A 52,062-nucleotide genomic window follows, 5' to 3' on the forward strand; every position below is an offset into this window, starting at 1 on the left:
TTTGTGAAGGGCAGAGTTGATGGGCAGCCTGTGTCTAAGGTACTTATTGATGGAGGGGCTGCGATTAATATTATGCCTTATGTGATGTATCGGAAACTTGGTAAGGGAGATCAAGACTTGACCAAAACCGATATGATGTTGAAAGATTTTGAAGGCAATGTGTCACCGGCTAAAGGGGCAATGTGCGTTGAATTGACCATCGGCAGCAAAACCTTGCCAACGACGTTCTTTGTTATCAACGGCAAGGGTGCATATAATCTGCTTCTAGGGAGGGATTGGATTCATGCTAATTGTTGTGTTCCTTCTACAATGCATCAATGCCTCGTACAGTGGATTGGGGATAAGATTGAGGTCGTCCCTGGTGATTCTTCTTATATCATCGCATCGGCAGAATCAGATACTTATGAGCGAACTAAATGCATATCAGGAGAAGCTTGGGAAAAAGAGTTCCTTAGAGTTGCTGATTATGAAATTCCACCGATCCAAGCAGTCGGTTCTGAAGAGGAGTTTTAATGGATAGGTTTGCCGATGATGGAAAATTAGGTCAAGGGTTCACATCGGCAGATGATTTAGTAGAAGTAGATATCGGTGATGGTGATAGGTCAAGACCTACTTTTATTAGTGCTAAGTTAGATTCCAAGTGTAAGCAGCGAATAACAGATTTGTTAAAAGAGTATAAAGATTGTTTTGCTTGGGATTATACTGAGATGCCTGGATTAGATCGATCGATAGTTGAACATCGGTTACCTATCAAATCTGGATTTCGGCCACATCAGCAGCCAGCGCGCCGATGCAACCCTAATGTACTTCCTGACATTAAGGCCGAAATAACTAAATTAATTGAAGCAAAGTTCATTTGGCAATGTCGATACGCAGAGTGGATCTCTAATGTGGTTCCTGTTTATAAGAAAAATGGAAAACTTCGTGTCTGTATTGATTTCAGGAATCTCAACAAAGCCACACCGATGGATGGCTATCCAATGCCGATTGCTGATTTGTTGATTGATGCTGCGGCTGGACATCAAATTATCAGCTTCATGGATGGTAATGCAGGTTACAATCAAATATTCATGGCTGAGGAAGATATTCCCAAGACTGCTTTCAGATGTCCAGGTCATGTGGGGTTGTTCGAGTGGATAGTCATGACGTTTGGTTTGAAAAATGCCGGTGCTACTTATCAAAGGGCTATGAACTTTATTTTTCATGAGTACATCGGCACATTAGTGGAGATCTACATTGATGATGTAGTGATTAAGTCTGGAGATATCACAGCACATTTAGCCGATCTGCGAAAGATACTGGAGTGCACAAGGAAGCATGGATTGAAGATGAATCCTAATAAATGTGCATTCGGTGTATCGGCAGGACAATTCTTGGGTTTTATGGTGCATCAGCGGGGCATTGAAATCAGTAGGAAGTCTATTGATGCAATTAACAAGGTGATTGCTCCTGCCAATAAGACTGAATTGCAATCTTTGATCGGTAAGATTAATTTCATTAGAAGATTCATATCTAATCTGTCGGGTAAGATCAAGGCTTTCAGCCCACTACTTAAATTGAAAGCTGATCAGGAATTTGTATGGGGAGTTGAACAGCAATTAGCCCTTGATGAAATTAAGAAATATTTATCAAATCCTCCAGTGCTAGTTCCACCTCAACATGGGAAGCCTTTCAGGTTATATTTGTCAGCTGATGATACAGTTATCGGTTCAGCTCTTATTCAAGAATTTGAAGGGAAAGAACGTGTTATTTATTATTTGAGCAGAAGATTAGTGGATGCTGAGACGAGGTATTCGGCCATCGAAAAATTGTGTCTGTGTTTATACTTTTCTTGTGTCAAATTAAGGCATTATTTGTTATCTGCCGAATGTACGGTCATATGCAAAGACGATGTGGTCAAGTATATGCTGTCGATGCCGATATTAAGTGGTAGAATCGGCAAATGGATTTTAGCATCATTAGAATTTGAACTACGCTACAAATCAACTAAGGCAGTTAAAGGGCAAGTGATGGCTGATTTTGTCACTCAGCATTGTAATACAGTGGACTCTCTAGGGATTGCTCCCTGGACACTTTTCTTCGATGGGTCCACATGTGGTGAAGGAGCAGGTATCGGCATTGTGTTAATTTCACCTCAAGGAAGGAAGTATGAGTTTTCATTGCCGATTGTTGCTACAGCGACAAACAATCAAGCTGAATACCAAGCCTTGATAAAAGGGTTAGAATTGCTGAAGGAGATACGTGCCGATGTTGTTGAAATCTTTGGTGATTCTATGCTAGTTATAAATCAATTGGCTGGAATTTATGAATGCCGAAGTGAAGCTTTGATTTCGTATTATGAAAGATGTTTGCAATTGTTGAAAGGATTTAGAGATTTTCGTCTTGAACATATCTCTCGATTGCATAATGAGGAAGCTAATCGACTAGCTCAGCATGCTTCAGGGTATCAGCCTATTCAGGAAGTGCTAATATCGGCAGTTGATACCGATGACTGGAGGAAAGAGATTGTCGATTATTTAAAGGATCCATATAGAAAGGTTGAGAGACGTATAAGGTTCCAAGCTACCAAATATGTGCTCCTCGATGATGAATTATATTATCGAACTATAGATGGAGTTTTACTTAGATGTGTTAGCAATGATGAATCGAAAAGCTTGATGGGTGAAATTCATGAAGGAGTATGTGGGGCACATCAATCGGCTTTCAAGATGAAATGGATGATCAGAAGGAATAGGTACTATTGGCCGACTATTCTTGAAGATTGTTTTAAATATTTTAAGGGATGCCAGGGGTGTCAAAAGTTTGGTAATATTCAAAGAGCGCCTGCATCGGCTATGAATCCTATAATCAAACCATGGCCGTTCCGGGGATGGGCTATTGATCTCATTGGTCAGATTTATTCGCCATCGAGTAAAGGACATAAATTTATTCTGGTTGCTACCGATTATTTCACAAAGTGGGTTGAGGCAATTCCTTTAAAAAAGGTGACATCGGTCAATATGATTGATTTTGTGAAAGAGCATATTGTTTACCGATTTGGTATTCCTCAGACTATCACTACCGATCAGGGCACTATGTTTACATCAGGAGAATTTGATGAGTTTGCTGTAGGTATGGGAATTAAAATTTTAAATTCTTCTCCATATTATGCTCAAGCTAATGGTCAAGCTGAGGCTTCTAACAAAGGGATCATCAAACTCATTAAGCGCAAAATTGAAGAAAATCCTAGGAGGTGGCATACAGTATTAAATGAAGCCTTGTGGTCATATCGGATGTCATGTCATGGTGCAACCAAAGTAACGCCTTATCAGTTAGTATATGGACACGATGCAGTATTGCCTTGGGAAATTAAGGTTGGCTCTAGACGAATACGTTCTCAAAATCAGCTGACAGCCGATGATTATAATACTCTTATGAAGGATGAGTTGGAAGATGTGGCGGGTCATCGGTTAAGGGCTTTAGTTAGTATCGAAGAAAATAAGAAAAGAGTAGCTAGATGGTATGACAAGAAGGTGAAAGTAAAAGAGTTTGCCGATGGAGATCTGGTCTGGAAATTGATTTTACCGATTGGGACTAAAAGTTCAAAGTTTGGAAAGTGGTCTCCTAATTAGGAAGGTCCATATCGGATAAATCAGTCTGTTCCTGGTAATGCATATATTTTAGAAACCCTCGAAGGGGTTGTGTTTCCCAGAGCGTTAAATGGAAAATATTTAAAGAAATATTACCCTAGTATCTGGATAGATGCATAAAAGTATAAGTGCCGATAACAGTACTATCGGCTAGAATTATGCAAGGATGTCAATGTCTCATAAAGTGCCGATACAATAAATAAGATTACACGTTCAACAAGGATTGGATAGCTAATATCGCACGCAGGCGAATCTGGTCGGCTTCCTCCATTTCTTTGATATCGTCATCGGCAGCACCCTCCACAGGCTTGAGTTTTTTCTTCATGGCTAAAGCTTTGCGAGCTTGGATATCTCTTTCTTGCTGAAGGGCTTTGACGGCATTGGGTAGCTGGCTTTCTTCTTGTTGAGCATGAGTTAAGGCTGCATCGATTTCTTTCAATTCAGCCAATAGAGCTATCTTCCTTGCTGATAGATCCAAGACTTTCTGCTTAAGTGCAGCACCCGAAGTCTGCAAGTTGACGATGCCCTTGTGCTTCTCATCAGCGATTTGTTTCAGTTGTAGCATCTCTTCTTTGAGTTGAGCTTGAGCTGCTCTATCGGCAATGCGCTGAGCAGCCCGTTGATATTGCAGTTGGCGGCTTTCTAAGTGAGCTGCTGGGAAGAGTACTTCTTCAACATCGGCAGGGACCTGGCCACGAATTGTTTTGAAAATTGCCTTTGCGGGGTCCGAGTCATCTACCAGTTGGGCGGTACCTTGCTGTAGCAAGTTCAGGAGGGTTTCCAACTTGGATTTAGTCTCTGCCGATATTGTTCCCAGTGCAAGGGAAGAACTTGTCTCCTCTCCATCGTCGTCAGAAATGTCAATGGCAAAGGAAAATAGGCTGTTCGGGGAATCTTGTTCCTGAGAGAGAGAAAAGGAGATCAGTTAGGGGTAAGTATAAGTATTGTAAAATCAGCTAGGTTGATCGGTTTACCTGTTTCAAGGCAATTTCCTGTGCTTGACTGGAGGAAGCAACCTGGAGTATGTCGTGTGGGGGATCGGCTGAGCTTGCCGATGGGATATCCTCTGTGACTTCATCGGTGGTGGGCTCTTGAGGTATGATGACCGATGACATTGGGGCAGATGTAGGGATCGGCATAGACCTTTGTCGTTTTGGCTGTGCTTCAGTATCTGTTAAAGCTTTGCGCTTTGCCTGGGCATCGGCAACGATTGGCTGGGGGGCATCGACACTTGTTGGTTGTGAAGCTTGGACATCTGGTACGTTTGCCGATGTACCCAATTGTTGCTACAAAACAAGTGTAAGATATGATATTTAACAGATAAAATGTAAAGTCAAGAAGCTACCTCTGAAGGTTCATCGAAAGAGGTGGTGCTTGATATCGGCGGAATTGCCGATGACGATCCAGTAGCAGCTCTTACCCCCTGATGATTAAGGTTAATACAGTTTGTGATCGGCATAAGTGAAAATAAACAAGGTTGTTACCTTAAATGCTTTGACCAAGGTTGTAGCAGCGGCCGATGGAGTAGCCCTGGATGTAGCCAATTTGGACTTAGAAGTGATGGTCTTGGTACGAATCTTCTGGTGGGTCAAAGCGGCTAAGGTGGGAGCGTTGTAGCCGATCGGCGATGTTGGGGAAACAGGCCGGAGATTGAAGGGTTTCCCACTTTTGCTCACCGATGGTGCTGGGTTGTTAACCTGTTACAAGAGAATCAATTACTGATATATGAAGGGAAAAGCAGAAGGGAGTTAAAGGAAACTTACCGCGTCGTCAGGGATGGCATATTCAGGGTCGATCATGTGCCGATATGTGTGAGCAGAAGTTGCAAACAGTTGTTCTTTCCACTCTCGCCACCATTGCTTATATGACTCGGTGATGAAAGATATTGGTGTCCAGGTGGATATATCAACATCTGTAGTATCGGCATCGGGGGAGAGTTGTACTACCTTGTTCCAATCTGTTCCGCAGGTGATTGTTTCCCTGGGTTTGATCACATCGGCAAAGCAGAGTTTGATCGGCAGTTGCCCAAAAGCCAATTGGCGGGATACTGCCGATGGGTTGTAAAATTCATATGTAATGTTGGTGTTTTTCCCGCTGCCGAATGTGTTTACTGGAATTGCCCTGGGAGTAATGATAGCCATCATGAGCTCATTATCTTGATTCAGAGTGTCATCGGCAAAGTTGAAAAGAAGGGGGAATCTGTTTTCTTCGTCAATATAAGGCACCCAGGCCCTATGATCACGAGAAAGACCATTGTAGAAGCTTTGAAAGAATCTACCGATTTGGTCTTCGTTGGCTTCTGTTCCAGGAAGGACAATTATGGCTTCACCAAAATTGAGGGGTGAGCGTGTTGCCGATTCATCATCCCCAAGCACATAGTCTTCAGCAATTTCTCGTGGGAATTGTTGAGCAAAAAAGTCCCATTGCAAACGTTTGTGCATATGGGCATTCAGCCACATGTTGATAAACCACCACGGGCCTTGCCGATGGGTTCGCCAAGCAAAAGTTTCTGAGACACTTGATGAAGAAGATGATAAGTGGAGCTCAGAAGGTATCGGCCAAGAGGAAACCTTACGCCATTAGCCAAAAGTTCAGCTGCAGGGAGGAAGGCGTTGGTTGGTCCTACTGATCGACCACAGAAGATAAATTTTTCTAACCACATATTCAGGAATGTGGCATGTTCCCTCTGGCTAAGTGTCCCGGTTTTCTGGTATTCTTGAATATATCCTGTCCAACCGCCGATGTTGCGGGTATTCACCCTATATTTAGACTTTCTACCATAGATGGAGCCTTCATCGGCAGTTGAGATATCCAAGCCAGTAAGCATGTGGATATCGGCAAGGGTAGGAGTAGCTGGGCCATGTCCAAACATAAAAGTGTTGGTCGTGTCTGACCAGAAATAAGCAGCTGCAATTATCATTGATTCATTTTTCTGCATATCGGCAATAGAGAGCCTAATGCATTGGTCTAACCTTCGTTCTGCCCAGTATACTTGCATCGATCTATTAACCCTCAAGTACCAATCTTTCCACCCTTTGGTGGTTTTGGGCCAAGATCGGAATGTGTCTTTCCACAAATTTAGAGAGAAATTTTGGGCTCTAAAGGGGATTCTGTTAACCTCTGCATTGATCAGATCGGTTGGATCTGGGTTGCCCATTGGTCCAAGGCATTGGACGTGCGGCTGATCGGTTGGGATAACTAATTTGTTGCGCAGTTCCTAAGGTTATGGAATCCAGAAGACAGAAGAAAGGAAAAGTCACCAACTGAATGAATTTGCAAAAAGATCAAAGTAAAAGGTAATGGAAGTGGAGCGAACCGCGGGGACGTCGAAGTTGATGGCCATTGTCTTGAGGAAGGTGGAGGTACGAGCCGGAAACTTGAAGTTAGCGCCGGAGAAGGGTTCTTGTTGGTTGAGGTCGCGCGGTTGTTCGTCGGAGTCGCCACCGGAGAGAGAGAATGCCAAGGATTGGAGGCTGAAGGTAGAAAATGAGGGTTCCGGAGAAATCTATTTATAAGCCGCCCAGAATAAGGGTATTTTGGACTTATCTCTATGTCACGCGCATATAGGTCAAGGCGGTTCAGAGGGATATGGTAACTGTTCGCGCGATAATCAGGGGATTGTACAGATGAGTTGATGACAAGTAATCATGACTTGGAGGGGATATCGATACATGATATTTTAATTCTGAAAATGGCAGCATTATTATGTTAAGATCTTGCCGATGGGTTATTGTTTCGGTATCTTAACCATAATCAAGGCAAGAGTGGTTGGCGATTGTGCGATATTTACTGAAGTGCGTGAATCAAGATTAGATTTGATTGGATTTGATAACAAATCAAGTTTTGGCTTGGAGAATGAGTTACGGTAATCGGGCAAAGGCAAGCGTTATCTGGAGTAAATTTCGGAGCATTAATGGTTTTATACTCCGAAATTGGGGGGCATGTGTTGACACCGTTTTTTGCACGTGTCAAAATAATCGGAGTGGACTAATCGGCAAGGGGAAAGTTATTGAATACTTTGATAGCCGATGAAAGCCAGTTTGTAAAGATGGTTGCCGATAGCTGGTGATGGTTGATGGAAAGGTTGATTTGGACTCGGGCGTTGCCGATGAGGTTGGAGGTGTTATTGTCGATACCGATGAAGGGAGGCTTGAGGACTACTGCCGATGAAACATGGAGTATGCCGATGAAGGGAGGCTTGAAGACTACTGCCGATGAAACAGGGAGTATGCCGATGAAGGAAGACTTGAAGACTACTACCGATGAAATAGGGAGTATGCCGATGGGAAGGAGGACGGTGAGATTTCCATCGTAATTGAGGCGGAAAGGGAAATAGATAGGAGTTGATTTCCTTTTCTATATTTGTTAGGGTATGATTCATGTAAGAGTCACGTGTTTCCTTAGATATGGGATTGGTGTCCTAGTTGTGTTTGGTTGTGTCTCTTTAGATCAGGGTATAAATATGGAGTAAGGGGCAATGTAATAGGGATATATCAATCAATATCAAAACCAATTTTTACTCCTATTTGCATCTACTTACTTTTCGGCGACTTCGTCAATTTGCATATTTTTCTTTTTTTTACGAGTTCTCATTGATTCGGCGAGCTGCATCATTTCAGTGCGACCTTCGGCGATTCTTGAGTTCCGCGTGAGCACCTCTTGGCCGTGACTTCCGGGTGTATCGCTGTTGTCAGGACCAAAGTGTTCGTATCTTCATCCTTGTCGATTAGCAGGTCAAATCGACTGGCACGCTTTGGATATCGATTCGGGTATTAGCCCTTTGTGTTTGCAGATCCACTTTTGCATCAACAGCTAGAGTCATAGAAGTGGTGGTAGGCTGGCCGATCTAGGATGAAGGCTGTGGTGGTGAAGCCCCAATAGCAGTAACTACATGCTACATGAATCCAAGTAACTGCTGCTACATGGCCTGCTGCTGTTGCTGGATAGCCTACTGCTGTCACTGGAACTCATCCTGTCTGGCCTAAAACTATACAAATGTAGCAGCGGTCTCCTAAGCCTGGCGAGCCTAATCCTGCCTTATCCGCTCAAGTATAGCAAGTAGAGCGGGGTCTGTCTGTGGTGCAGGTGGAGCTGAACTAAAGCTACGGGCTCATGGTCATGTCGTCGAGGAGGAATTTGAGGGATATCCTGATAGTCATCATCTTAGCTATCACTGGGGTCGCTCTCAATCATACCCTCCTACTGAGCATCTAACTGCTGCTCCTCTGTAGCTGCAATGCCCCTGATAGTCTCATCCTGCTGGGTTGCAATCTCTGACACCTCTGGGTGATGGCTCGGCTGGCTAGGTACACTTGACCTACTGTGGTAGAGCATCTGGGTCAAGTTATATGTAGGGAACTCGGTAGTAGCACTAGAATACTCTGCCAACATCTCTGGAGGCCTCACTATAACTGCCCTATGAATCAGAAATGTAATCCAGTGAGCATAAGGCAGTTGTCTATGTCCTCTAAATCCCTCTATAAGGGTATCCTCCATCTCAGAAAGAATGATATCACATACATCAAAGACTGTCTGCTGCATTAGGGCATTTAGTAGCCACAACTAAATGCGAGTCAATCCCTCATGATATCCCATCCTCGGAAGTAGGGTCCTCCTTATGATAGCATCTAGCAGCCTGGTTATAGAAGTAAGATCCCTGGGTGTCCTGCTCGACCCCTCGCCAAATGGCTCTGTGAACCAAGGGCGAACCAGATCTATAGGATGCACAAGACCATCGTGAGGGCGTATAGGAGGCTCTGTGTGTCCATAGCAAAACTCATGAATGCGGATGGGTGAATCCTGTAGTCTAAGTATCTCCCTAACCCTAAAGCTTATCAGTCTATAGTCTCGGCCTCTGAATGCAAAGTAAATGAACCTATGAGCTGGGTCAATCCACAGTGTAGCAAAGAACTTTATGGACCCAAGATGGAACATATCTGTCTGTCCATTCAAGTAAATCTATCAGCCCTGGTAGGTAAGAAAGGTGAGGACAGATCTGCTCTCCTGCAGCTGCTACAATGGCCTCAATAGAACAGACCCTCTGAGACCTGAATGTAACCCCACTATTAAGATATGCATTATAAAAATCCACCTGCAGTGGTGTGTAGAAACCCTCAGAAGCACATTCATCCCTTTTAGGCGGGAACCACTCCTCGAACTGCACAAATCTAAGCTGTTGCACCTGTTTGGCCGTGGTGGCCCTTAAATCTAGATGAGTCACTAGAGGCGTACCCTATGATCTAGGAGGCAGACAAGAACCCCTCCGCTGTGTCTCTGTCCTTGGTGTCACCTAGGTATAGGTACAACTAGAGCACCGAAGCTATGGTGCCTGCTCTGTCTCCTCCGCCTGCTCTCCCTCCTAAGCCTGCTCTGTTTGCTGTTGTGGCTCCCCCTGAGGCTGAGTCTCCTCCAAAGCAACACGGCGTCCCTCAAGCATGATAGTCCCAGCTGGACTACCATGATGACGCTCAACCTACTCTATAGCTGCCCTCTGTGCTGGTGAAAGTTGATCTACAATCTAGACTCCACTCCTAGCACCTCCTCTCTCTACACACTCTATGGTGGCTGCAACTGTGGCTGCTCTTGCTGTATCAGCGTATACATACTTCCGCTTCTTCGATGTGATCTTCTTCGTTGCCTTGCCTTTCACATCAGTAGGCAGGTGAGGCAGAGGCCTCGAATCCTCATCACCTAGACCGCCTTAGGCGTTCTTAACACATGCCATCTAGAATGATCTGCTGCCTCGGACAAGAAACAACTATCACTAACACTTCTAAGGCTTGGCCTCGATCCATACTCGCAAGCTTGGCCCTGAGTTGACTAACAACTGCTAAAGTGACCTCAGAAACACCGACTCGCTGCATGTTAGAATAGATCGGATATATGAATAATTACAATATATCTAGAGATATGAAACCCTAAGAAGCAAGCAATATGTACAAAATTAGAGAAGATGGCTTGCTACTTGATGAACCGAAGAATAAGGAACGGATCACGGAGGACCACCAGGATGGCAATTAGGGTTAGGGTTAACACTGTGCGGTGAATCGGCCATGGAGATGCAGCTAGGGTTCTGGTGAGGCTCTAGTGGCAGTGCTGGGGATGCCGGTGGTGGTGCTAGGGATGCCGGCGGCACTAGGGCACAAACGCGGTGGTGCATGGGGCGTGCAATGGCACGCAAGCATAGAAAGGTGTAGTGCGGCATGGGACAGCGGTGCTGCAGGCGGTGTGGCTATGGGTAGATAGCACGGCGGACGACGTGGGAGCAGGTGTCGTGGGCAACCGATGTGGGCTCGCGCAGACACGGCGGCGCAATGCAGGTGTAGGGAGGTGCAGCTATGGTGGATTAGGTCAATGGCACATACGACGGTTGGGTTATATGGGCCCCCGTGATGGAATAGAAAAGAAAACAGAAAAGAGTTCAGATCCCGTACGTTTTCTACTGACCGAATGCTCCGGTGACAACGACTGGACGCTGCCACCCAGAGTCCGGTCAACTCTAGAGAGGTCCAAAACCCCTTAAGTCATGACTGGACGTGTCCGATCACAACTGACCGGACACAACCAGAGTTCGGTCGATCCTGTCTATGTCTTCTTTGCTTGACCAGATGCAAGATCACCTTTTGACCGGACACAGGGCGAACACTATTCTAGCGTCTGGTCACTCCTTCGCAGCAATGGTTGAAGGGTCGAAATGGCGACTAGAGGGGGGGGGGTGAATAGTTGTTTCTAAAACTTAATCGCATCGGCTAACCAAAACAAGTGTGGAATTAAAACTATCGGTCTAGCCAAGACTACACCCCTCTATCTATGTTCTCTAGCACCTTACAAAGATCCTAATTAAGCAACAAAGGTGCCAGGCTAACTAGAGCTCACCTAACCAATTCTAGGAGCAAGGTCACACAAACCTATGCCACTAGTATTTCAAACAATGAGGGAGCTCCTACACATGCTAGTAAGCAAAAGCATAAATCCAACTAAGCTCACTAGAAATGCTCAATAACAAGGCAACCAATGCCAAATTAGAGAGCGTAAATACTTAGCTACATAAACTAAGCAAAGTGACTAATAAGGTTACACAAACCAAATTAGCCACGCAAGGGAGCTACTTCTATGCTACACAAGCAAGAAGGTAACTAGTGAGCTACACAAGCTAACTAATTACAAGAGCAACTACACAAAGCACAATGTATATAAAAGTAATCACAAGCCTATGTAAGGGGATTGCAAACCAACGGAAAGAATAAGGTTGACACGGTGATTTTCTTCCGAGGATCACGTGCTTGGCAACATGCTACGTCCCCGTTGTGTCGACCGCTCACTTGATGGTTCGGCGGTTAATTGGCATCACCCGCCAAGCCGGCACGTCGGGCACCGCAAGAACCTACCCCAAAAGTGAGGGTAGCTCAATGACACGCTCAACTAGAGTTGCTCTTCATGGCTCATGTGGGGCGAGCACAATGCCCCTCACAAAGCTCTTCTCCGGAGCACCGCACAAGCTTCTTGCGGGCTTCGACGAAGACCACCACCCAGCCATCTAGGAGGTGGCAACCTCCAAGAGTAACAAGCACCACTGGCTTGCAACTCGATCACCTAGTGCCACTCGATGCAATCTCACAATGCAACGCACTAGAATCACACTCACTCACAATCGATTCGCACTCTTGCAAGCACAAGTGAGTTAGAGGGCATCCATGCACTTCTACACAAGCCACATAGGTGTGAGGGTGCTAAGCAACTAGCCCAAGGCCAGCCACACACTTCTTTTATAGCCCCAAGGGCTAAAATAGTCATTACCCCTTCACTAGGCAAAGCGCATACTGACCGGACGCGCAGGTCATAATGACCGGACGCTGAAACCTAGTGTCCGGTCACTTACAGAGAGGTTCCAGCGACGTTTTTCAGCGACCGGATGCATCCGATCATCACTGACCGGACTCTCCTAGTGTCCGGTCGCTTCTGGACATGCTAAAAACACTGACTAGACGCTGTGACTAGACTCACAGGTGCTGACCAGACGCTGGACCCCAGCGTTTGGTCATTTTTCGCGCCAGCGTCGAGTCACATACCTTTCAGCGCTAAAACGGCTATAACTCTTAGCTCCGAACTCTGATTTCGATGATCTTGGACATTTTGGAAAGATTACTCAGAGGGCTACACATCCTATATGCATACTTGATCCAAATCACAATGGATCAAAACAGTATTCCAATCCAAGGACCATCCTATAGTTCGGAGTACACCGAAAAACTTTTTTCTCTTCTCTAAGTTGATTCACAACAACTCTAACTTCTTCTCCTTTGCAAATGTGCCAACACCACCAAGTGTGCACCACCATGTGTACGTGTGTTAGCTTTTCACAAACATTTTCCAAAGGATTAGCCACTCAACTTGCCACGCCACTCGATGCTAGCGATGATGCAAAGTTAGATCATTCGAGTGGCATTAGATGACCGATATGCAAACAAGTTTGCCCCTCTTGATAGTACGACCATCTATACTAAATCCGGTCATCAACTTCTCTACACACCTATGACCGGTGAAATAAAATGCCATAGGTTATACCTTTGCCTTGCGCATTTCATTCCATCTCCTCCAATGTCGATGCAACACATGCACCAACATGATCAACAATGATATGATCCACTTCATATCATCACGTGACCATATTGGTTCATCGATCTTGACTTCACTTGCTTTTCATCGTTGCCTTTGTCCATCGGTGCCAAGTCTTGCTCAAGCTTCATCGCCACGCGGTCCATCGCTCCAAAGCCTCTGACTTGCCCTTCACGCTTGCAACCGGTCCATCAAGCCAAGTCTTGTCTTGATCTTCTCCACCTTGATCACATAACTCAATATCATGTCTCATGTACAATAAGCTCCTTCATCATCACATGTGTGAGCTTTGCAACATCTCCAAACCATTTTCACCTTCATGACATATGTTGCTCACACAAATGTACTTGTGGACTAATCACCTGTGTATCTCACATAAACACAATTAGTCCACCTAGGGTTGCCACTCAATTACCAAAACCACACAAGGACCTTTCAATCTCCCTCTTTTTAGTAATTGATGACAACTCTACAAAGATATGAAAATTAAGCTCTTTTGGATTCATGTTGCTTGCCCAAGCAATTTTACCAAGTGTAAATGATTTTGGACAAGTATCACAAACTTGAAATGGTAGTATTAGCTCCCCCTACATATGTGCTAGAGTGTTTGTTTTAAAGCTCGCACATATGCATAGATTGAAATTATGGGAGAGTAATTACTACTAAATGATGCTAAGGTGTATAGAGTAAACCTTTGAAGCGTGATACCAATCGAAGTTGCACCTTTAAGTTCATCCTTAGCACCATGGTTAGTCAGATATCACTTGGAAATAAAATCACTAGATACCTCATGAGATCAACATTAAAACTAAGGTACTAGCATTACTTGAAAAGCATATCATGTGTCTAGCTATCATCCTATACATGCTAGTTTTCATTTCATCAATCAAATTCTACAACTAGCATACTTCACACAAGCTTGCATATTGAATTTGAGAACTTATGCAATGCAAGCAACCACATGAATATGCACATATCAAATGCAATCAATCAAAGTTCATGAGCTTGCTCCCCTATGTGGGGTATTAACCCCTATACCCTTATGGCTAGGCTTGGGCCGGCCCGGATCAGTGGGTCCAGTCCACCAAAAGACGACGCGTGGCCTGGCTAACCTAATCAGAGTCCCGCGCAAGGAGTCAAGGTAGATTTGGCAATCAAGCAAGATCCTGATCGGTTAGAATAGGAATCCTTATCCAGCCACATATGGCAATTGTAACTGGCTAGGATAAGTTTCTAGATCTATAACCTTGCCCCCCGAAGTATATAAGGCGGGCAGGGGACCCCTCTAAAAAACACCTCTCATTGACATACAACAATACAAATTAGACGCAGGACGTAGGTATTACGCCTTCTTGGCGGCCGAACCTGGATAAAACCTTGTGTCTATCTTATGTCACCGTCTTGTTTGTGGCTTGCGCATCTGTTTGCTGACAATTTACTACCTTGGGCATACCCCTAGGTAGACTGCCGACCATATTTCGTCAACAATGGCGTGCCAGGTAGGGGGTGTGCGTACTGCTCTCCAAGCAAACAAGATGGTCATCATCTCTGGCTCCATGGCTACGTCGAACGGTCTCACGTTCACCATTGGCTAGATCACCTGGACCACCAGCTCCGACGACTTCATCGCCATGACCCTGGTGGAGGTGTGGATTCAGTCTGCGCCGACCACTACTTCACCTGCATCGGCTATGGCTCCGACCACGGCAGATACGGCTCCGACCACGGTGGATATGGCTCCGACCACGATGGATATGGCTCCGACCATGGTACATCTAGCTCCGACCATGCCTGCATCATCTTTAGCCACGCTGACAACTCGTCATCCGCTTCCCCGCTACAAAGGGAAGCAGATCGACAACACCGACCTACTCGACTCCATCGATCGGGTCGGCACCAAACTCGCTGAAACCCTAGCTCTGGTAAGTACGATTCAAAGTCAACCTAATGAGCAGGTAACCGCTCCCCACAACAGATCTATCCGACCAGCTCAAACCAGTCATCCTGCATGACTTGGTACAAATCTCGTGGTCATATCTACTCCTAAAGGGCGCTTCGCTCGTCGCCGGCCAGCCTTCGCGATGGGTCTTTGACTCTCCGAGTACGAAGCCTTGACGGAGAACCACCAGGTCCAGCCCTACGACATACGAAACGCTGCCTCCAGCTATGCATATAACCTACAACGCTGCTTAAATCTATGTTTTATGCACCGACCTCGGCTAAAGCCACGCAACTTCATCAATATGATCTGGATTGAAGATTATCAAGAAGGATCCGTCCACATAGTCCAAGAGGATCCTTCTACGTGCAGATCAGCCATGGCTGACGAGCACGTCATGTCTAACTATTTTCCAGTCGCTGTTGGCCATGCAGGTCACCAATGGCTGGTCAGCTTGCCGGCGAACTACTTTGACTCTTGGCAGGAGCTCAAGCAAGCCTTCATCGACAACTTCATTGCTACTTGTGAACAACCAGGCAACAAATACGATCTGCAACGGATTTGAGATCTAAAAGATGAGCCACTGTGCGAGTACGTCCGATGTTTCTCGAAGATGCGCATCAAGGTCCCATCAATCTTTGACAATGAGGCAATTGAGGCTTTCATCACTGGCCTCCGCTTCCACGACGCCCTAAGGGACAAGCTCCTCCGCAAGAGACCTGAATCGATCACGGCGCTCCTGGCCACCGCTAAGAAATATGCGGACACCGACGACACTAAAAAGATAATTATTGAAGAAGTAGCAAGGGTTCCACGCTCCGACCACCCCCCATACCGCGACGAGTACCACGGCAACTGTGGTCGAAATGACAATTTTGACCGTCGCAACCAGCGCAACAACTCCCGCGACCACTGTGACCAACGTAATTAGCGGCATAGCCGCCGTGACGATTACAGGAGCAAGCATGCTCAGGAAGACGACGGCGAGGTCAACACAGTTAAAAAGGGTGGCGAACGTCGTAACTACGAAGACGACTACACCAAAGCATTGAAAGGGCCCTGCCAGCTCCATCCTAAGTCAAACCATACCATGGAGAATTGCCGCGTTCTCAAGTCTATCTACACACGCTAACATGCTCCGGATACATTCGACAAGCCTAACGACACAGGGGAACAGCGCAACAAGGATAACGACGACGACAATGTAGACCCTCGTCACAAGTATGTCAAGACAACCGATCGCGTACACACCATCATCGGAGGCAAAGTGTCCATCGAGACCAAACGAGAACGCAAGCTGCTCGCCCGCGCTTGCTTGAACGTGGCCAACACCGACAACCTCCTCGCCGATCCCCGGCTCCCTCCGTGGTCTCACCGTGAAATCTCCTTCAGCAGAAAGGACCAATGGGCCACAATACCTAAGCTAGGATGTTTCCCCTGGTCCTCGATCCTTGTATCAACAAGGTTCAATTTGACAGAGTACTGATCGACGATGGCAACTCCATCGATATACTATTCAAGAACAGTCTGCCCGCCCTGAAGATAGGTCAGGCGGACCTCAAGCCGTACGAGGCATAGTTTTGGGGTGTTCTCCCCGGACAGAGCTCTACACCTCTCGGGCAGATCACGCTACCTATGCAGTTTGGGACCTCGGACCACTTCCGCACTGACTACGTCAACTTCGTGGTCGCTGACTTCGACGGCACCTACCATGCTATTCTTGGTCGACCGTCGCTCACCAAGTTCATGGCCATACCTCATTACAGGTATCTGGTGCTCAAGATGCCTACCGAGAAAGGAGTTCTAACCCTCCGAGGCAACGTGTACGCAGCTTATACCTGCGAAGACGATAGTTTCAAAATAGCAGAGGCTCATGACCTCTCTATTCGCATGGCCAAGACCATGCTCGACGCCAAGAAGACCTTGACCGACCACCTGGAGATCCTGGAGCTCGAGGCCCCACTCAAGAACATCAAGTCTAAGGAGCACAAGGTGATCCAGCTGGTCGACGGTGATCCCAGCAAAACAGCCCTTATCGGGGCCAACCTGGATCCCAAATAGGAAGACGCGCTCGTCAGGTTCTTGAGGAGCAATGTGGATGTGTTCACATGGAAACCTACTGACATGCCCGGTGTACCTCGGAACTTGATCGAGCACTCCTTGAATGTCAATGGCAAGGCCAAACCTATCAAGCAGAAGCAACGACGGTTTGCTCACGACAAAAAGGAGGCGATTAGGGTAGAATTTACATGGCTTTTGGCAGCCAGATTTATCAAAAAAGTGTATCATCCGCAGTGGTTAGCCAACCTAGTTCTTATACGCAAAAAGAATAATGAATAGAGAATGTGTGTCGATTACACTGATCTCAATAAACACTGCCCTAAGGACCCCTTCGGCTTACCTTGCATAGACGAGGTCGTAGATTCAACCGCCGGTTGTGAGCTGCTTTCCTTTCTCGATTGCTACTCTGGTTATCACTAGATCGCTCTAAAAAAGGATGACTAGATCAAGACATCTTTTATCACGCCCTTCGGCGCCTACTGCTACACGACCATGTCATTTGGGCTCAAGAACGCCAGGGCTACCTACCAACGCGCTATAAAAGCTTGCCTCAAAGATGAGATAAAAGACGGCCTCATCGAGGCTTATGTTGATGATATAGTTGTCAAAACCAAGGAAGCACATACCCTTGTTGACAACCTAGAACGCACCTTTGCAGCCCTTAACACATTCCAGTGGAAGTTAAACCCAAAGAAGTGCATCTTTGGTGTTCCTTCTGGCATACTACTTGGCAACATCATCAGTCACGATGGCATACGCCCTAACCCGAAGAAAGTCAAAACTATCTTGGACATGAAGCCGCCCAAAAAGGTGAAGGACGTTCAGAAGCTTACCGGATGCATGGCCACCCTCAGCCGTTTCATATCAAGATTAGGCAAAAAAGGATTACCGTTCTTTAAACTACTCAAAGGATCTAAAAAGTTTGAGTGGTTGGAGGAAGCAGACGCTGCCTTCACACAGCTGAAACAATACCTTACGTCACCTCTGGTCCTCACTGCTCCAAGAGAAGATGAAACACTTCTGCTTTACATTGCGACTACTAATCGAGTGGTCTCTACGGCCATGGTGGTCGAGCGCGATGAGCCCGGCCATGTCTACAAGGTACAGCGGCCAATCTATTTCATCAGTGAGGTACTCAATGAGTCCAAGACCAGGTACCCATAGATTTAGAAGTTGATCTATGCCATACTGATGACATCCTGAAAGTTGAAACACTACTTCAACGGATATCATGTGGTGGTCATGACTGAGTACCCGCTGTGAGACATCATTAGCAACAAGGATGCGAACGGGCGCATCGTTAAATGGGCAATGGAGCTATGCCCCTTCTCTTTGGAATTTGCAAGCCGTACTACAATCAAGTCTCAGGCACTCATCGACTTCATCGTCGAGTGGATAGACTTAAGCATGCCTGCCTCTCTGGGATCCGATGAGTATTGGACGATGTACTTCGACGGCTCTCTCAACATTGACAGTGTGGGAGCAGGAGTCCTTTTCGTTTCACCATCCAAGGAGCAGCTCCGGTACGTTCTCAGGATTTATTTCCTAGCATCTAATAATACCGCCGAGTATGAAGCATGCCTACATGGTCTGCACATTGCGGTTGAGCTTGGCGTTAAACATCTCTATGTCTATGGAGACTCGGCTCTGGTCATCAACCAACTTAATAAGGACTGGGACACAACCAGCAAAAAGATGGATGCATATTGCAAGTCTATCAGAAAGCTAGAAGGCAGGTTCTATGGCATCGAGTACATACACATGGTCCGGGACAAGAATCAAGCAGTGGATGCGTTGTCCAAGTTAGGATCATCCTGAGCCAAAATCCCACATGGCGTATTCGTCCAAGACCTGCTCACGCCTTCCATCGAAGACAAAGATTCCATGGCAGACAAGCCTCCAGACCAGCAATTGGTGGCTACGGTTCCGGCGTCGAGCACCACCGAGCCGCCTCTGACCACTCATGAGCTCGACTGGAGAATACCTTTCATCAAATACCTAATAGATGGCAGCGGTTACACTGATCGGATAGAAAACGAACGCCTAATGCGTCGCAGTAAGCAATACCTGCTCATCAATGGCAAGCTATGGCACAAGAACGCAAAGGAGGAAATCTTGATGAAATGTATAACCCAGGAGGATGGTGAACATCTCCTGGACCAAATCCACTCTGGCTCCTACGGCAACCATGCGGCCTCAAGAACACTGGTCGGTAAGGCTTTCTGAGCAGGGTTCTATTGGCCATCAGCAGTAGCCGACGCAGAGAAGCTAGTCCGCCACTGTGAGGGTTGTCAGTTCTTCGCTAAGAGAATCCACGTACCAGCACATGAGATCCAGACAATACCAGCCTCCTGGCCCTTCGCATGCTGGGGACTAGATATGATCAGGCCCTTCAAACTGGCTCCAGGGAAATTTACATGCGTCTTTGTGCCGATCGACAAATTTTCTAAGTGGATAGAATACATGCCTTTGGTATAGGCATCCTCAGAAAAGGCTGTCACGTTCCTCGACTAGGTCATCCACCATTTTGGCATACCCAACAGCATCATCACTGATCTGGGTACTCAGTTCATCGGGAACGCTTTTTGGGACTTCTACGATGAAAGGAGCATAGTAGTAAAATACGTCTTGGTGGCGCACCCTAGAGCTAATGGACAAGTCGAGCAGGCAAATGGCATGATCTTGGACGCATTGAAGAAGAGGATGTATCGAGAAAATGACAAAGCTCCTAGAAGATGGATCAAAGAGTTACCAGCCATGGTCTGGGGCCTCAGAACTCAGCCCAGTCGTAACACTGGTGTCTCACCATACTTTATGGTTTACGGTGCTGAGGTAGTCCTCCTAGCAGATATAGCTTTCAAATCAGCATGGGTAGAGAATTTCGATGAAGGCAAGGTCAATGACGTATGGGAGCTAGAAGTGAATAGCGCAGAAGAGAAGCGGCTCGATTCTTGTGTATGTACGGCCAAATACCTTGCTGTTTTGCACAGGTACTACAACAAGAACATTAAAGAGTGGTTCTTTATGGTTGGGGACCTGGTCCTAAAGTGGAAGACAAACCAGGCTGGTGTCCATAAACTCACAACCCCATGGGAGGGGCCCTTCATGATCAAGGAAGTCACACGACCAACGTCTTATAGGTTAGCTCACCTGGACGGTACAGACATACCAAACTCATGGCACATCAACAAGCTTAGATGTTTCTATGCTTAACTACTGAGATATGTACTCCTCTTGTACTTTCAATTTACTTCAATAAAGCTATTATGATTCATCCGACAACTCTAATGTGTCACTTTGAATTTTATGGTTATTCTAACTTAGCCAGTAAAAGCCGACCACCACTCCTTCTACGGTTTTCGGAGCAGGCCCTGTCTCTGGTTCCTCCCAACACGTGCATGGGATCCGCTCTCTACGTTATGGGTGATCGATAGGTCCCCCTTGGTTTGACTTGTCCACGTCTACGTGTGCACAGGTCACGCACCTCACACACCGACCACATGGCAAACTGGGGCCGCACAAACTTTTTTGGGATGATGTGTCGAGCAAAATGGTACAACTAAATAGAACATTAACATATTCTCACTTAGTTACACCAACATGAGTTTCAAGCTTAAATACGTTTTATACAAAGCAAACAAGCTTATGATGATATACAGTTACGTTATTACAAGCTTGTCTGAAGAGGTCCTAGTTTACAATAACACAACTATGTCCTCCTTCTACAGCTCTAAGCCTATTACATTGGCTGGTCAGGACGCACGGCACCTACTGCTCGCTGCTTCCAATATCCTACTTGAGTCTCGGGGACTCTTGTGCTGGTCGAGCTGAAGGGGATGGCCCCGCCGATGCCTGGCTGGTCGAGACCGTAGTCTTCGTCGGTTGGCTTGCAACTAATGGTGTTCCGAGCTGACTTGTCGATGGCGTACCCTGTACAGGTGCTGTCCCACCTCCGCATAGGTTAATGTCGCCAATTATCTTTGACGACGGGTCTAGCTAGGCCATCCGAAGTTCCTCAGCCTTGTCTAGGTCTACCTCCTTTGGGTATCCACCCTCTAGGCACTTGAGATCGATTAGGGGGTAGTGGGCACGCACCATGCTTAGCACATGTGCACCCGTGTACTCACCCGCCTCCTTCACGAACTCTTGGAACCATCCCCATGCTTTTCTACATCTCTCGACTAGCCCGAGCTAGGGCGTCCTTGGCTCTTCCTCTGTGAGCGCCGGGTCGATAAGGTCAAGGATGGGCAAAATGCTAGTTGCCACTTCCTGGCACCGGTTCTTCCATGTGTCCCGATCCTCGATGGTCTCTAGGCATCGCGCCTTCCAGCCGTCACGCTCTTTCATCACGGCTTCTAGATGTTTCTTGGCATTGACTTTTAAAACTACAAATCGTACAAGACATCAAAATGTAACGGCATGACAAGGTAAGGTGGGCAACAGAATGAGAAAGGTGGTCTAGAATACTCACTTTTCAGTTCCTCCTTCATCTTGGTTGTGCGGTCCTGAAGTTGAGACTGGTTGCGCGCCAGTTTTTCATTGTCCCCCTTCAGCCGACCACACTCGGCGGTCACACGACTATTCTCCTCTTGGAGGCGGGTTACTTCGGCTTCTAAACCTGCACTATAGCTGTCACTACCAACAATGCAACAACACGTGTCATGCAATTGCTATGATAAAATGAAAACTTACTTATTTTTTCCTGCTCTTTGTTACTGAGCTGGCTGACCAGGTTCTGATTCTCTGCCTCTTGCTCCATCCTCTCTTGGTCGGCGGCTTCAAGTTGGCGGCGCAAGCGTTCCACCTTGGCCGCCAGTTCTCTATTGTTGGCCATAATTCCCTCAATCTGGTCGAAGCACCTCTTTCGGTACTTTGCGGTCTTCATCACGTCTTGCATATAAACAAGCTAAGTCAGACAGTTCGACTACATAGTAGAGTCAAGTGGTCAAGCCAAACATACCTGGACTTCTATCACCAGACATTTTGCCGCTCATTCAACTTTTAGGGTCTCTTCGACCTCTAGGATTTCCTCATGCATGACCCACTCGCCGTTCCGCTAGCGCAACACATATACTTGTTGTCGCCTGTCTTGGGGATGGCCCAGGACCTCTTCTACTTCGTCCTCTTTAGCCTCTTGTCCAGGAGGTGGCGCTGGTCTGGAGTCTATAATCTCTGCGACTACTATGGCCTTCCCATGAGCCATAGCATCGACAAGCGTGCTCTGTGCCACCTCCAGCTGCTGTTCCTCGGCTTGGTCTGGTCCCCTTGTCGCCGAAGTGTCCCCCTCAATAGGGTTAGTGCTTGGAGCACTTGTACTTGGCTCAGCTCTCTTCTCGACCAGCTGCTCAGGGACTATCGTCTGGCCGCTCATCTGCTGAGGTGCCGATGGATTTTCTTCCACAGGTTCCTCCACGGCTGGCTGCTGGGTAGTTTTTTCTGCCATTGTTGGTGAAGTCGTGCCGCACCCGGCTAGTTGGTTAGGATTTTTGGTGGACGCCGACCTAATAATATATCAGAGAAAAGTTTAGAAGACAGTATTATTCAATACAAATTATAAGCTTACATCAAGGTTACAGATACTTATAGCTTGGAAGCACGGAATGATGTGGCAAAGGAGTGTCTCTTCGACCGTGCCTGCTCCATGTGCTCGGTGGGTTCAATCGGGTCTTTTTCCATGACTGGTACTGGCGTCGGGGTTTGCTCCTCGACACTTCCTCCACTTGTCCTCTGTGTTGCAGTGGTCGGTGATGCGATCACTGCTGGTACAGAGGAGCCACCCTGCTCTGTCGCCTCCATTTGTCTCCTCCTTTTTCGAGGAACGAGTTGGAAGATGTCCGCATCCTTTGTTTCATCGTTTGAAAGGGGGAAGAAGGCCTGACGACGTTTGTTGGCCGCCGGCCGCTTGCCAGCAGCCCTGGCCATTGCCTCCTCCCCAACCCCGAGTACCACCCAGTCGACATCTTCGGTCCTAGCACTGGTCTGGGCGGTTGGGCTAGCAACTTGTGGCCAATCCACACCAGGGGGTGGAGACTTGTACACTGCTGCCCGGTCACGACCATTGCTCTAGGAAACATAAAGGTGATAACATAGTTAAATTTTGGTTACAACATAACTCTGCAGGTACAAGGAAGTATCATTTACCTTTGGGGGAGGTCGGGCCAGCTTGAAGGCATGCTCGATGTCACTTAACCTGACATAATTGGGATTAGCTAAGTTGAATAGCTCCCCAATCCTGGCCTTGACTTCGATCTTGTCAAGCGCCTCTTTCCTGGTCCTCGTTGGATCTGCGCTCCCCTAGTATTCGTATCCAAGATGCACCCTCTTCTGGCAGGGCTGGATCCTTCGGCTGATGAAGTTCCCGACCACACTTGGACCGTCCAGCTTTCCCCACGGGATCATCCTGAGCAGTTCTGCGATCTGCTCCAAGTTCTCGGGCTTCTCCGACCAGCTGTTCTTCTTCTCCAGAATCAACCCCACATCGCACAGGGTGATCGTGTTCGGCTCTTCGCAGATGTAGAACCACTTCTTGTACCATTCATCTAGTGAGGTGTTCCAAGGGCAGTGCAAGTACTAGGCCTTCATACCGTCATGTAGATTGAGGTATACGTCTCTGGCTATCTTCGAGCCGCCGCTCCCTTTCTTCCGCAGATAGAACAAATGGCGAAAGAGATTGAAATGGGGCTGGAAGCCACCATAGGCTTCGCAAAGATGGATGAAGGTGGAGACAAGAAGAATCGAGTTGGGATGCAGATTACAAATCCCAATCTCGTAATACAAGCAGAGCCCCTGAAGGAAAGGGTGCACTGGAACCCCAAAACCCCGCTTGAAGAAATTCTCGAAAACCACAATCTCACCTGGTTGTGGATCGGGGAAGCTTTCTCCTTCCAGCGCACGCCATCCCACGAGTGCCTTGTTGTGCAGCACTCCCATGGTGACGAGGTCTTCGATGGTCTGCTCATTGCTCCTTGACTTCCACCACTCCTTCGCCATGACTCTGCCTTTCTTCTGGGCGTCTCTCTTCACCATTAATCTGCCCTTGCTAAAGGGGTGGATGCGGTGGAGGGGGGATTGGTGATGATTTTCGGAGGTATAGGGTTCGGCAAGAGGAAGAAGAAGGTTGCGGCGGCGAATGACAATGGGGATCGGTAAAAAGTAACTTACCAGTTCTATATTATAAATAACCAAGAGTTCCATCATTTCATCCGCCTGAGATTCTTGGGAGACGTGTGCATGCGCCGCAGACGATTGTTTTCACAACCTCGAGATCTACACCAATAAACGTGCCCCTTCGTTACCAGTGTACGCGCCTCTTCGTTGATAATGTGAGAGGGCCCACACTAACGCACCTCCATATAGGTGCCAAGCGACTGTTTGCCAGAAAGAGCAAGATGATAGTGTGACGTGTTATATCCGTCTGCTTTTTTGACCAGACATGTTAGATTGGACTTGACAGAGTAAGGAGATAAAATAAATAAACCAAATAATAATACAAGCGGTGTTCGTTTTTTCGCTGCATGTTTTGTTCTCAAGGATGGACCAGACCACTGCCATGCTCGGGGACTACCCAGACCACTGTCGTGCTCGGGGACTGCCCAGACCACTATCATGCTCGAGGACTGCTCCGACCACTGTCGTGTTCGGGAACTACTCCGACTACTATCATGGTTGGGAACTGTCCCGACCACTTCTCTGAGATCGTTCTCCTCGGCTACATGTGATTTGTACTCACATACAGTTGAGAAACTTTTATTTAGACCTTGCTACAAGGCTTATATTTTGCCTTCCAGCAAGCTCAGGGACTACATCGGTACGATGCACCTACCGGTGCATCTTGTATCGCCTGCACGACGATTGGATTCTTAACTTCAGTAGAAATTCTTTTTTAGACCCTGGCACCACGTGCCTACGTCACCTACTACCAGGCTCGGGGACTAAGTGGGCACACTTCACCATGTGGTGAATGTGTTTATTTAATCGACCCCTATGCTTTGACTGAATGTAAGGATTACTATCATGCTCGGGGACTGTCCTGACCACTGCTCAGAGATTGTTTTCCTCAGCTACATGTGATTTGTACTCACATATAGTTGAGAGACTTTTATTTAGACCTTACTACAAGGCTCATACTTCGCCTTTCAGCAAGCTCGGGGACTACATCGGTACGATGCACCTGCCGATGCATCTCGTATTGCTTGAACGACAATTGGGTTCTCAACTTAACTGGGAATTCTTTTTAGACCCTGGCACCACGTGCCTACGTCATCTACTACCAGGCTCAGGGACTAAGTGGGCACACTTCACCTTGCGATGAATGTGTTTATTTTTCGACCCCTACGCCTCTTCTGATCAAGGATGCTATGTTTCAAGATTCACTTACATTTCTTTTTAGAAATACAAGTGGGCACACTTCACAGGACGGAAATCTTTTTCTTTTTTCTTAAGAGCACCATACATTATTCGAACAACCTACTTCTCCAGCGACAACAGTGGTCAGGGATGTCAAGACTCAAGCCTCACTATTCGGAAAAGGTTAAAGTGGTGTATTACAGCATAATACATAGTGCTCAGGGACTAGCTGTGGGGGTATTAACCCCTATACCCTTATGGCTAGGCTTGGGCCGGCCTGGATCAGTGGGTCCGGTCCACCAAAAGACGACGCGTGGCCCAGCCAACCTGATCGGAGTCCCGTGCAAGGAGTCAAGGCAGATTTGGCGATCAAGCAAGATCCTGGTCGGTTAGAATAGGAATCCTTATCCGGCCACATATGGCAATTGTAACTGGCTAGGATTAGTTTCCAGATCTGTAACCTTGCCCCCCGGAGTATATAAGGCAAGCAGGGGACCCCTCTAAAAAACACCTCTCATTGACATACAGCAATACAAATCAGACGTAGGATGTAGGTATTACGCCTTCTTGGCGGCTGAACCTGGATAAAACCTCATGTCTGTCTTGCGTCACCGTCTTGTTTGTGGCTTGCGCATCTGTCTGTCGACAATTTACTACCTTGGGCATACCCCTAGGTAGACTGCCAACCATATTTCGTCGACACTCTATTTGTGTGCTTCTCTTGTCCAAGAATTTTGCTCCATCTCTTTTCTTCAATGTTGCTCCCTCTTTGTCCATGTCCATGTCCAACCTCTACTTCTTTGTTTCAATTTCTCCCAAAGCTTTTATATCTACAATCTCAATCTTAAAGCTTTCATATCTTTGTACAATCTCTCCCCCTTTGTCATTAATTTCCATAAAAGGTGTGCTTCTCATTGATGCAAAGGTATGCATTTGGGGTAGATGGTTCAGGCTTGAATCTTGTATTTTTATGGACATCACTTGATTGTTGGAATGACACCACTTGAAGATACCACTTTTAACTTGTACTACTTATATCTTGTGTAGGGCTTCTTGAGATACCACACATAGGATCTTTGATCTTGATATCAATTTGTGTGACACCTCCCCCTATGTGATAGCATGGGTCATCCATTTGATACACTTGAACTCTTGTGGGTGAGGGATGCATTCTTTATTTGATGATCACTTAAAGTTGAGGATCACTTGTGGAACCATCGTCTTGCATGATTAATGCCATGTGTAGATGTGATACCACTTGAAAGAATCTTCTAGTATGGAACCACTTGTTGTATTTATCAATAAAAACCATTTCTTGAACATTTGCTATCTTCATGAGTACCACTTATAGGATATCACTTGTAAGTTGATCTAGACATCACTTGTAGATTCTTGATGAAATACTTGAGTCTAGATACCACTTGTAACAAACAAACTAGATATCCATTTGCGTTGTTGTCTTGTGCTTGTGCTCTTATCACTATCATGAGCTTATATGGTTGACTTGAACTAAATTGATTTGCTTAAGCTTCCAAGTCCAGTTTGAACCAATGACAAGCTTCTTCACACCTCTTGCAAGGGTTATCTTTCTAATGTTGTACTTGTCACTAGTTAGCAATCCAAATTAAGTCAAGTAATTGGTTTTACTAGCTCATGAACAAATTCATATACTAACCACTAGATCAATTTATCATTCAAGCAATAGTGGTAGGCTATGAATTTAAACATTTCATTTGTTATGCATGATCCTATGAAGCATGTACTATATGCACTAACCGCATACTAGTAAGGGATGAAATGATCATGCATATTACAATGATACCTTTGCTATGTTGGAGTAGAGGATAGTCACATAGATTCCAATTCATTACTCCAATAGCAATGTAAAGTCCAATTATAAGCTTGGTGAAGACCAATAGACACCATTTTGAGTTTTACTCTTCACCCATATAAAATGAATACCACTTATGATCAAGTGCACTTTCTTATTGTGGTTGGCTTGCTTCTTTTTTTCATCTTTACTTACGTGAGAGCATCAATTTGAGAATATTACTTGAAATATCATGACTAGCTCTCTTTTGGGTGTTGCTTGCTTTTCTTGATCAACCCTTTTGATTGCTTCAACTAAGCATCTCAAATGTTCCTCGGATCACCACTTCCATGTTAGCCTTCCAAGTACCACACTTGGTTCACCTACACATAGGCGACAAGCCCCTACACTAGGGAGAAGTGACCTCTCTCCAAGAACCATTCTTGACACTCACTTGAAATAACTTGATTGATTGATCCAAGTGATGGACTTAACTTGATGAGTAACCTTGATTCCTTCTTCAAGTCCTTTTCTTTCTACTTGTTTAAGTTCTTTTCTTTCTACCAAATGATCTCCAATCATCACTTAAACTTAAACTTCATCTTCAACTCGAGTTTGATCTTGATTTTCATCTTGAGTGTCAAAAGTGTGTAAAGTACACTCCACAATCAAATAGCCTTGTACTCATATTTTGTCATGCTTTTAGATCATCTCAAAACCAACTTAGGTACCTTAATTACTCTTAAACATGTTTTCAATTTGAGGACCTTTCAATTAAAGTGACTCTAGATCAATCCAACATTTGTTACTTTTTTGGCAGATTCTGTACCCTTCAAAGAAATAAGCATATCTCCCAAAGTACAAATCTAAATACCACGAAATTTGGTGGAGATGTGCTTCACTGAGTTATCTAACAGCTGTAAAAATTTGAGCTTCATTTGACTTCTAGATTACTACCAGATTTCAATTATTCCATCACTGATATATGCTGAAAACTGCTGCACTATAGCTGACAAGTTTCACTCCAAAACTGAGGCATCTCTTATCCAATTCTCATAAAATTTCTACAACATCTCATAACATAAGTCTAGAGCATGTACACCAATTTTCATGCCAATCCAATAAGTTTTGATCACTCAAACATGGCTAAGATCACAGCTAGCTCAGATTTTCAATATAGGACAGATTTTAATAACTTGAGCTATACTTCATCAAGTATGAATCAAACTTGAAACCAACTTGTTTGAATACTTTCACAAGACATAAATCCATTCAATCCACTTACTAAATGTCATCTCATGAATTTATCCAACACAAATCAATCCAAACTTGATTACTAAGCAATTATCCATTCAATCAACTTATAGCAAGCAACATTGCATATTTATTCAATTCAATCAACTCATATGCACCCAAATGAAATGATCAACAAGAGATATACCTTGGTTAGCTCATGATAATCTAATTAGCAAGTTTCAACTCAAATATTTTTGCAAGCCATCAAATATTCCAATAAATCACTCCAACTTGAATATGACACTTGTATGTTGATAGCACTTGTACTTCACCCAATGGTACCTATAATCAATCATCCACTTTTTGATGGTACCCAAATAATTTTGGGTCTTCTCAAGTTAGGAGCAACATACTTAGGCATAGCCTTAGTATGAGTAGCGGAATGTTTTGCAATAGCAACCATAGAGACACCATTACCATTCTTTCTAAGCATAGAATTATCACCAATTGAAATAATCTTAGGAGTGTTACCTAGGGGACATGAATGTTCCATGTGTCCCCTTTTCCGGCATGAGTAGCACTTTCTCTTTGCTTGAGCCTTTTCTTCTTTGCTCATGTTGTGCTTCTCATTGTCTTGCTTGTCCTTATTTGTTTGAGCCTTCTTCTCAAGCTTGTTTGGACAACCCGAAGCTAGGTGGCCCAATATGTCACAACTATAGCATATCATGTGAGCAATCTTCTCCATTTTCCCTTCTTTGTTCTTGCTCATTTGCTTTGCATCTTGATTCATCCTTGGACGCATTGCTCTTTCTCTTGCTTTTCCACCTCTTCTAGTTTTCTTCTTCTTTATCATCAAATCACCACCATTTTCATGGTTTATCTTGATTTGCTCTTGAGTTGTCTTCTCTTGCTCAACTTGTGGCTTTGGTTGAGGCTCTTCTAGTTGCTTCACCAATTGCTTGGTTGGGCACATTGAGGTAAGATGACTCCAAGTGCAGCACTTGAAGCACTTCACATGTTTGAGCCTCTCTTCTTCTTTTATCTTCTTGAACTTCTCAATGTTAGGGCAACCATTTGCAAGGTGTCCCACTTCATTGTAGCTTCTTCATCTTTCTTTCTCTCTTTCTTTCGCCCTTTGTCATCTTCTTCTTGAAGCCAAGGACACACTTGTCACCATAGTTTCTTTGAGTCTTCAACATGTGCTCAAAGATGACTTTTGAGTTGTAGCACCTCTCTAACTTGTTGCTCAATTTCTTCACTTCACTTTTGAGCTCAATGTTCTCCTTCAAAATGTTAGTCTCACAAGACATAGAAGTAGAACAAGCATCTATATGTGAAGAGCATGCCATATCTAATAAATCATCACAAGAGGTGGATACATGCTTCTTGCCTACATCACAAGGGTTAGCAACATTTTGTAATTTATCATTTGATCCATGTGATGAGCTCTCATTATTTTTAAGTTTCTTTGTAAACACTTTAATGAGAGAAGCATATTGTTCTAATAATTCATCATGAGATGCAAGTAGTGTCTCATGATTCAATTTTAGCTCATCATTTGAAGATTTAAAAGCATCAAGTAATTTCTTATGTTCTTCACAAGAGTTCTTTAGAAATGAGTTTTCATTTTCCAATTTTATTGTTTTAGCTTTCTCATTTTCTAAAGACATGGTTATGCTAGCAAGTCTACTCACAAGCTCATTATATGAATCAACATGATCAACCATATTATCATTTGATACCTTGGTGTCACCTTGTGACATGAAACAATGTGGTGATGTAGAAGAGCTTGTAGTAGCATCACAATCATGGCCCGAGCATGAACCATCATCATCAAGATCACCACCAAGTGTGCTTGAGGTAGAATCTTTATGTGCAACACTTGTGGCATCATCATCAATCTTGTCAAGTGAACTTGTAGTGGATCGATCATCATCATCATCACTTGACCATGAGGTGGAGCAATCTTCCACAATCACCAAATTGTGATTATGCTCAACACACTCATGTGCCTCCACCTTGTGATCATCCTTCTTCTTGAATTTCCCATCATCACTTGTGGAGGAGTCACCGTAGAAGGCTTGGAGTGACATCCACATATCATAAGCACTTTCCAAGTCCCACACACGTCTAAAAACATCATCATGTAAAGCACACATTAGATAATAAAGAGCACGATGATCAAGTTGTAAGCAATCCTCTTGCACTTGGGTTAGGTTGTCCTTATCCAAAGCATCATGAGAAAAACCAACAACAATGATCCACCATGCCTTGGGACCCAATTCACGGAAATGATCAAGCATATGATGTTTTCACCGTGCATAGTGTGTGCCATCAAAAATACGTGAGTCACAAAAAACTTCTAGCCCAAAGTTTGCCATCCTCTCGGGTCGGTGAAGACTACAAATAAGAGACCTCGCTCCAATACCACTTGAAGGGTCGAGATGGTGACTAGAGGGGGTAAATAGTCGTTTCTAAAACTTAATCGCGTCAGCTAACCAAAACAAGTGCGAAATTAAAACTATCGGTCTAACCAAGACTACACCCCTCTATCTATGTTCTCTAGCACCTTGCAAAGATCCTAATTAAGCAACAAAGGTGTCGGGCTAACTAGAGCTCACCTAACCAATTCTAAAAGCAAGGTCACACAAACCTATGCCACTAGTATTTCAAGTAATGAGGGAGCACCTACACATGCTAGTAAGCAAAAGCACAAATCCAACTAAGCTCACTAGCAATGCTCAATAACAAGGCAACCAATGCCAAATTAGAGAGCACAAATACTTAGCTACACAAACTAAGCAAAGTGACTAACAAGGTTACACAAACCAAATTAGCCATGCAAGGGAGCTACTTCTATGCTACACAAGCAAGAAGGTAACTAGTGAGCTACACAAGCTAACTAATTACAAGAGCAACTACACAAGCACAATGTATATAAAAGTAATCACAAGTCTTGCTCAAGCTTCACCGCCACGCGGTCCATCGCTCTGAAGCCTCCAACTTGCCCTTCACGCTTGCAACCGGTCCATCAAGCCAAGTCTTATCTTGATCTTCTCCACCTTGATCACATGACTCAATGTCATGTCTCATGTGCAATAAGCTCCTTCATCATCACATGTGTGAGCTTTGCAACATCTCCAAACCATTTTTACCTTCACGACATATGTTGCTCACACAAATGTACTTGTGGACTAATCACCCATGTATCTCACATAAATACAATTAGTCCACCTAGGGTTGTCACTCCATTACCAAAACTACACAATGACCTTTCAATGGTTCACCTCCTGTGAACTGACCGGACGCTGGACATCAGAGTCCGGTGCAGCGTCCGGTCACTCTTTTTTAGCAAATCTTCAAAGTCCTTCGCGCTGCCTGTTCCCAATCGAGTCCCAACTTCAATAAGATCCAAATAAACACCAATTGGGACTGATGTGAGTGACCTCCCTCAAACCCTCATTTTTTTCAAAGTATTTTGCCTTAGGCTATAATTCTTTTTAAGAAAATAGGTAATAAAAGGGCAATTGAAGAGAAACGACAAAACAACATTCATGCATATGCAATGCAATACTTGAAAGTAATTCTAGTTGCTTGTCAAGTTTGATCCAAGGTTAAGCTTCTTCACTCACTTTTTGGCGGTTATCTTAACCATGTTAGACAAGCCCTAAGTGCATTACCACAAAGTAAACATGTTGTATGTTACAATGCAATGCAAGGGACAACACAAGCTCATTTTCTAGTGAAGTTGCTAAAATCAAGCACATTGAGCTCATTCCTCAACTGACAAAATGTTGCCTCATCTAGCGGTTTAGTGAAGATATCTACCAATTGATCCTTGGTCCTTACACCTTCTAGTGAAATATCATTCTTAGCAACATGATTTCTAAGAAAATGATGGCGGATATCTATGTGCTTGGTACGAGAGTGTTGAACCGGATTATTAGCAAGTTTTACCGCACTTTCATTGTCACACAAAAGAGGTACCTTTTCTAGAACTATACCATAGTCTAGCAAAGTTTGTTTCATGTAAAGTATTTGTGCACAATAAGCACCCACAGCAATGTATTCCGCTTCGGCGGCGGACAAAGCCACACTATTTTGCTTCTTGGAGGACCAAGACACAAGTGATCTACCAATCAAATGGCACCCTCCAGATGTGCTTTTTCTATCAACTTTGTAACCGGCATAATCTGAATCAGAATAGCCAACTAATTCAAATATAGCTCCTTTGGGATATCAAAGGTCAATGCTTGGTGTGTGCTTAAGAAACCTAAGGATTCTTTTAATGGTAATTAAATGAGCTTCCTTAGGATTAGCTTGAAATCTTGCACATATACACACACTAAACATGATGTCGGGCCTAGATGCGGTTAAATATAACAAGCTACCGATCATAGAGTGGTAGAGAGTTTGATCAACTATTTTATCTCCCTCATCTAGGTCGAGATGTCCATTAGATGGCATTGGTGTCTTGATTGGCTTATATTCATCCATATTGAACCTTTTAAGAAGATCCTTGGTATACTTTTCTTGAGAGATGAAAATCCCTTCTCTCATTTGCTTGACTTGAAAACCAAGAAAGAATGTAAGCTCTCCAATCATTGACATCTCAAACTCCTTCGACATCAATTCACCAAACTCTTTGCAAGAATCTTCATTTGATGATCCAAATATGATATCATCAACATACACTTGACAAATGAAGATATATCCATCAAGCTTCTTGGTGGATAGTGTGGTGTCGACCTTCCTAATGGTGAAGCCCTTCTCAATGAGGAAACCCCGAAGACGCTCGTACCAAGCTCTTGGGGCTTGCTTAAGCCCATATAGCACCTTGGACAACCTATAAACATGATTAGGATATCTAGGGTGTTCAAACCCGAGAGGTTGATCAACATAGACTAGTTCATTTATAAAGTCATTTAAAAATGCACTTTTCACATCTATTTGATATAGTTTCATTTCATGATGTGATGCATATGCAAGGAGGATACGAATGACTTCTAGTCTTGCAACCAGTGCAAAGGTCTCTCCAAAATCCAACCCTTCAACTTGAGAGAACCCCTTTGCAACTAGTCTTGCCTTGTTCCTCACAAAAATGCCTTGATCATCTTGCTTGTTGTGGAACACCTACTTTGTTCCAATGACTCTTGCACCTTGTGGTCGCTCTTTAAAAGTCCAAACTTCATTGCGGGTGAAGTTGTTCAACTCTTCATGCATGGCATTTATTCAATCCGGATCTTGAAGAGCTTCTTCTACCTTGGTAGGCTCAAAACAAGAGACAAAAGAGTGATGTTCAATAAACAAAGTAAGTTTTTGAGATTGAGTCATTACATCCTTTGATGAACTCCCTATGATAAGATCTTGTGGATGAGCTTGTAGTAGAGGTGAATTTCTTCTATCAACCACTTGAGGGGGAGGTTGTGGAGCATCAACATTTTGTGCTTGTGTCACCATTTGCTCATGGAAGACATGAGTATCTTCATTTTCTACTCTCTCATCTTTATCACCATCTTGTGGCACATTCGATGAAGAAGATGGATTAATCACTTGTACATCATCTTCATCATCTTGTGGCTTGATGTCTCCAACCAAAATATTCTTCATGGCCTCCCTCAATGGTTCATCACCTACATCATCAATATTCTCATGTGCTTCTTGGGAGCCGTTAGATTCATCAAATTCCATATCATATGTTTCTTCAACCAAGCCGGTGGCATGATTAAATACTAGATATGCTTTGGACTTTGATGAGTAACCAACAAGAAAACCAATATCACAATGTCTTTGAAACTTCCCTAGATGTTGCCGCTTCTTGTAGATGTAGCATTTGCAACCAAACACCCTAAAGAAGGAGACGTCCGGCTTCTTCCTATTGAGCAACTCATAAGGTGTCTTGCCAACAAACTTTTAAAGGAATAGGCGGTTGGATGTATAGCATGCGGTGTTGATAGCTTCCGCCCATAGAGCTTCGGGTGTGTTGTACTCATCAAGCATTGTTCTTGCTAGTGTGATTAATGTCCGGTTCTTTCTCTCAACTACACCATTTTGTTGAGGAGTATATGTTGCAAAGACCTCATGCTTGATCCCAACTTCATCACAATAGGCTTCAATGTTTGTGTTGTCAAATTCTTTCCCATTATCACTTCTAATCTTCTTGAGCTTCACTTCAAACTCATTTTGTGCTCTCTTAGCAAACTTCTTGAAGCATGATGCAACTTTGGATTTGTCATGAAGGAAGAACACCCATGTGTATCTTGAGTAGTCATCAACAATCACAAGACAATAAAGATTTCCTCCCAAACTCTTGTATGTTGTTGGTTCAAATAAGTCTATGTGAAGGAGCTCTAGCACTCTTGTTGTTAACATGAAAGCTTTTGTAGGATGAGTGTTTGCAACTTGTTTTCCAGCTTAACATGCACTACAAAGCTTGTCCTTCTCAAACTTCACATCCTTCAACCCTCTCACCAAATCATTCTTCATTAGCTTCTTGAGTGAGCTCATCCCAACATGAGCAAGTCTTCTATGCCATAGCCACCCAAGTGTTGTTTTGGTGAATAGACATGTCTTCAAATTAGCATCTTCGGAGGTGAAGTTCACTAAATATAGGTTGTTGTATCTAAATCCCTTGAATATCACTTGATCATCATCTTTCTTAGATACAACCACTTCCTTCTCGGTAAATAGGCATTGAAAGCCAAGATCACACAATTGTCCAACGGATAGTAAGTTGAAACTCAATGACGCAACATATAGCACATTTGAGATTGAATGATCATTTGATATTGCCAGTTTGCCCAATCCTTTAACTTTGCCCTTTGAATTATCTCCAAATGTGATTCTTTCTTGTCCATCTACTTCTTCATCTAGTGAGGTGAACATACGAGGATCACCGGTCATATGTTGTGTGCAACCACTATCAATTACCCAATGACTTCCACCGGTCTTGTAGTTCACCTACACACAAGAGATCAAGCTTTAGGAATCCAAACTTGTTGAGGGCCCTTGACTTTCTCAACAAGTGACTTTGCAACCCAAATTTTCTTAGGCCTATTGTGGTAGAACCTCCTAAATTATAGGACCCACATGCACCTGTCACTGTCCAATGACCTCTGATGACTATGCATATGTTCCTAGTAACTTCAGAAGACTGTCAGGTGTCCTCAAGGAACCCCAAATCATCCACGATTTCTGAGCAGGATCCCATTACAGAGTTATTGCAGTATTACAATATTTATTCAAATATCTACATCAGAGTAAAATAGCGGAAGTCTTACGATAACTTAGTTTACAAACCAGTTGTTTCAAACCTTACAAACTAAGTTTGATAATTATTATAAAATGTAGTAGTAGTGGAGTGGTATTATAACATAATACAAACACACAATATAAGTATCCTGCCCAAGGATCACACATTTACTTATCACCATCGCATTGAACAACAGTCATGCAGCACGGTCCAAAGCAGACCTGCTCATGAGCCTCACCTGCAACAAGGGTCAACGAACCCTGAGTACAAAAGTACTCAACAAGACTTAACCAAAAATAAAAACTAATAGAACATAGGAATGTAGGCTCAGAGATTCAAGGTATGGCTTTAGCAATAATCAAAGTTCTTTTGCGTAAAAACTCTTTAGCAAAATTCTGTATAACAACATGTTTATCTTCACAAAGATCACATACATCATGACACTTCATATCCCACACCTTCTCAAACCTTATTCAACTTCCAGTTATTAAACTATGATGATGAACAGAGAGTTGAGTCTCCATAACCGAGGAGCAACGACGATTCGAACCGATTATAATCTAGCTGGGAATTCCAGACCACATGACATATGTAGGTCCCTGACCTACATATACCAACCTTTCCTCAGATTCTCTAAAACAATAACGGGTCCACGCCACCCGAGAATACAGTACTCCACCAATCCAGCCCATTGCCACGTGGGTACACGCTATTCCCACCATCTCTCCACTCCCAGTGCACGAGTAGCCATTCTCGTAATAGAATTGCCAAGTTAAGGCTTATCGGAGTATGTGGTTAGTACTACAAAGTCTTACCTCACATAGTTCAACAACAGACGGTTTCTTAATCGACACAGGCGGAAAGAACCCGCTCACAAGACCTCCATGTCTTGTGGCTCCCCTACACTGAGTTTGCCCGATCTAGATTTATTACTCCACATGCTCATATTTCATGATCACATAAGTAACCAGGCGTAACCAAAGATCCATTTAAAATTCATAGGTGATAGGTAATCACCTGACTTTTAGCGGTCTAAGCATAGCTAAGCATAACTAGGCAATTACGAATTAAAACTAGTAACAAGGTAGATATGGAAAACAAGGTTGGTAATGCACCAATTAGGTTTTCACTTAACTCCTAATCACTTAATGCAGTAAAGAAAAGCAAAAGCGAAATCCATTTGTAAATCACAAGGTAGGTTTAAATGCATCCGGGGCTTGCCTTCGTTGACGGAAACGTTAGGTTCCGGAGTCGTTCCATAATTATCAAATCCGACCTCCACAGACGGATTAACTTCTTCCACAACTTGATTAACTACTACGTGCTCACCTTCGTTCACTACATGTAGTAACAATGCCATGTTTAACATGATGCGAGATATAAAACATGATGCTCGATGATGGATGCAAAATTAACAACTTGAATATAACTTTCCTTCGCGGTACAGTTACAAGTTAACTAACTAAACCTTTTTCGTAACACTTAATTCCATTGCCAAGGATCATTATCAACTAATGACCCAAGGTCATCACTCAATCCAAAATTCAATCAAAACCTAAATCATTAAAGGTTACTATTTGCTTTTATGAATTAATTATTTAATTCAAAATTATGAAATAAATCAACTTGTTCCAATTGAGCTCAAAATTTTTGTAAAGGTTCATCACATGATAACTAAGTGGCAAAAAAATTTCATAATTTTTGGATAATTAATTGAGCCTAGAAAAATTATGGAAACTCATTTATTAATTAATTGAGCAATTTTTATCACATCCAAAAAGTACTAAAAATAGCATTTCATATTTTTCCTAAATAATACACATCACAGAGAGGTCACACCAAAAATTTTCATAATTTTTGGAGCTCTAAATAAATCTACACAAAAATAACAAATCACATCACTATTCATTCAAATCTAAACAAGGAAAAATTCCATTTTGAAACACTGAGTCACTGACAACCCGACCCCACATGTCATCCCCTACCTCCCGCGCTGACCACAGCGACAGCGGCTTTGACCGTTATTGCACCAGTGCCCAGCTTGTTCACATTTAAAATCGCAGACAAACGGCTGGCTGATCTCGCTGGGGTATGCATCCACAGAAGCTGTTTCAATTCCCATGCTAAGAATTACTCTATCCAGTAATAAAATAGTGATAATTTGTAAGTCATGCAGCCAAATTACATGAGTTTCCTCCGTTTACCTGCCTACTAGTGTCCATAATTTATTTGCTACTGAGGAGGAACATGATTGACATCAAGACTTGTGTCCTATAGAAGAAAGCCTCATCGTGCAGTTGGTTTTTGTTTCTAACAGGAGTACTGAGTGGCAATGACTTTTACCCCTTTTTCTTTCTGCTATGTAGGTTACATTTCCAATAATCAAAGCAAAACTGAAGCTGGATGGTGTTCAAAAAAGTGTTCCCGAATTAACTCAGATGAACATGCCATTTCTTTTCAGCATTTGGCTGGTTCTTAGAGAGGTAGCCAACTAGTTATACACATCGCTTACACCAAGTGTAACTTGTCTTTACAGACTGGGCCTATGTTAGTTACACACTGGGGGCTTAGTGGGCCTGTTGTGCTGCGGTTGTCGGCATGGGGAGCACGTGAACTACATCAGTGCAACTACCAAGGTATGATGCAATTAAAGTATACAGGACTTTCACTAGATTGACAATTGGGGGCAATGGCATCATTGTTATATTTGTCTAGTTTTGTAGTCTGTGATCATCATTGTATAGATCCAGAACACTCCCTTGCATTCTTCTTTTCGTTAGAGTTCCAGGGAGTCCCTTGCACTTACTGTTATTATTTTTGTTACTTTCTAGCAATGGTTTACTTTCCTGAGTTATCATTAGGGAATTATGCATGTTAGCAAAATTCTATGATCTGACTCTTTGTGTTAGAAATTTTTACAGTCTTAAGAGCTTTTGGGCACCTATGGACCAGTACTTTGTCATACTAAAGTTATTATATCATTTAGAATGTTTCTTGTTTGTCCTCATAAATTCAAATGTTTGGTACTTTCTGCTAACCTTTTATGGCACCTGCTGAGTACAAACATGTTGCATATCCTGTTTTCTTGTTTCTCTAGTGATACAAGCATTGCTGTTTTACCTCTTCATCTGATATGTTCCTTTTCAGTTTCTTTCTATGTCTATCACCAAATACATTAAATTGAGAACAAGAAATCTGATGGTTGACTTTCTGTACACTCGATAGTATCCACTTTCCTCATACATTTCTCTCAACACAGGAAAGCTTATGGTTGACTTTGTACCTGATATTCATATCGAGGACGTGAAGCGAATCCTATTCCAGTACAAAGATCAGCATGCGGTCCATTTCTTTCTTTGTAGTGTTTCCTTTACCCACTGAAGTTAGTGCCATAAATCTTCAAAAGAATCTGAATCTGTTGCTGGTTTAGCTACTCTTGAGTTGCCTTTACTTTGATGAGCTAAAAAAAAGTGTCCTGGAGTAAAGTGCTGCAATAGTTCTGAGTCTTACTACTAATTATTTGGCTTGCTGAGATGATCTTTGACTTTGCCAGCACAAATAATAACTGCAGCTTCCTGGTCTGTCACATCGGAATACTTTTACCAAAGTTTTAATTGACCTTCAAAATCATGAGAGTGAAGGGCCGGCTTGGTGCAAGCGGTAGAGTCTTACCGCCTATGACCGGAAGGTCCCGGGTTCGAGTCGCAGTCTCCTCGCATTGTACAGATGAGGGTAAGGCTTGCCACTGACACCCTTCCCCAGACCCCGCACAAAGCGGGAGCTCTCTGCACTGGGTACGCCCTTTTTCAAAATCATGAGAGAAATATTCTAACAGTTCCATAAATAAAGATGAATTTGAACTGCAGAAGCGCAAAGTGAATATCACGTTCCCCACGGAGTTTGGCCTGGTGAAGAGATTTTGGAGATTCCTACTAGAACAGGAGGTGATACTATTACTGAATAGTGCTTTGCTTATCCATTTAGTTCGATGATTTCATCAGGAAAGTCTAACCTTTGCAGAGTTTAAATGATGATACACACTGGGCCTCCATGCCAAATAATCATCTAAACGCAATAGCCCTTCGGTTGAAACAATGGATGTTTGAAGTGGTCGGAAAGGTGTGTGATATCATAATATGCTAACTGAAATTTGTCAGCCATTTAGTATAGGATATCAACAGTAACTCACTGTGAGTTATATCATATGTAGGGCCAATTTAAAGATGAATTTGTGACTGCAGGAGGTGTTCCAATTTCAGAGGTTCCTAATCTTTAACTGCAAATTTCTTGAACATGAAATCAACTTGCATATAGACCTAACTTGCCTCCCTATTGTTAAAGATATCACTTGGCACTATGGAAAGCAAGAAACAGCCAAATCTGTTCTTTGCAGGAGAGGTAATATATCGTTCTTGAAGTCAAAACATTCTGGAGCAGCGAACTTAAAAGTTTATTTAACTTTTTGCGGATGGCCTTGCTCTAGGTTCTTAATGTTGATGGGGTCACAGGCGGATTCAATTTTCAGGTAAGCTGTACAAATTCCTTTAGAATATTGTTTTTGTTAAAAGATCAATAGGTTCACCACAAACTTTGGCAATGAAAACTTGATTGAGTATTTCAGATTTAATGTGAGAAGAAAAAAGTTTGTAACCAGCATTAGTTGTTTGTTTTTCCACAGAATGCATGGACCGGTGGGTATATAGCTGGGACAAGCATAGGCACACTAGCATCGACTAGCAATCTCTCAGAGCAGCAGTCATGTTTGCAATTGTAACTGGTTGTATATCAGAGAAGGAAATGGATTGAGTGATGAAAGAGACTCCTTACATTATCTGGGAATGATTCAGGGATACCAACAAATATGCAATCAAGATAAGGATATTCCAAGATGACTAGGATCAGGGAGCTACATTTGCTACTGAATTGTAACACTAACCTAAGATGGGGTACATATAGCATGACTGCTTGATAGTAGTTACAATCTAGGTGTACAAAGTGCAATCTGGATTCTGGAAAAATAATAGTTACGATCTAGTTGGTCAAGTTGTGAATTGTACTTGACCGATCAGAATGTGCATCCAGCTATGATTCTTCTGTCTCAACTCTCAATAACCAATACTTGTTCATCAACAACATTACCTGTCAGAAGCAGCTGTCAACCTGTCACTCAAGTTAAAATGAAGAATTGGAACATGGAACCCCTGATGCAGTAATCGCTCAAGTTAAAATGAAGAATTGGAACATGGAACACCTGATGCAGTAATCCTCACTGGCTAATTGTGAGAAATTTATGCTAAACGAACAATGCCATCTCTAAATGTTACCACAATCACACTAAATAGTTTCCAAGCGTAGACTATTCCGCTACCAAACTACACCTGACCTGACTAAATCACCCTAAGGAGCGAACTATATATGGTGCACATCTTTATTCATCCCAAGCTGATCCTTCCACAAAACTGTGCCTGCTTAAATAGGTCCCTTATTTCTGGCCTGGCCAATGACCTCACTGCAAGCTTACAATAAATGCATGCGCTCAACATAAGGATTGTGCAACCATTTGTTGAGTGGCTCCCCACAGCCGACAAAGCAGCCAGTATTTCCACGGGTGGTGAAGAATGGGAATTCAAAGAGGTTTAGAAGCTTTTGAACCGATTGTCTAACCAGCGAAGATCCAGTTACCCTGCTCCTCCTGCCCCAGCCAGTGACAATGTCAATTCTTTCAGGGCCAGTGCCCAATGTCAGAATCTGCCTATGGAACCAGGCAAGTGTCCTGGACAGAGCAGTCACTGCTGTGCCCTCAGACATCAAGTGAAGGTTGATGAGCCAATACGACGAGCTCTTCTCCCTCACAGAATCTGGGTACACATTCTTCTGTGCAGCAACCTCCCATATAAGGCCCGCTTCCTCCTTGAGACCAGACTTGTGCAAGAAGTCTATGACAGCATCCATTAGACCCCTTTTACTCTCTCTGTCCTCACTGTGCATCATGTCCAAGAAATACCCGGTGTGATCCCTGACGTTCTGGCCACCAGGTTCTGCATCAGGCAAGTACAGCAGGAACATGTGAGCTGGATGTCCAGTGATGGCCATGAGCTGGCCGCACAAACCCATCTGTGCCTGAGCCTCGGTGCAGCAGCTGAGCAGCAAGGTATAAGTCTGCACAGATGGAACAAGCCCTTGAGCAAGCATGTTCTGGAGCACGATGTAGGCATCTTGAAATCTGTTCATCTTCAGAAAAGCACTCAAGAGCGAATTGCAGGTAGGCACGTTAGGCTGCAAACCATCCTGAAGCATTGCTTGGTACCATCCTAGTGCTTTGTCAACATTGCCGGCTTTGCCCCAGAGATCGACCAAAAGTCCATATACTGGCTCATCAGGAGCCCAATCACGCCTCATCTCAATGAAAACAGCCTCAGCCTCATCCAGATGGCCACAATGACCAAGAACTTCCATAACAATGCTGCAAGTTATTTTGTCAGGACGGAACCCAGCAACCTGCATGTCTTTGTACAGCTTAACAACATTTTCATAATTTCTTGCTTTGGCCTGGAGCGCAATCATAATGTTGTAAGTAACAAGGTTAGGTGTGCAGCCATTTTCAATCATCTCACAGAAAAGCTTATAAGCAGCCGCTAATTGACCACCTTTACCAAGGCAATTAACCATGGCACTATAGGTGAATGTATCTGGTGACAGGCCTACTTCTTGCATCCTGCCATATAAATCCATTGCAATGTCCAGATATCCAGCTTTAGCATGGATATCAATCAATGTACAATATGTAACCCGATCAGGCTCGTAACCAGCTTCCTGCATTTCCTCAAAAACATTAACAGCCTCCTTAAGATAATTTGCACGACCATATGCATGTATTATTCTGTTGTATGTCACCACAGTTGGTTTACAGTGAGCTCGGCTCATCTCATCCAGAAGTTTCTTCAAAACACCGAATTGCCTGGCTTGCCCAAGGATGCCTATCATGGTTGTGTAAGTATGACCATCGTGCTTGAATCCAGGTTGCCTCTTTAACCATTGAAAGAAACCAAGAGCGACAGTGTGGTCATGAAGCAGCTTGAGTACTTGATTCGCCTGGAACGCATCTATCTTGCAATGAAGATTATCCAGAACATGCTCGGTCATTGGACCCCATTTCATTTGCTGCAGTGTGTGGTAGTACTGCTCAACTGACCGCAATGACTTCAATGATCTTAAGTTAGATTGGGGTCCTCCACTATGAGCTTTTATTGTTCCTGTAGAACACTGAATTTTGTTGCCAGAACCATTAAAAACATTGGGACCTGATGGGTTCCGAGTTTGTACTTCATCTTGCCTGGCATCTGAATTGAAATGATTAGAATGATATTTTGCATAGGGTGGACCAGGATGCCCTTGACTCCTTATTTGTGATGGTGAACTGGAAACCATCACAGATGGTCCTGAGAAACTCTGCTTTGGCTTTGCATAGCCAGCTCTTGGGTACCCCTTCTCAAATTCATTGTTTACGGAAGGGTTATAAGCCATCTTTCCCTCAGGAAAGTTAAGTTGATTCTGTGCCCTGTTATTAGAAGAATGGCTATCAGATAAAATCTGATAAGAATAGTTAGTACCCATCTGTGGAGCCTGATCAGTGCTTCCATTATTAGATGAGGACCTGAAATTAACCAGCTCAGAATATACACCAGCTCCAGCAATTCCAGATTGAGAAATGCTTCTGGCTGTCTGCTTAGATGGCTGTACATAATCACTTCCTATAATCTGCTGATGATTGTGAGGACGATTGCTTCTGTTACTAGATGCAGGCTCCTTTCCTGGAGGTGAGGTAGTGGCATGAACAGCTGGAGCTGGGTGGCCAGTAGCTCTAATAACATCTTGTACAGGAGGCTGAATCTTCACAGATGTTCTGTGGGTTGAATGAGACTTCTGCTCGATAGCAGTTGCAGTCTGTCTTTTTGGAGCATAAGTCTCATCCTCAGGACATGTGCATGAAGCTCCATCTGTGCTACCACACCTTGATCCATTAAGATAGAAGGATCGTGCACACTGAGTTAGGGTGCCAAGTTGCTTTGCCCTCAACATGACCTGCAAAGTTAGTTCACAATATGTAAGAACTCTTAAAATTACAAACACCTAGATATTTCATTTCTAAATTTCAAAAATGATTCATAACATTACATAAAATGGTCAAAATAACACATTCATTTGAGTTTAGGCTATTTTTTGACATAATCTAAAGAATAAGAAACTAAAAACAATAGCAGGTCAAAGAAATGAAGATATTGCCAACCGAGAGTAAATAGCAAAATCAAACAGCATATTGCAAGTTGTAGCAGGTACTTCTCTTTACTAGCATTCAGAGCAGTATCTGTACCTCCATGCGGATATATGAAATCTATCTGCATTGTGATTAACAATTCAAGTGAACATTAGGTTTGTGATTTTTATTCCAGCAATGTTGGTTAAGATTCTTTTAAACCATGGAATTTTCAAGTATCTATTTGCTATGGCTGAACAAGGATAAGAGCACAGAAGATACCAATTACCAAATATTACATCGTGTTGTTTCATCCATTTTGAAGACTAAGAACCCAGTAAGATTTAGAAATGCAAGTGGATGACAATCAAACCGCATAAAGTAGCAATGACTAGTCATAATATCGATATTAGCGATGATGAGACTTGTCATCCAAATAATAACCATGACAGCATAAACTTCAGTAAATAAAATATGTTTTCAAACAGGAAAAGCACAAACAAAAAGAAATTGTGCATAAAAGGCCTACAGTGCTACTTCTTATACTCGTTTTGTATAGCCATTTGTCATTGTTCTAAATAAAGAGAGCAGTAAATTTTTGGTGAAGGATATGAAGCAAATAGATATGGCATCAACTCATATAAGGCGAGGAATGTTGACTCAGATGCTGAGTGTTATTTTTGTGGGGTGCATGTCTATGTTCGGGTATTAGCATAAGGATGTCCTGGTCCTGTGTGAGTCGTTGAGTTGGAACTAATTCTGTAACCTCCTTTTGTTTTTCTGCTGCTAATAATATAACGGCAAATCTCTTGCCGCCTTTAGAGGTGGCAGGCAAGAAGGGAGTGCAATACCGGTTAACAAATCCAACCACAACTTCACGTCAATGTAGAGTTGTAGGCTTCTAACCGCCACTGAAACACATGTGACCCCTCAATGGCAGACCTGAAAGAAAACATTGATGCAAATCAACATATAAGGTTTATTTAGGATGTACCATTAGCTGTCTATAAATAAAACCAGTAGAATCAAGTCAATAAGCCTATTATGGTCACCAGTGTTAGGCCTGCGCTTCCACAAGAGAATTATGGAATTTTTAAGTTCCAATTAGATATAGGAGCACAATTAGTAACAAGGTTGTCTCTACAAACCAAAAGTCACTCGGCAAAGATAGCACATAAAAACTACGCCGAAAGAAAAAGGTTCGAATAAGCAGCATGACAAAAAGACAAGTTGAATGTTAGGTCAAGCAAGGACATAAATTTGTTCAGCGGGAAAATGGACTGCAGGCTATAAGGCCCAACAACATACATGTTTCCAGATTTAGGGCATCTTCTGGTGAAGCCCATTCACAACATAAACATGACTGATAAGCCAACCTACTTGACCCCAGTAAGGAGGCTTTTCCCATCATCTTGAACCTTTTGGACTTGCATGTTAACTCTAGAAAGACCTCAGGGTGTGCAGGTTTCAGTTAAAAGTCCAAAAATGGAAGCTCCATTTTTTGCCTTAATGTCATTCAGCTTTTATGTCCAAAAAGTGACCCTAAGTGAAGAAGGCACGCAGGCAAAAACAGGTCCGCAATATATGTAAGAAGTGCCCTTGATGCAAAAGAATCTATTTTAATAGCAAACAAAACAAAAGTTTCAAGAAAACACTACAAAAAGTTTTTTTTGTTGTTGTTGTTGTTGCATAAGAGGTGTGCATTCTTCTAGCAGTATTAGCACAGGCAGGCCTTCACTATGATTGCAAAATGACCAACAAAAACAAGGCGATGGAATTATATATAAAGTTGAGAAGGGTTCCATCATTTGGTATTTACTATGCGAGGGTTCAGTGCAAATACAACTGACACGCTCTCGCGTACTTACTGTGATTCATATCCATTCCAAGTAGGAACAAGTGAAAAGAAAACATGCATCGTTAATGAACATTTTATGGCTCGCTGATGTGCTGCTCAAATCAAAAGAAGAAACAAAATGCGCATTTCAGGTTTGATTCTAGAAACCATTGTACTTTGTTTTGCTCACTAATAACTGAACAATAGGCCAAATCAAGGTGTCGGGTAGCTAAACAAGGGATGGATTTAATCACTGGAATTTTGGGGGGGGGGGGGACAGGTAGAATCCGGAATGCAACATTGTAGGAATAGCTGTCAGATGCATACTGTATGTACAAGATTCCGTTACAACGCGGAGCCGCACGTGATTGAGTTGAAGCCAACGTCGCCTACCCCCAAATATCTTGGAGAGGAAATCAAACAGAAATTCGCAGTACAGCACGCAATCCGGTACAAACTGAACGGAATGGAGAGAAAGAAAAGAAGAAAGATTTGATCTTTTCTCGAGCGCTGACCTCGCAAAGCAAGATAGGGAGGGAGGGAGGGATTCCTTACCAGGGAGAGGAAGAGAAAAGGCGAGGTGAATCCAAGTCCAAATCGAGGACGGATGGCGCCCTGGTCCACGCTGGGGGAGCTGGATCTCCAGTCCACGCCACGCCACACGACTCCGCGGCGCCGCTCCTAGCAGAAGGCGGGCTCCTAGCAGAAGGCGGGAGGAGGGAGGGCAGAGGAGGAGAACTCCATGCCCGTGTCCATGGATGGGTGGGGATCGGCTGCGCGGTGGGGAGGAAGGAGGCAACAGGAAGGATCCGAGGAGGAGAGGAAGCCAACAACCAGCTGATGTGAGAGGATTCATCTGTTATAGGCTCCGGAATGCGAGGGGTCCTTTTGATACTTCCGTTGCCAGTGGCTGGGCCAGCAGCGGCCACCGTGTCCCTGGGGACCCGCCCTTCTACTTCTTTCGCAAGTCATTCGTGGTCCGTGGAGATAGTCAAAGCCAAATACTCCTCCTCCTATCCTTTTACCTTTTAATAATAACCAAGCCCATTTAGCAAACATAAATGTTATACAACACACATGTGTTTTAGAGAGAAAAAACATATGAATTTTTTCTCTATCTTTTTTCACCGGTGATCACTGGCTCCGGCGAGCTCGCCCCTCAGGTCCCGCCACGCCATACTGTCGGAGCTGCAGCCGCAATGATTCCTAGCCTGGCGTCAGTTCCGATGTGTTCGTAGCACAGTGCAGTGACAGATCCAGCTCGACCTAGCCTCAGTTTCGATGTGTACGCGGCACAGTGCAGTGACGGATCCGGCTCTAGGTACCTCCTCTTCCTCTGCGATTTATCTTTCCATAGAAAAAAATTGTTTCTTGTGATCTGTGATCTGTGATCTTGTGATTTGTGATTGTCTGAAGATAGAAGAAGGCTGGAGGTAGAAAGAGGATGGAGGCTGTTGGATCTTAATTTTATGGTGAAAAAATTAATGTGTTGAAACTGTATAAAACACATAGTTTTGTGTAGACAGACTCTTTAGCAAAACCCAATAAAGACCCAAATGCTCGTAAACTATAATTCATAATTCAAAATTTTTTTGTCCGGGAAAAGTGCATCTATCTATAGATAGTGGTGAAACAATAAGGGGGCAGTCTATGTAATTGTGCTCCAAATACCAAGGAATGGTAATGAAATTACGGTTTACACAATGAGGGATTAAGGTGAGCAAGAGGGGCAGGGCCCACCTTAACCTTAACTAAGCTTCACCCCCTATCTATAGAGTATGAGATCCAATATAACATAGCATATGGACTAGCTTCAAGCCCACTCCCTCTGGTCGTGAGCTTCTTCCCTCATGTGTCTTCTCCATCTAGAGCTTTTTCCATGCACGGGACGATATATCACCATAGCCGCATTATGCGGCAAAATGGTTGGTGGCTGCAGTGTTGTCGTGAAGTCCCGTGGTGGGATTCGAGGCCTCATGAAATTGGGCGGCATCATTGATGCGTATGTTCCTTGCTCCAAATGTGAAGACATAGGCTTAGAGGTCGAGACGTATGGCCTAGATGTGGCCAGATGTGGCCACAGGCATGAAGTTTGCCATGGGCGGCCGATTAGAACCAAGTTTCTAGTGTCATTTCTAATTTATTGGATGTTGCTTCTATAGGAGAGAACCAACAACATCGCGGCGGCGAGGCTCCCCTACCGCTGCTAGAGAGCATGCTGTAACAGAACCGACCAATTATACGAAATTAAGTAAGAAAATCACCCGCCAGAGCAGACGATTTAGCAAACTTAAGCCCGTATAATCCGGTAGTCCGTAAAATCACGAAGGATTTCAAACCAACTCACATACTAGCCAAGATCGTAATAAGTTTAGCGGTCACCATCACATATTACATAAAAGTTCGCATCACAGGTACATCGGAGTTTAAACATAGTTATTACAACCGAGTTCAAATAGAAGTAGCGGAAGCCATTTGTTCAAAACCACACACACTCACACGGAGTTCAAGTACAGTGCCAGCTGATGATCATCTCCAACAAAAGCATTAGATGAGACGTAACGAATGACCATGCCCATGGTCCTAAGTATCACCCATCGCAGGATAAAGGTAGTTGATACAGTAGCCGTAATACATCTGCCCATCTGCAACAAGTGGGAACAAAACCCTGAGTACGAGAAGTGTCGGTGTTTCGGACCGGGGGGTCCTCAACCAACTAGTGAATTTGTTCTGCGCGCTCCCAATTCCAGATGGTGATGCAAAGAGACAAGATTTATACTAGTTCAGGCAATCGAGGCCCTACATCCAGTCTGAGAGGTCGATCTTGTATTCCTTGCACCGAAGTGCTCGTAGTAGGGGGTTACAAGCTAGGGGAGAGAGGGAGCTGATCCCAGGTCTCGGCAGGGATGTCGTGCGGGCCGCTTGAGGCGTTGCTCTCAGGCGGCAGGGATGTGCGCATGTGTGTGTGTTACAAGGTGTTCCCCTTTTTTTTCTAAAACGGCCCAAGTCCTCTCCTTTTATAGCCTGAAGGGAGGACAAGGACGGTACATGAGCTAACTATACGGTGTCATGTGAACAGAGGCGGCGTGTCCAGGCCCTGTAGCCTATTCCTATGGCGGCGTGGTCGTTGGAGTGGTCCATCCTTAGAGCACTGGGGCGGCGTGGTTGTCCCATCAGATCCTGTGCGTCGTGGGAGCCTCGGGACTGCCTCAGAGTGGGTGCGACAGTGAACGTGTAAGCCACTATGGACGGACTGTGCGCGAGGCCGAGACTTGGTCAGTGCCGAGGCTGCACCGTGGTGGAGGGGTCTCGACAGGCGTGAACCCCAAGATAGCCGAGACCTTGGTGTACAGTGCCGAGGCCTCGAGTGGGCGGCTGATCGTGGGCACAGCGTTAGGACACAGTGGCCGGTAATCCTCGCCGTACCCTGTCCTAGCCGGTATGGCGCTGATCGTGGGCACAATGTTAGGACACAGTGGCCGGTAATCCCCGCCGTGCCCTATCCCGGCAGGTATGGCGCTGATCGTGGGCACAACGTTAGGACACAGTGGCCGGTAATCCCCGTCGTGCCCTGTCCCGGCAGGTATGGCGTTGATGCGACCTCGGGTCCCGTCGGCCATTCTGTGGCATTGAGCCCTCGTCCGGCTGAGATTATGGGAGTGGTTGAAGCATTAATGAGACATGACGCGCTGTCTAGAGGGTTGGTCAAGGCGGGGGGTGATGGGCTGCGAACGACCTGGCCTCGAGCGACACGGAGAACGAGGCCTCGTGCGAGACGGAGATCGGGCTCCTTGCCGAGGCCTCGCGCGAGACGCCTCGTGCGATACGGAGAATGCACCCCCTGCCGAGGCCTTCCGTGGAGAGCCTCGGGTGAGGCGAAGACGGCGTTCCCTGCTAAGGCCTTCCTTGGAGAGCCTCGCGTGAGGTGGAGTTTGCGTCAGGATGCCGAGACCTCCTGCTCGAGGCTCGAGGCGAGGAGGAGGAGGACCCAGTGGGCTCGGTCGTGGCGGATGAGGGGCCCATGGCTTACCTTCTAGCTTTATTTTTTAGATGGGACTTTAGCAACCCATTTGATGTTTGCTTGGGGTACCCTGTTCTAAGGTACCCGACAGTAGCCCCCGAGCCTCGGGGGGAGTGCATGCACTCTCCCTGAGGGTTTGCCGAGGCTGGGTTTATACCTGCTCCATAGGAATTGGGGTTTGTTTTTTGAGGTTCTGGTGGGTGCGCGCGAGCGCACCCGCCGGGTGTAGCCCCCGAGCCCCTGGAGGAGTGAAGTTACTCTTCCAGGGGCTTTCTCCATTTTCGCATTTGAGCGAGTAGTTCTTATTTCATTTGCTGAGCCCATACGCGCAAGTTCGGGTTGCGGGGGTCTCGGCGAGGCTGTAGGAAAAAGCCCTCTAGCCTCCGCACAAAGCAAGAGGTTCGTCAGGGCCCCCCCTGACTTTGGGTATGATCCTCATGCTTCCTTTCACTCAGAAGGAGGGGTGGAATGTGACAGGCTACCCTCGATGGGCGCGAGCGTGGACACTTCCGGTGAGCTGTTATCGGGTAGTCCGAGTGGAGGCCCGAGCCCCGTTCATTAGGGGACAGCTAGCGGTCCAGAGACGCACTCCAAGAGTACCAGAGGGTTTCTCTAGTGGGTGCCGAGGCCGTTCGCTGGGCCTCGGTGGCTCGGTGCCTCCCTATGGTGGGATCCCATTCGAATTTTTCCCTGCCGGTCTCGGACATGACTTAGGATGCCCCGAGCGACTGTTCGCTTGGGCCTGGGCCATTTGTAGGCTCACCCCAAAGTTGTCCCTGACTCTGTTGCCCTAGGGCGGCTATCGAAATCTCTTGGAGGCCCAGCCTTCGAACCCCTAGACCGTAATGGGCTCAGTGCCCTTTATCGTGTTTTGTAATGAAACCTCGAGCATGGCTTTGGACTGTTTGTCTTGGTCTTCGGGTGCAAGAGGAGCCCCCAAGCCTCTGCCTAGAGCAAGAGGGCGGTCGGGGGTCCCCTGACTGTTTCATCTGCCCCTCACATATCCTTTTTGTTCGGACGGAGGGTTTGTTTGCCGAGCCCATTCTGGTCTCGGCAAGGTTGCAGGAAGAGCCCCTAGCCTCTACGCAGAGTGAGAGGGCCATCAGGAGTTCCCCTGACTTTTTATATGCCCCTCGCGCGTGAGGGTTTGTTTGCCGAGGCCCCTTTTGGGCACGAGCCCGAGTTGTGGGGTCTCGGCGTATTTGCAGGAAGAGCCCCCTAGCCTCTGCACAGGGTGAGAGGGCCATCAGGAACTCCCCTATCTTTTTGTACGACCCTCATGCTTCCTTTTCGCTCGAAAGGAGGGTTTATTTTGACGAGCCCCTTTGAGTGCGAGCTGGGGTCGCTGGGTCTCGGCAAGGTTGCAGGAAGAGCCCCCTAGCCTCTGCATAAAACGAGAAGGCCGTTGGGGGTTCCCCTAACTTTTTGTGCGACCCTCGCGCTTCCTTTTCGCTCGGAAGGAGGGGTGGAATGTGCCTCGCTACCCTCGATGGGCACGAGCGGTGGCACTTTCCGGCGAGCTATTATTGGGTAGTCCGAGTGGAGGCCCGTACCCCGTTCGCTAGGGGACGGCTAGTGGTCCAGAGACACACTCCAAGAGTACCAGAGGATGTCTCTAGTGGGTGCCGAGGCCGTTCACTAGGCCTCGGTGGCTCGGTGCCTCCCTATGGTGGGATCCCATTTGGAGACTTTCCTCTGGTCTCGGACACAACTTTGGGCGTCCCAAGCGTTTCGCTTGCTTGGGCCTCGGCCCCGTATGGGCTCGCCCATGGTCGTCCCTGACTCTGTTATCCTAGGGCGGCTGTCGAAACCCTTTGGGGTCCAGCCTTCGAACCCCTGGATCGTAATAGGTTCAGAGCCTGGTTCCTTCATACGAAAGGAATAGGCCGTAGGGAATATCTTCCCTATTGGCTTGGCACGGGCGGCGCGCCTTTTGAGGTGGTTTCATGGGGAGTCGAAATGACGCTTGCTGCCGTAGTGGCCGAGCATGACGTGGTGGATGGGACGTAACCGTCCTCGCATTTAATGTGGAAGACGTGGGCGCATGGGTCGACGAAATTGG

The 52,062-nt window shown here is 44.8% G+C and overlaps 2 protein-coding genes across 2 annotated transcripts; one reads left to right on the top strand and one right to left on the bottom strand.

Moving 5' to 3' along the window:
• The first annotated feature begins 21,164 nt into the window (after window positions 1–21,164).
• On the top strand, window positions 21,165–40,899 carry LOC136504040 (uncharacterized). Its single transcript, XM_066498926.1, has 11 exons — window positions 21,165–21,204; window positions 37,892–37,977; window positions 38,255–38,322; window positions 38,421–38,524; window positions 39,148–39,230; window positions 39,755–39,832; window positions 39,909–40,007; window positions 40,099–40,149; window positions 40,230–40,286; window positions 40,372–40,413; window positions 40,567–40,899. The coding sequence occupies exons 1-11, from the start codon at window positions 21,165–21,167 to the stop codon at window positions 40,660–40,662; spliced, it is 804 nt and encodes a 267-aa protein (XP_066355023.1). The 3' UTR covers window positions 40,663–40,899.
• A 194-nt stretch (window positions 40,900–41,093) lies between these two features.
• Window positions 41,094–46,826, bottom strand: LOC136502793 (pentatricopeptide repeat-containing protein At1g18900-like). The gene is made up of 3 exons (XM_066498037.1): window positions 46,535–46,826; window positions 44,994–45,084; window positions 41,094–43,970 (listed from the first exon to the last, which is right to left on the bottom strand). The coding sequence occupies exon 3, from the start codon at window positions 43,965–43,967 to the stop codon at window positions 41,406–41,408; it is 2,562 nt and encodes an 853-aa protein (XP_066354134.1). The 5' UTR covers window positions 43,968–43,970; window positions 44,994–45,084; window positions 46,535–46,826; the 3' UTR covers window positions 41,094–41,405.
• Between the last annotated feature and the right edge of the window lie 5,236 nt (window positions 46,827–52,062).

Source organism: Miscanthus floridulus, chromosome 14 (assembly GCF_019320115.1).
Source record: "Miscanthus floridulus cultivar M001 chromosome 14, ASM1932011v1, whole genome shotgun sequence".
Classification (NCBI taxonomy): Eukaryota; Viridiplantae; Streptophyta; class Magnoliopsida; order Poales; family Poaceae; genus Miscanthus; species Miscanthus floridulus.

Coding starts and splice junctions, on each gene's coding strand:
- LOC136504040 (XM_066498926.1), top strand. CDS start 21,165: ATGGCGTACCCTGTACAGGTGCTGTCCCACCTCCGCATAG. Junction 37,978..38,254: donor GGCTGGCTGATCTCGCTGGG/GTATGCATCCAC, acceptor TCTGCTATGTAG/GTTACATTTCCAATAATCAA. Junction 39,833..39,908: donor GATTCCTACTAGAACAGGAG/GTGATACTATTA, acceptor TAACCTTTGCAG/AGTTTAAATGATGATACACA.
- LOC136502793 (XM_066498037.1), bottom strand. CDS start 43,967: ATGTTGAGGGCAAAGCAACTTGGCACCCTAACTCAGTGTGCACGATCC.